Genomic DNA, 69946 nt, shown 5'->3' on the forward strand with positions numbered 1-69946 from the left:
GAGCTCTGTCCCTGGTCACCAGAGGAGCTGTGGCTGCAGATCTGCCTTGGGATTGATCTCCCAGAGCTCACAGGTCTCCAGCAGGGGAGAACCACACAGGCTCCCCAAAAGCCACAGAGAGAAATTGCTGCTTTGAGGACTTTCCAACCCTTCAGGTCACTGAAATTGGGTCAAAGCCTTTGCCCAGGGCTGCCATGCCTGAGCACAACTGCTGCTGAAGCTTCTAGAGAACCCAAGAGAGGTTTCCCAAGTGGGAATTTATTGAGGATGGGCTGGATGAAGCCTGTGATATTCCCCGAATCTGCAACCAGTGACCACAGTAATCCTCTCAAATCTCTGCCTAAGGCTGGAACCTGAATTGGTGATGTGCTGTATTTCCCAGCTTTGGGGTGGGCTGGGAGGCTCTGATGTGGCCCAGCAAAGCTCTGTTCCCTGCCTCCAGCACTCCCAGCATTGCTGGGACTGACCTGACCCCTCACACAGCCCAGTGCAGGTCACCTCCAGAGCTGCAAGACTCAGATAGACAATTGAGCTCGTTGGGAGCTCACCCAAAGGACACTGGGCCTTTTGAGGTCACTCACTGCATATGCAGGAAAGCAGATATGATCTCATTAGGCAAATATTCATGATCAATATTGTCCACACTCCGGCCATGAGCAGCATTCTTGCAGCAGGAAGCTCTCCAGGGATGGGTGTGGGTTAACACAAGAGCCTGGGCTGAGCATGAACCTCTGCTCACCTGGCCTGGAAACACCTACATTTATCCTAAACATTTTTTTTTCCCGATTCACCAGGAGATTAATTAGCTGCTTGGAAACCCCAGACATTAATTATTGATTATGCAAAAGATTTTGTTCATCACAGCTGCTGAGCTTGTCAGTGCTGCGGGACAGGATGGCTGAGGACATCAGGATGGAGGGGAAGCCTGGCTGGGCCCTGGAGAGCGATTTGTGGGATTTGTGAGGCCTCTCCACAAGGTAGAACGGCTCCAAAAGAGGAGCCAGCTCAAACCCAGCTGCCCTGAGGGGCAGGGAGGGGAGGCAGAGGACAGCGTGACACAAAACACACACGGTACCCCCGCACCCTGGGGCGCGGAGCTGGGGCGTGCGGAGGGGAGAGATCAGCATCGCCTCCCCCTCGCAGGGACACGGCGGCTCCCCAGGCACAGCCCGGTGCCAGCAGCCCCCTCCTCGCCCCGGCTCCCCGGGCAGAAGGAGCCGCAGAGCGCGGGTGGCAGTGATAAACCTCCTGCAACGCCCGGCAATTAATCTTGCGGAGCGGTGAGTCAGAGTCACCCGGAGCTTCCTCCCCTCACCCAGAACCAGCCACTGCCGTCTCCAGAAGCTCTCGGCTCCAGGGACCTGCAGATGCCACCTGGATGGGGAGAGGGATTTTTTTTCTTATGTGCTGAGAGGTGCTGGATCCCCTCCCGCTGTACCCGAGGGAAACAAGCCCCACCGATGCCCACATGTGCCCTCCCATCTCTGCAGAGGAGCGGGGTGCTTTATTCCCAGCTTCTCTGGCCATCAGGAAGGCGAGAGGGAAATGCCATCCTCATGATAAAGCCCATATAAAAAAGGTGTCAAAAGCCAGAGGGGTGGAGGAGGCGGGAGGGACTTAAATAAAGCCCCCGAGAACGAACGGATATATTTACCTCCCACCAAGAAAATGTCCCCGCACATTTTCACCCCCCAAAATCTGCGGTGGTCCCCAAACTTTCCCGAGCTTTCCCGGGGAAAAGCCTCTTCCCGCCTTGCCCTAGGCATGAATGCAGTTTGCAGTTTTAACAGCAGATGTCTCTCCTATTATGATTTATAAAAATGCTTAAAATAAATAATGCAAACATATTTACAGGAATGAATTCCTGCTCCTGAGCGCGTTTGTCACTCGGAGGCTCCCGAGCAGGAGCGCAGAGCTGCCTGAGTGCCTCCCGCACAGCTCCCGCTGCCCCCCCGCCCCTCCCGGCGCTGCGGCGGCTGCCAGGAGCCCAGGGCAGGGTGGCCAAATCCCAAATCCCCCCCCACACCCCTCCCCAAACCCCGGGTCTGGGCCCACACCGGCGTTTCAATACGAATGTTGTATAATCAACGCGTTAAATATTTAAAATGGTCGTGCAGGAGAGCTGCCCGGCGGTGCCTGATTTCACACATCCTGACAATTTCACGGACCTCTGGGCTTACGTTTCTTGGCAAATAATGAAAGGCGGTGGGAGCCCCCTTCCTCGAAGGGCACGTTGGGGAGGTTTGCCCTGGCCGCAACTCCTCCAAACGCGATGCGACTTGTGCAGCGCCGCTCCCACCTCCGCGCCCAGCCATGTCCAATGCTTTTAAGCGTGACCTTGGCGCGGGGCGGATGCAGCCGTCACGCCGCCGAGGTGACTCAAAGGCAGAGCGGGGGGCCGGGGAGGGGGGCACGGCCGGGGGGCAGCTGCCGCTTCTTGCAACGGAGCAACTTTTTTCTTTTTTGCACGGCCGTTCCCGCAGCCGCGCTCTTTTCCGGCGCGGTGCACACAAAGAGCCGGCGTTACCTGCGGTGATGCGAGTGGCCCAATTAGCGCTCCGCACCCAGCCTGCCCGTTTCCATAGCTTCACAGCACAGCGCTTCCCTCTCCCGAGGCCATCGGAGCAGGACCCGGCATCTTATCAGCGATCATCCTGCCACGCAGCCTCCTCCGGGCCCTACCTGCCGGCGGCCAGTCTCGCTGGCAACGCAGGATAATATCTTTTCCCACCAGAACCGTGCGATGATTTTTTCCCGCTGTAATTTTGTCTTGCTTCCAAAGCCTCTTGCATAAGCGGTGCCGAGGAAGCAGAGCACAAAGCAGGGCAGCTGCGGGAGCTCCCCCGAGCAGGGGATGGGGTGAGAGGCTGTCCCAACCTGGAGGACACCCTGAGAGGCTCTGGAGCTTCAGTCCTGCCTAAGCAAAGGTGAAAGGAGGCATCTAAAAGGGCTAATGTGTCTCCCTGGCTAAACCCCAGTGGCAAGCTGTGAAGCTGAGCCAGGAGGACAGGGAGGTGGAGGACAGAATTTTCTCCCCAGTGAGCCAGATCCTGCCTGGATGAAAGCTCCAGGAGAGCCCAGAACCACACCCTCCCAAAACAGGCACAGAATTCGGGCTGGGAAGCCCGACCCAGGAGGAGTGGGGGGGGTTTGTGGCCTTCTGAAGGGGTGACTCGCTCCGGTTCCTTGTCTCCCTGCAGGTTGCCTTGGCAAGGAGCAGGAGCAGAGGGCATGCAGAGGCATGAGGTGTCTGTGCTGCAGCCTTTGTCACGGTGGAGAGACACATTCCAGGTAGCACCAGCAGGAAAAGCATGAACTGAAAATACCCTGACATTTTCCCAGTGAGGGTCTTGAGTCCTTCCCTGGCTCAGCCAGAGCCACACATCCCATCCACCCAGCCTCCAGTTCCCAGCTCCAGCTCTGGATCCATGGGCAAAGCCAGGAGGGAGAGCTAGCAGCCCCTGTCCTGCTCAGGGGAGCGTGGTCATCCCAGCCATCACACCCTGCACAGCCCAGAGGACGGTGGCAGCACACACAGTAAAGGTTGCTCAGCACTCTGCATCCTCTGGGAGCTGATGTAGGAATGGCAGATCCCAACACAGATGCATCCCCAACTTCCCAAGCAGGCTGGAATTGTTAACACTGATAGTTCATCACCAAAATCCCTGATTTCAGAGGGACTCTAATTATTTCTCTCTGGGGACCAGCAGTAGGACTTGGGGGAATGGCTGGAGCTGTGTCAGGGGAGAGCTAGGTTGGATATTTGGAAAAGGTTCTTGCCCCAAAGGGTGGTCAGGCACTGAACAGGTTTCCCAGGGAAGTGGAGATGGCCACAAGGCTGCCAGAGTTCAAGAGGTGCTTGGTCAGTGCTCTCAGACAAACGATGGGACTGTTGGGATATCCTGTGCAGAGCCAGGAGTTGGACACAATGACTCTTGTGGATTCCTTCCAGCTCAGGATATTCTGTGATTCTAAGATTTGGGAATTTGGGCTCCATCTGGAAGGACAAGGAGCATCTGTTACCTTGGGAAGAGCAGTGTTTATTTTTGATGTCTCTGGTATTAGAGGAACTTTGTGACTTTTCCCTTGCCATCCAGAAAAGTCATTTATATCAGTAGTGGATAAAACCAAGGGCCTCCTGCTGTTCAAAGCAACACTTTTTTGTTTCAGAAAGAATATCTAGAACAGTTCATTTTGGGTTGACCCAAAGTTATTTCTTTCCCCTGGGTTTTTGATTTAACAGCCCAAACAATACAACCCCACTCATTCTCCCAGCCCAAGGATACTTTTTGCCACACATCAAGTGCCTGCTTGAAATTTTCCATGCTTTGTGGCTGAGTCAGACTACATTTTTCTCTCCAAAATTTAAGCAAAAACTCATTTCTGAGAAGACAGCTTTGCCCACCAAGCAGGACCATGAAGCTTTCCCACTGCCTTGCCTGGAATCAGGAATGAGATGGCTGTGCTGGTCCTTGCTCCATTTCCCAAGGAGCTGCATTTGGGGGATTTATCAGCCTCTGGGAATGGTTGTTTGCAGAGTAATTTGCAGCCTGGAAATGCCACAGAATTTGCTCAGCCTCTGGAAAACTGGAATATTCCAGGGAGCAGAGGGCAGCATCTCTGTGCCCAGCAGCTGATGCCCAGGGAAAGGACACAGCCAGGGTCTGTAGGGATGAGATGCTCCCAGCACTGGTGATGTGACTCAAGGACTTTGCAAGATGGAGGTGGAATGTTTGTGTTTTCTGTTCTGTCTGACTTTTTTTTTTTTTTTTCTTTTTTTAACCCTAATCTGTCTCTGCCAGGTTTGAAATCTGCACCTGCAGGACAGTTCAAACTCTAGTTGTGAACTCACCTGCTTCACACCTCACCCATGTGGGTCCTGGATCCCACCTGGGGGCAAAGAGAGGTGATGATGCCACGGATGCTGCAGACAGAGCAGCTTCCCCCAGGACCTCACACCATCAGCAGGGTTTCATTTCCCAGAGAGCTCCAGAGGCAGCTGGAGAAGGAGGCAGGGGACACCCAGTGAAACAAGCAATGCCACTGGGGCCAAGGAAATCCACAGGACAGAAGAAGGAGCAGGACAAGGCTGACAAACTCAAGAGTGCTCTTGGCTGTTTTTTCTGAGCCAAATTCCCAAACTGTCCCACATGCCTTGGGTGGCACCTGCCCAGGAGCACCTGGGCACCAGGCAGGGTGCCAGCCCTGTGCCTGCCCCAGGGCAGGTCCCCAGCTTCCTGCAGCTGCTGCTGGGCTGAAATCCATCTGTGCTGGGCAGCAAAGGCACGTCCACCCCTGCCTGTGCCCACAGCACCCAGATGGGACAGGCTGTGACCTGATTGTGGGAGGAACAAAAAGGCAGCAAACGCACCAGCCCAGCTTGTGCTGGGTGTCAGCTCAGCTCTGCTCAGCACAGACATGACTCAGGACAACCAGCAAACTCCTCTGAGACAGCTGCAGCAGCAGAGACATGGCAAGTGAGGTCCATTTCTCTCTTTTCCCTGCTGTCCTGGAGCTCTGACACTGCCAGGAAAAGCAAAGATGCCCAAAACCTGTGACTAGAATATGAATGTGATGTTCAGGCTGTGGCAGTGGCTGTAACCCAGCTTGAACTCCCCAGCCACAGAGATCCATCCTGAGCTGCAGGCAGCAGGGATGAGGCCAGCCCAGCTGAAAAACCGTCCCAAAACCCTCCCTCCAGCCCCAGCCCTCCCGTTGGTGCCTGCCCACACTCCTTTTCTTCCCACCGACCTCTCCTGCCTGCCTGTGCCACAGCCCACAGTCCTCGGCATCCCCATGGCACAGCAGAGGCTGCTGGCAGTGTCTGAGCAGATGCTGAAGGAGAGGGAGTAACCCACATGTGGTCATGCCTGGGACAGATCCAGGCCACTGGCTTTGGTCGCGATGGAGAGCAGAGTAAGGGATGTGAGAAATCGGCCAGCTCTGAGCACAGGGGCTGCAGCCCCAGGCTGTGAGGGGTGCCAGGGCTGGACACCCCTGCCTGAGGGCTGTGTTCAGTGGGGCCCCACCAGCCTCCAGCCCTCTGGCTGTGAAAGGGGCCAGGAAAGGCTTCTGCACACTATATCCAGTGGAGCAGGACTGCCTGGCCCTCGTTTCCATGGGCATAACCCCTCCACACTCACCCAGCCCCACAGAGCCCAGCTGAAGAGCTGCCTCTGGTTTTCCAGAGGTTTGGGATGAGGCAGAAGGGCCACATCGGACTGGTGACATCCACGGAGCAAGACTGATGTCCCCAGGATGCAGCATCCATGCATGAGCCACACCTTGCCTTAGGGGCTGCACCTATCCCTGCCATGTCCCTGGGGGCATCTTGCCCCACTTTGGAGATGGCCTTGAAGGATTCTCCAAGGTTCTGTGGGCAGCAGGCTTTGCCTGGGTCTGGAAGGTTCCTGGGCTGGGAAAAGAGCCTGAGCAGGGCTGGCCAAGCCAAGGGAAAGAGGGAAGAGGAGAAAGAAAGGCACTGCAGGTCTGCTCCACCAGGGCTGTGGCAGTGCTGGGATCTGTGTTAAGAACTGGCTTCCCCAAGTTTAGGAGGCTGAGAGATGCATGGAATAAATTACTTGTGACACTGACTCCTACACTTCCAGACTCACGCGGGATTTAGCCACCAGACTCCCGGTTAAGTCAGCGCCAGTTATTAAGGTCAGGAGAAGTCGGGTGGCTAAATCCTCTCTGGGGCTGTGGCACAGGGCTGTGCCAGTCTGGGGAGGCATCCAGAGGGCTGTGCCCCCTGGCACCAATCCCCAACAGCCAGAGCAGCCTGGACCTCAAATAAATGAATTACCCATTATTGCATCCTGATCCTGCATGGGGATACTGTGGGAGAGGAGAGGAGAGGAGAGGAGAGGAGAGGAGAGGAGAGGAGAGGAGAGGAGAGGAGAGGAGAGGAGAGGAGAGGAGAGGAGAGGAGAGGAGAGGAGAGGAGAGGAGAGGAGAGGAGAGGAGAGGAGAGGAGAGGAGAGGAGAGGAGAGGAGAGGAGAGGAGAGGAGAGGAGAGGAGAGGAGAGGAGAGGAGAGGAGAGGAGAGGAGAGGAGAGGAGAGGAGAGGAGAGGAGAGGAGAGGAGAGGAGAGGAGAGGAGAGGAGAGGAGAGGAGAGGAGAGGAGAGGAGAGGAGAGGAGAGGAGAGGAGAGGAGAGGAGAGGAGAGGAGAGGAGAGGAGAGGAGAGGAGAGGAGAGGAGAGGAGAGGAGAGGAGAGGAGAGGAGAGGAGAGGTCTTGCCTTGATCCAGGAACAGCCTGGCTTGTTTTGCTGCTGGTTTCTGAGTGGTTTCACTTATCTCTTTCCTCCTCCACTACCTGAGGTTTCAAATGCTCTAGGGAGATGTCTCCATTAACCACAGTTTTCTTTGGCAGTTATATTTCATTAGAGTCTCTCTTCCCACTAATCTTTCCCAGCTTTTGTTGTTGTTATTTTTATTATGATGATTTTCACAAACCCTTTGTTTCCAGCTATCCTTAACCTGGCCGTGTCCCTTTAAATACCACAGCCTGGGCAGAATAGGGGATCAGTCCTTTGACAGGAGCTAAAGTCCTGTTTGATCTGGATTAGATGCTGATTTTGCTTACCAGACTAAAGACCGAGGGGGACCACGCAGTGCCTGTGTTTGCACAAACCTGCCTGGTCGCATTCCTGTTGCTGCCGTGTCCAGCCCAAGGGGTGAGCGCGGGGCTGTGCACACGGCTTGAAATCCAAGCGGATAAGCGGTCACTTTGTCTGGAGACCTAAGAAATGGAGCTGTGGGGCCAGAGTGGCAGCTCTGCACCGTGCTGGGGAGGTGCAGAGTGTCCCCAGGGTGGGAGCAGGCCAGCACCCATCACTGGGATCCTCTCTGGAGTTCCAGCTCTGACTTGCTGCACATCTTGCTACTTGGGCTTAAATGTGGGTCCCTGATGGGCCATCTCATGGGGGGACTGGTAGGATGTAGGGGCACCCAGACCTCCACCATTCCCCCACCCAACAGGTTGTGTTTTCTCCAAGGATTCCCATCTCTGCTGTGTCCCTTTCCCACCCACATTTCCCTCCTCTTCTCCTGCCCTTTTCTCTCCTTCCTCAGCCTAAAGGAAGAGTGTTCTCTCTTTCCCTGTGCACCCCTCATCCCCTCATGTCTTGCCCTGCCCTTGCCCCTTCCCCCAGATCAGCCCCAAGCTCCCAGGAGCGGCTCTGCCTCCTCAGCTGCCCTGCAGCCTCACCCCCTGCCACGCTCCTGCTGCTCCTGGGAGGCACCACGGCCAAACCCTGCTCCAGCAGAGGTGACAGGGCCACCAGCCAGCTCAGGCACTCCATGGTTGGAGCTGGGGGGACAGGGAGCCCCCATCACACACACACACTCGCAGCAAAGCCAATTTATACCTCCCCCTGCGGCTGTCTGGTGGAGAAATGTCAGGACTCACAGCAAGGCAGTGAACCGTGCTGCTGGTGGGAGCCCTCCCAGCCCAGCAGAGAGGCAGGAGCTGGGGCTCAGTGTGAGCCCAGGGCCTGCACCCCATCCCTCACTGCAGGGAGTGGGGAGCACACAAGTGGGACCTGCCCCGGGCTGGTTTCACCCCACCTGCTTCAGGTTAAAAGCAGCAGAAAAAAACAGAGGGGAGAAGGGCATCCCTTGCTCAGGGAGTCAGTCGTGCTGGGGGAGCCTCTCCCACCTGGCTGGTGCTCAGGTGACCTGGCAGGAGGAGAGCTGTGTCCACGATGGCAAGGTGGAAGGGGCAGTGATGCCACCTGAGCACCCAGAGGGTGACAGGGCCCAGCTGAGAGGTGCTGAGCTGTGCCAAGCACTCCTGCTCACTGCCAGGCTCCAGCTCTGCCAGACAGAGGTGCAGGACCTGTGAGATCTTCAAGGGCATCAGTCTCCTGCCTAGTGCAGCCCCAGAGCTGGAAAATGAACTCTGCTGGAGGTGGGCAGGGTCATGGCCACACTGCTGCTGGAGGTATTGCTGCCCACAGCAGGTGGGGCTTCAGCAAGCACAGGGCCAGCACGTGAGGAAAAACGCAGAAATTAATGACTGTAAAGGTCAAGCAGGATGTACTGATGGAGGCATCAGCCCTTGGCTCCCAGGGGTGGGCTTGGCTGACTCTGCTGCAGTCCCAGATGCCAGGACAGAAGGCAGGTGGGCACTGGCATCACGCCCTGCCCACTCCCAAGTCCCCCAGGACAAGAGGGTGACACCTCAGTGACAAGGGTGGGTGAGGAGATGGAGAAACCCAGGGTCCTGCCAGGGGAAAATGCTGCTGAGATCTGGCAGTGCAGGGATGAGAGGGGAAGGTTGTCCTGCTGTTGTCTTTTGTCCACAGGGAATCCTCATGGCAGGAGGTGCCCTTGTGGAACACCCTGGGCACCATTCCTCTTCAACCAGAAGCAGCAGAACAGGGAAAGCCAGAAAGCTGGTGGGACCAGATGATTTGGGAGGTCTCATCCATGCTTGCCCTGCTCCTGCACCCATCCTGGGTTTAGTAGAACCTGCTCTAATCACTTGTTGGCTCATGGGTTTGCCAATCAGACACAGCCAGCAGCTCCTCCATCCCTGATAGGCCTGGCCCAGGCTGTCCTGGGCTCAGGGAGAGGGGCTGCAGGAGAAGCAGGCAAGACAGGAGAGGGCAAGGCATCCTTCCTTCCCCATCTCCTCCTCCAGCCGTGGGTCAGAGCAAGGGGCTGCAGGACTGGCTGAGAGGACAAGGCCAGGGCAGCCTGGTCCTGTGTCCCCACCACCCCTGATACCATCTGGACACCTCCACCAGCACTGCATCCTCTCCCAGCATTTTGGTGGGGGGAGAACACAATTCCCAATTCCCAGTTCCCCAGAGCAATGTTTTACAGGGCTGTCAGCACCCATGGCTGGCCAAAAGCGAGGCAGGCTGCAGGGACGGGTGGTACCTGTCACCTCTGCTGAGCCCAGCTCAGCCGCTGTCACCCACCCATCGTCACCCAAGGGCTGAAGGCTCACGCTGTGCCAGCCTGACACCACTGCATCTTGCACGGAGTAGCCTCCTTCTGCTGTCACAGGCCGACCTATTTCTCACAAATCCTGACTCCTCTGGCCTTAAAACATCCTGACGCAGTGCTAACGCGGCCTTGGCACAGCAGCCAGTCCCTGATGAAGCGGGAGGTGCCGTGCCTTGGCGTGGGCTCTGCAGCGAGCAGACGTGGCTGGGAGAGCAGCACGGATCGGGGAGCACTGATGTGCTCATCAGCAATAATCAGGCACTGATGGTGATCAAAAACAGGAACACACCATGGCTCAGCCAGGCTAAACGGTTCTTGCTCAGCCCTGGGTGTTGTGATGCTCTGGAGCTGGTGATAGAAGAGCTGTCCTCTTTCATGCAACACAGCCAGCACACCCCAAGCAGTCACCCATTCTGTGGGGTGTGGGGGGGACCTGAGAACCCAAACCAAGACAGCTTCTCCAGGGAGGCAGCACCATGGCAGGATGCCAGGCCTGGTGGTGCTCTGGTCCCCACGGAAGGAGGACCTCAGGCAGTTCCTGTGCAGAAACCACCCTGTGATGGCTGCAGTGACATCCCCAGCCTCCTGCAGAGCCGCAGCAGGGCGGCCAGCCAGGGCCCTTGGCCAGCTGGAGCTGCAGCTTTGCCTTGCTGGGGACACAGCTCATCAGGGTGGGCTGGTGGGATGCAGGAATGGGTGTCAGCTTCCACCTACAGAGCCCTCTCCAAGGATACTGCTGGGTAAACATCCTCCTGCCCCAGCTCAGGCATGGGGAGATCTCAGAGTGGTGGTAGGTCAGGAGTTCTGGAATTCCCAGAGGTGAAGTGATGAGGATCTCAAGCCTTTATCATGGATAAAGGATCTCCCATGGCTCCTCTTCCCTGAGAAAAGCCCTTTTCAGTCTTGCTCTGGTGCAGAGACAACACAGCATCCTACAGACCTTGTGGGACCCTCCTCCCCTGCCCCACACCCAGCATGGGACATTTGTGGGGAAGAAGCCAACCCAGAGCTCATTCCAGGGGAGAATGTCCAAAGAAACACCCTTAGCCTGAATTCAAAAACTCCACAACCTTTTGGAAGAACTTCAGCCTAGGCTGGAAATCAGCCTGGAAAGCTGCCATGATGTGTGTGACACAGGGAAGGTCACCTGGCCAGCTGTGGGGAGCAGAATTTGGGAGGCTTATTTAGATTAATGGTCCTAACTGAGCTGTCCCAGCAGCCCCAGGCTCCAGCCTGAGCCAAGCCAGATGTGTGACAGTGAGCATCCCCCACATCTGCCCATGCCTGGGGACCCCCAGGACACCTGCACGGGTCCCATTCAGCTGCTGTGGGGCTGCCAAAACCCCACCCAAGCTGGGGTCAGCTCAGCCAGGACATGCTGGGAAGCATCCAGCGATGGCCCAGCCGTGTTGGAGATGCTGGATGGCTCCAACACCTGGCATCAGGGCTGTCATGTGTCCCTTCCAAGGAAACCTGAGCAGATGTCACCATCCCAACCTGCCATTGGGGTGGCGGGTGCGACCTGAGTCCCCCCCCAGCAAGCAGAATTCAATGCTCATGGTTATTCCCACTGCATCTCCAAGGTCCTGCAGCCTCCACTGCTGAACCACCGTCCCCTCGGTGTCCCTGCAGTGGGAGCAGCTGTGTCCCAGTGTCCCCATGGTGTCCCTGCAGTGGGATGGGAGCAGCCGTGTCCCTGTGTCCCTGCAGTGGGAGCAGCCGCGTCCCTGTGTCCCCGCGGTGGGAGCAGCCCACAGCAGTCCCTGTGTGCCGGTGTCCCCGCAGTGGGATGGGACCAGCCGTGTCCCGGTGTCCCTACAGTGGGAGCAGCCGCGTCCCTGTGTCCCGGTGTCCCCGCAGTGGGATGGGACCAGCCGTGTCCCGGTGTCCCTACAGTGGGAGCAGCCGCGTCCCTGTGTCCCGGTGTCCCCACAGTGGGATGGGAGCAGCCGTGTCGCGGTGTCCCCACAGTGGGATGGGAGCAGCCGTGTCCCTGTGTCCCTACAGTGGGATGGGAGCAGCCGTGTCGCGGTGTCCCCGCAGTGGGAGCAGCCGTGTCGCGGTGTCCCCGCGGTGTCCCCGCGGTGTCCCCGCGGTGTCCCGGGCTGCCGGCCGGGAGGTCACGCCTGGCCGGCGGCGCTCACGGCGAGCTCGCCATCCGGCTCAGCTGAAGCACATTTTGTTCGGCGCTTCCTGCATCCTGCCCCATCCCCACGCCGGGGGGGCAGGTCAGCCTGGGGTCAGCCTGCTAATTGCAGCCTGGGGGACACGGCGGGACGAGGCCACCAGCCCACGGGGCCGGGCTGACAGCCAGCACGGGGGACACGGAGTGGGGACACCCCACAACAGAGCCCCACAGTGTGCTGGGGTGTCCCTGTGACAGGCAGGACGTGTCTCTGGCACCCCTGTGGAGGTTCCATCTCCTGCTGCAGCCTCTCCAAACCCGGTCACTCCACATGGCAAACACTGCTGGGCCAGCCCACACCAGGGTCTGGCCTCACCTGGCATCACTTGCCGTGCCACCAAGGCCAGTGGGGATGGGGACACGGCTGTGCCCTCTGTGGCAGCACGCCCTAGGGCCACAGGCAGGTTTGGTTGCCCTTCTGCTAAGTCTGTTTAATGAGGATGTTAATTAAGAGAGACTCGAGGCCAGCCCTCGTGGTAGCGCCCAGGGTTGTCCCTCAGCGCCGTGCCGAGCTCGTTATCATCATCCCGTGTGCCCTGTGTCACCTGGCTGCCAGCGGGCACCCTGGGGACAGCAGCCCTGGGTGCCACTTGCCCAGCAGCCCCTGTGGGGATGGCCCAGCACAGGGGCTGTGCCTGAGGAGGGTGAGCACGCAGGAGGGGATGGGCTCACCCTGGGGGGGTGCCTGAGGTCCTGCTCGTTAGGCAGAGCTCCAGGCCAGCACTGGGCCATCCTCCCACACACTCACCTGGGAGGCTGGGCTGCAGCCCAGCACGGGGGTGAGCTGCAATTGGGGTGGAGGGCACCCAGCACCCCTATCCCACCTCCCCACCACCCCATCCCACTCACATGCAGGCTTTGAATCTCACAACTCATCCTTTTCTCCCAGACCTGTTTTCCTGCGTGGGGAAGTCCCTGCTCTCTTTGTCCCCTGCTGATGTCCATGTCCTCCCTGGCAGTTCCATATCCCTGCTATCCTCTCCTCCCCTGGCAGCACCCATCTCCCCTGCTAACGCCCATGGTCCCTGCCAGTGCCCTGCCAGCGTGGCACAGTGGGGTTTGCTGTGCCATGGTGGCATTTTCCCAAGCATTTTTCCATGCCAACCACAGCCCCAAGCACAGCCCTGTTGTGGGTGACACAGCCAGACCTGGGTGACATTCCCAGCAGTCCCCAGCCCCAGCTGTGGGTGGGATGAGGCAGCACCCCCCTTGCAGCTCCCCAGGGGATCAGGAATGAAGAAGGGGCTCTGTGTGCTGCTCCCCAGGACACTCCCAGCTCCCTCTGGGTGCCAGGACTGTGCCTTCACACAGCCCCAACCCTTAGCCACAGTCATAAAGAAACAGCCAGGCTCCTTTTTCCCATAACACCCCCACCACATTCCCGCTAAGTGCTTTCGGCTGTGTGAGCAGCACAGATTGGGAACCAGGCCCCAGCAGCCCCCCTTGGCACTGCCACCCCGGTCGGAGCAGAGCCATGCACCAGAGCCCTGCTGGGGCACGACCAGGGGCTGTGTGTCCCTGCAGGCCTTGAGCTGTGTCACTCACCACACTGGCCCAGCTCCATCACTGTCACCATGTGCTGCAGTCGTTCCCACACACAGCCCTGGGTTCAGGCACTGCTGTGACTGGGGTGCCTGGCCTCCAAACCACCAGAGCTGCAGGAGCAGCTGCGGGAAATGCTGCTGGAGAGGGCATTTGGGGCAGCTTTCCCCAAGGACTTTCTGCTCCATCCCAGCAGGTCGCTGCCGGGCAGGGACAGAGCCCACGCACTGCCATCACCCCCCTCCTCCGGGTGCACATCTGGCCAACAGATGCTGGCCCAAATGCTGGCTGGAGCTGGGGACAAAGGCTCTGGCTACCTCCTCCCGGCGAGGCAGAGCCAGCACTGCTGATTCCAGCCGGATCTACCTCTTGCCAGGCTGGGATGACCCTGGAGAACCTCCAGGGGACTGGGAGGAGGCTCCCAGCCCACCTGCCTGGCATGATTCCAGCACAGCACCTCAATGGCTTGTCCATGGCTGAGCCCATCCAACATCCCCTCCATCCCAGACAGCTCCTGCTGATCCAGTACCAACATGAGGCCAGGCTGGAAAGCGATCCCAGAGCCCACTCACCTTTGGGAGCTCATTTTAGTCTTGTCCCAACAACACGAGCCTCACCGCCGTTCTCCATGGCACATTAATGTAATTTCACCACAACAAGTGGTAAAACTCCAGGCTTGAAATATCCCCAGGAGGAGCTGAGGCTGGTTTAGCCCAGCCACTGCCAGGATTAACCAGGGGGATTTAGCAGCCAGGTTGACTCCAGCTCAGCTCATCACACCATCCCACCACGCTCCGGCATCGTCACTGGCGAGGTCCCCACAGCCAGCAGGACCACGGCACGTGGGCCACCACCACTGCTGGGGGGCCTGGAGAGCTGGACACAGGGGTGGGAGAGAAATAACCAAGCTGGAAATCATGACACAAAACATGCATTCATTTTATTCACAAAAACAGCCTGGATCGCTAAAACATTACAAACAGCATTTCAATTTAATGATGGAGAGAGAGCTGGAGAGACGGGGGGTGAACAGAAGAGAAATATCACTTTGCGTAACTGCTTCAGCACAGGTCCTGCAATATTTGTTTTATTTTGATTTTAACTTCTGTAAGTTTACAAAAATTACTTCTAGGAGTAAACCGTTGCAATTAGGAGGATTTTCTGTACGCAGCATTTCTTGTTCTATATTAATAAACTAACAACGACTCTTTTTTTTTTGCCTTTTTTTTACTCTTTTTTTTCCTTTTTTTGAATTCCGCCAGTTGTGTAGCAATTGTTTTCTTCCACCTTTTATACCGACCCTCTTGTGGGTTAAACTTCCAGAGGTGAATGGCGAGGAGAAGGGATACTACATCGCTTTAAACATATTCTCATTTATAAACATGAAGTTGAGGCATTCTAGAAACTATCCACTCTATTGTATGATGGGAAAGAATCAAATAAAAAGTATAAATGAGGGTGCAATTAAACAACTGTGCTAAATTACAGTAGTGCTTATTAGTAACTAGATTTTAAAAGGTTACTGTAAATTTACATTCCCTACACAAGTACTGCATCTTTCACACATAAACAACATCAACACCAAAACACAGAAAGAAACTGATTGTCCATACTCTGTCTATTAAGTCTTGGTACTTTACAGATCCATTGTTTTTTTCTTTTAATTTTTTTTTTTTGTTTTTTATTTGAAAAGCAGTTAAATGTCTGACTAGGACTCGAAGATGTTAAAACGAACGCAAAAAAAAAAAAAAAGAGAAAAAAAAGAAAAAAATTATAAAAACAGGAATGAGATTTGCGAGAAAATATTTTTGGTTCTAAAGAGACACAGGTGCATCCATTCATTTCAGCCAAAAATCCCTTGCCTGAGACAACACAAGCAAGCAGTGACATTGCACTTGGATGACAGAGCTTTGGGATTCCCGTTCCTACTGGAACCATCTGAACGCGGCTCCTGTAGGAAGCATCACCTTCTGGAAAGGAAGAGAGACAGGGAGGGGACAGAAGAAGAAGGGACAAGGCGTTAGGTCGGGTCCGACACAGGTGTGCAGCCCCAGGGCTGGGCACCCACCCCTCACCCCAGCCCTCAGCCCGCTCCCCAGCCTTGGCACGGATCCAGCCCAGCCTCAGCACCCTTTGGTGCAGCTCTACATCCCAAGATTTCCAGCCCACCATGCCAGCAGGAGGGAGAGCGGAGTCCCCCTGCTGCCAGACCCCTCCCTGGCCGGGCACCAGCACAGCACTTGTGCTGTGTCATTGTTCCCACATCCCCGTGTCCCCTTGTCCCCCTGCTGCAGCCAGCACAATGGACAGCCCCCAGCCTCCCCTCTGGCCAGCAGTGGCTGTGCTGTGGACAGGCAGCATGGCTGTCACAACCCAGCACAGTCCCCTCACCACCAGCCCCACAGTCCCTGCCAGGGATGGACAGACAGACACCCAGAGCCACCAGATGGGTTTAGGAGCACATTTGGATGGGAACCGGGGCAGGGAGTAGGAGCTGGATGGGCCTGGGGACACCAGAGCAGGAGATGCTCAGGACATGGGACATGCTCAGCCTCAAGGCACAACTCTGACCCCAACAGAGCAACCCCAGGCACCACCAGGTGCCTCAGCACCTCACAGGGGACAGGGACGAGTCCCACCAGGCTCACCCCATGGCCAACAAAGAGCCCAGCAACAGACAACACCTCCTGGAAGCCACCTCCAGGAAAGATGGAGGGAGGCCATGCCCCAGTAGCACTGTGCTCCTCTGGAAGGAGAACCAGGGACATTTCCCATCTGGATGAGGTGGAAAGCCTGCACAATGTTCATGAGAACATGGGTGGAGTGGGCAAGGAAAGGACCACAATGCCTCTCAGTGCCAACAGCCCCAAGCAAGGCTGAGCTGTGCCAGCCAGACACACAATCACCACAGGATCAGCACAGGATCAGCACAGGATCACCACACAATCACCTGGGAGGACCCTCCAGGCCCCACATCTCCAAACAAGCAAGGAACACCAATGGGAAAGAGGCCACAGGTTGCAGCAACAGGCGTGGGCCAGCAGACTGGCTGCCATGGGGCAAGCAGGAGCACAATAGTGAGTGTGCAGCGCTGGGACACCTCATGTAGCACCCTAAGACTCAAACCAGACATATTTTGGTCCCAAATTCCATGCAGGAGTCAGACAGCTCTCACTGAGTCCTTCTCTTGGATCAAGACACCTACCAAGCCTCAATGCAAAACCAGAGCAGCATCACCCCATCCCTGCAGGAGGATGTCCCCTTCCACAGGCACAACCCAAACATGGAGCCTGGGCAGAATGGGCAAGAGCTGGTGGTGCCCACCAGGCTGCTGACAGATCTCACTGTTCCTGCTCCCAGCCCATGCTGGGGAGCAAACTGAGCTGGGATGGTCACACACTGCAGGCATCACCCCTTCCCCAAGGTGTCTGTGACACATAATCAGACATCTGTGTGCACAGGGCTGTGGCACCCCACACTGACCACACTGGATCCCACTCAAGGCACTGAATGCACAACAGGCAGGGCAGAGCAGGGTGGACTCTCCAGCAAGGACCACCTACCCTGATCCATCATCCCAGAGGAGAGGAAAGAGGGGAGAGGGGGCTCCTCATGGGTCTGGAAGGAGATATCTGATAAATACCTCTGCTCCTTTATTATTAAAGGAAGACGGACAAATAGCTCTAATGTGAATGCCCAGGAGAGTTCCCCCTCATCCCAGCAATCACACTCACAGAATGGTTTAGAGGAGACCTTAAAGATCATCTCTTTCCATGCCCTGCCATGGGCAGGGACACCTTCCACTAGCCCAGGTTTCTCCAAGCCCCATCCAGCCTGGCCTTGGACACTTCCAGTGATGAGGTAGCCACAGTTTCTCTGGGAAACCTGCCCCGGGGCCTCAACATCCTCATTATAAACATTTCTACCTTATGTCCAACCTAAGTCTATCCTCTTTCAGTTTAAAATGCTCACCCCTTGTGCTCCAGGGCCAGAGCCTCTCTGTGAGGCTGACATGAGGGTGACGGTGACCCTCACTGGCTCTATCTGGGGCACCAAAGCTCTTCAGCACAGCTTCTCTGCATGGAGAACAGCTCTGAGGAGCCAAATCCCAGCCATTCATGGCCTTCATGTGACCTACAGCCCTGCAGACAAGCCCAGGGTGAGCTGGCCAGCAGTCCCCCAGCATCAGGCAGGGTTGCTGGGGCTGGCAGAGCCCAGAGGAGCCTGGTCAGTGCAGGGACGTGCCTGCTCCCAACACCCGAGCTCGCCGGTCCCAGAGCCCCAGGCAGCCCCACCACAGCAGGACACCAGCAGTGACCGGTTCTTCAGGCTCTGGAGATGTGCAGATAAAGCTTAACGGCGGCTGAGGGATTTAGCCCGTTTTTTTACACCGCCATAAAGGTTTAATTCTATTTTTTTTTACGGCTTGATTTTACATCAGTGTTTAATTGTAGCTGCAGCCCCTGTCTGGGCTCTCTGTGGACGTTCCTCCGGATGCACAGGGGTGGCAGGGCAGTCACTGTCCTGCTCCTGGGCAATGGCACTGCCCCACAGACAGGGACAATGCTTCACAAAGCCCTGTGAATCATTCAGCCCCATATGAAGGCCACTGAACAGCCCCTTCTGTCCCAGTATCAAGTACAGCAGTGCAAGGGCACCCCAGCAGGACCAGCAGTCCATGGAACTCTGCATCCTGGCCTCTCCAGACAGGTCTCCAGCACAGCACAGCTGCTGGTGGTTGCCCTTCAGCTGGCCCAATGTAGGAGCAAGGCTGGTTGGCAGGTCAGATCTAACAACCCAGCTCTGACCCAGCTGACCTGGGACATCAGCCAGGGTCATGGTGTCCCTGTCCCAGCCACAATCTGGTACAACCCTACCAAGGTCAACACATGGTGCAAGTGCATGTTCTGAGAGAGGGGATGGTCTGTCACGAAAAGGGGATGGTGATGCCCTGGAGAGACCCTCACCAGCACGGGGGCATCTCTCTTGAGGCTGGTCATGCCCAGGGGGATGGGGATTCACCTCTGGTGGGACCCAACTCGGCCAGATACAGAACCCTATTTCAGTGGCCTCGATTTCCCAGCCAGTCATGAGATGGAGAAACCCATCACAGGGGTGAGCATGGGTTATTATGTCACAGTGGTGATCATTCCATGGGTTCCTGGTGCTATTTATCACCCCAGACCCAGCGCTGGGAGAAGGGAGCGACTCCTCCGGCTGCTGCGAGCTCCGAGTCTATTGACCCGCTTTAGGACTCTTTGGAAGAAATGAACTTTTTTTTTCCCTTTCTCCCTTTTTCCAGATCACTGACTCAGCAAATTAGAACAAGAATATAATTTAGCAATACAGCGGTTTTTGAAAGACACAGTCCCCCTCTCCTCATCCCCGCCGCCCAAATAGATTTTTTTTTCCCCTTCAGTATTCATTCAGAGCTGATGCTAATTGAAAAACGTAGAACGTGGTTAAGGGAGCGGTGGGCTTTTGTTGCCTTGGGACCACCAGAGGGATGGGCAAAGCCCTTGTGCCAGGATGCATGATCCAGCTGATGTCCAGGTGACTTTTTAACCTCTGCTGTGTCTCCATGGGGACGTGCTCACCAGAAGGAGGAAGCACACCTGGCTGAGAGCGGGGTCAGCTCATGGAAAAACCAAACCTGGCTTCAGCACAACGCCTGGGTGTGCAGGAAGAGGGAGGCTGTGCAGAGCAGCATGTCCATGGGACACCCCTGCCCTGCTGGCACCAGCCCCCACCGTGCCACCAGCAGCTGCCCATGGCCCCTAATGAGTTTCAGGCCCACACAACCCAAGTCACCAGACTTTTCCTGTAGTTCCTACATGAATGTCACCCCTCCCCCGTGGATTTGGCAAGGTGGCACCCCAACTCAACGGCACTCCTCCAAAGCCAAGGACATCCATGAGCAGGCCATGGTGGGCAGTGACAGCCCAACCACCTGGACACACCAGGGCACCCCCAGCAGGAGCAGGGATGCTCCTGGCTCTGCTGGGTGCTGAAACAGGAGCACTGCCAGTGGGGATTGCAGCACTGATGCCATGGGAAATCCAGCTGCTGCCTCATGGACTCATCCTGAGCACTCCAGAGAGATGCTGGCCCAGGGAGACCCAGCACAGCCACACCACTGGGGATGCTGCCCTGTGCACACTGCAGCAGCTTGTTCCCAAAACCAGGATCACTGTGTTCCTGCTCAGAGCCGAGTGAGCTGATGGGCTGGGCTTCAGCTACACTGTGGCCACACGTTTCACCATGACCAATAACCCCAAGATCTGGCCCAAAATGTCACCCCCTCCTCTGGGGTTAGATGTTGTTCCCCAGCTCAGGGAGGTGCCACCCGCTGAGGACAGGAGATGCTGTCACCAGCAGAGTCCTGCTGCTGCCTGTGCTTGCAAAGGGGAGAGCAAAGTCCAGCATGTCCAGAGACCCCAGCCCTCCTCCCCACACCAATCTACCCCAGCACACAGCAGGGGGTGGGCACTGGGAGCACTGGGCAGAGCACACATCTCAGGGTGAGAGCTGTTAATGGAAAAGGGAAAAATAAAAAAAAGTAAGAAGTACCAGGTGTTTTATTATCTAGGGCAAGATCCAAACCCAGGAGCGCAGCCCGAGGAGGGGTTAGGGTGCCTGAGAGGGGCCGGTTACCTCCAGTGCTGCAGAAGGCTTCTTTTTGAGTTCTTCACATTTTCGGAATTTGCAAATCTGGTGGCCAGTTTTGCGATTCCTACAACTGCTGCACTGCTCGCAGTTTATCCGTCTTCGGCAGGGCGGGCACATGCCGCATCTTTTCCGTTTCTTTTTCCCCGAATTGATGGCAGATGCCAACTCATTCTGCATGGGATACTCTGCCAAGCCAGCCATATGGAGCGCGCTCTCTGCCAGAAACACGCCGGCAGGGGTCATAATGAAAAGGCCTGGGTTGATGGGAAAAGCCCCCAGGTAAGGAAAATCAGAGGGGCCGTTCATTGTCTCTGCAGCTGAGACTGCCTCCATGTCAGAGATACCAGTCCCGTGCTCGCTTGTTAGAGGAAGATGCTCCTGTACCACTCTTTTGAGCATTTCTGTCGACTGAGCAAACTGTTGGAGGGCGGTCTGTCCTTCTGAGGAGAGCTCCGACATCCGGTCTAATTTGCTCAGCATACTAGAGATGTTTTTGTGCTTTGAGGTAGAATGACTTTTATCCACAGTCGCATCGTTGCCATTAGCTAAGGGGTTGCCTTTCTCTGAATGTTCGCTTACCGAGCTGCTGCTACCAAAGGTGGAATAGTGGGAGAGTGGACGGGACTTCTTAAGACTTTTGTTCAAAGGTTCACTTATTATTCCACTTTTGTTCCTCCTCTCGGAGTTGACAGGGGGTTGAGAGTCATCTTGGTTATTTTTTTCCGTCTCTGGCTTGTTCCCAGTGTCTTGATGGGAGCCCGAATTTGACATGTTGCCCAGAGCACAACAACCAAACCAACCCCAAAATTTAAAAAAAAAAAAAAAAAAATTCTGAAAAACCAAAAAAAAAACCCCAAACCCCCAAAAACCCACCCCAGTGCCAAAGCAAAAGACCCCCAAAGCCCTCCTGGTAGCGCCAGCCACCGGGGACGCTCAGACGGGGCCGCGCATCAACGGGGGCGTCTCCTCCCGCGCCGGCTGCGGAGGACTCAGGGTGCTCTCAGTGCACAGACATACTCTGCGGCTCTGGGACACACCACGCGGCTCTGGAAGGAGAAAAGAAAAGAGAGTTAGCGCTGGCAAGAGCCAACGGGCTTTTCAAAGCAGCTCTTCCTCCCCCTGCCATGAAAATCTCAGCGCTGCGAACAAAGGAACTCCAGGGAACGGACCTCGGTGGAGATCCGTTCCGCTGCTCTCTAAAAGGGTCGCCATCCAGACAGAAGTGGGGGGTCACAGGGAAGTCCTGGCCTGGTAGCAATGGCACTGTGATGCTTAAAGGCTCTGTGTGCCCGGCTCTCCTCCCCCAGGGACAGCAGCCCCAGGGAAGTCACGGGGCTCATCTCCGGCTCCGCTCCAGCGGCGTGCGTCCCCACGCGGGGCCGGACCGCAGGCGCCAGCGGGATGCTCCCGGAACAGCAGCTGGAGCTCGTGCAAAGGGTGCCTGGTTCCCACCCTGCAGCCACCCTCGTCCCCCAAGCCAAGTGTCATGGAGGCAACACCCCAGCTCCCACAATCCCAGGGATGCTGCTCACCCAGCTCAGGCTGGCTGCACCCCTCCTCCTCCTCCTCCTTCTCCTCCTGGACCATTGTCTCTGAGCCAGCACTGGGCAGGGGAAGGAAGCCACAGAGAGAGTGGCAGTGTCCACCTTCAAGTGCCACAGGGATCCACAGCATCTTCCTCCAAACCCCACCAACAGCTGCAGTGTTCACCCCAAATCCCACAGGGAGCTGCACCATCCAATTCTGAGTCACTTCCAGCATCTACATCCAAATCCCATGGACAGCCATGGTATCCTAATCCCACCAAGGGCTGCATGTCCATCTCCAAACCAAACAGGGAGCTGCAGCATCCACTTCCAAGCCTCATCAGGAGCAGCAGTGCCCACCTTCAACCTCATAGGGAGCCACAGCTTCCACCTCCAAGCCCCAGTGCTGACCTCCTGCCTTGCCCCAGCATGCCCAGCACACATGCCCAGCTGCTCCAGCAGAGCCATGGGCTCAGCAGTGACAGCAAGAGCCTTCCTGGAGCGGATGCTATGCCGCTGTCCCTGGGGCGACTCTGGGGCAGCTGGGCCCAGTGTGGCTGCAAACACTTGTTGTTGTGAAATTCCTCCTCCTCCTCCCTCCCAAGCACGCACGCACACAGGCACCGCCAAGTAATCAGGCTTTAGAGGAGAAAAGCTGCAGGGCTTAGTGGAGCAGGAACCCACGTCCCCACCCCGGCGGCAGCTGGGGGAGGGTGGCACTGGGAGACGGCCCCTTGCCCACTCCATCCCTCCATCCTGGCCATCCTGGCACCCTCCTCTCCGGAGCCCAGCCAGGGATGTGGCCATGTGTGGAGAGCTCTGCTAAGAACCTCACTCCTGTGTAGGGGTGATGCAGCAGAGCGAGGGCCATCCCTGCACCCCCACACCCCCACTCCTGCTCATCCATCACCCTTCGGATCCCCTTCTTCAGTGCAACCCCAGGCACCCCACAACAGCCCAGGAGGACCCTTTCCCACGGACAGAGCTTGGGCAGCGCCGTGAAAACGCTGATGGGCACAAGGTCCTTGTGCCAACTACCGTGGTACCGGCTGCGGAAGCAGCCCCGGTGTCTCACTCCGGTGCCAGAGCCGGCTCGCCCACGGAGAAACCCCCCCGCCCTGGCGCTGAAAACCGCTTGCTTCAGCTGCTGCGGGATTTAAGATGCAGCGCCGATCGATGCAGGGCTTGGGCTCCAGCCGGGAGCTCGCCAGGCCACGTGGGGAGGGAGGGCTGCGGCGGCAGGACGGGCTGCCCTTCCCCAGCATCCCGCTCCACGCCGGGCGGGGGGATGCTGGGCGCACCCCAAAGGGGTGACGGAGCGCTGGCAGGATGAGCGAGCTGCTGCCATGCAGCTCAATCACCCGTCCCCTCTGCCAGGGAGCTGGGGGACCTGTCCCTGGAGACCTTGGGATGGGTCACACCTCAGCGCCGACAGCAACGGGCGCTGGGGCCGGAGCAGGGAGCGCGGCAGGAAAAGCACCGGACGGGAGGATGTGAGATAACGCGCCCGGGGGTGTTATCTCACGCCTGCCCGCGGCCGCCTTTCCTGCGGCCCTGCGCCTCTTCCGCCCGCCCTGCAGCGGCCGGATCGCCCCGGCACTCGCCACCCTGCCCGCTCGCCCTGTGGCATCGGAACCAGCCCGCCGCGGGAATGCCGGGGTGGTCTCCAGGCACGACTGCTGGAGATGCTCTGCACCGCCCTGGCAAAGAGCTGCGTCCTGCCCGCATGGGTCTCCCCACGGCTCCACAGCGGGCTCCAGGTGCCCAAGTGGGGAGGACACCAGCTGAAGGCACGCCGTGGTCACCATTCCCACCAGTTCCCATCTCCTTCTGCCTCCAGACATCCCGTCCAGCCTCCCTGGCTGGTGCCACCATGCCACACGGGTGCCAGCAGCTCCGAACCCCCGCTCGCAGCCCCGATGGCTGCACAGCCTGGCACAGGCTGCGGGACAGGGCCAGCCCAGCCCACCCACCCCAGCCCAGCCCAGCTCAGCTCGCCGCAGCTCCCCGCACCCACAGAGACACGGGCACAGCGCCGCGGCCGCGCTCAGCCCCAGCGGCGCAAGGCAGTGCCCGCTGTTGGCACGGGGTGCGGCGCCGAGCCGTGCCGAGCCGTGCCGAGCCGTGCCAGCGGCGCCACCGCACAATCCCGCCTTTGTCCCGGCCGCCGCTTTGCCTCCGCCAGCTCCCACCATCTGCAGCCACCCGGCGCTGCCCTCCAGCCCCCGGGGCCACCGCGCCAGCAGGCGCCGGACACCGCGGCCGTGCCAGCTGGGACGGCTCTGTCCCCACAGTGTCCCCACACCGGGCTGCTGGGGGTACTGCCCCTCTCGCATTAAAGGTGGGATCCCCCACCCTCCCGCCGCGGGACCACCCAGCACAGCAGCTATCGCTGCTCCTCGCCAGCCGCTGCCCGGCCCCGTCGTTAATTGCAGCGGGGGGAGGATTTAATGATCTTAATCCCTTCTTTATGATTGACCCGAGTAAAGACGGGCCCCCCCGTCCCGTTCCTGCCCCTTTTCCGGCCCCCATCCCTTGGGGAAGGCGCCGGGCAGCGTCATCTGGGTCCCTGTCAGAAGGTGCTTAGTCCCGGCCGCATTAAGGGGCACGTGATGGGCTCCCTCGCCCGGGTCTTTGCACGGGGCAGCTTAACAGCCTGGAGGGACGCCAGGGTTCAAGGGGACACCACCAAGGTCGGAGGCCCCAGCCCACACCCAGGGGTTCCCAGCCCTTTGCAGGACACTGTTCCTCCCCTGCAGCCAACCCGCTGCCAGGTCCAGGGCCCAAAGGCCAGGTGAGGGAGGGCACCTGTGGAACATGCCCTGAGAAGCTGTGGCTGCCCCCTTCCTGAAAGTGTTACAGGGCAGAGTGGAGGGTCACGCAGTTGCTCCAGGGCTTGGAGTAACCTGGTCCAGTGGAACATGTCCCTGCCCATGGGACATGATGAATGAGATGATCTTTAAGGATACTTCAAACCCAAACCATCCTGTGATTCTGTGATTTCCATAGGTCACCCCAAAGACTTGCCTTCCACCAGCATGGAATGCTCAGATGAGGCAAGGCAGCTGTGCTCTTCCATGGCCCTAGGGGGGAAAAATGGGATGCTCCTCTTCCCCCAGCTCTTAGCAGCACACCACCCCTCACCTCCTTCACTCTGCCCCAGGGCTCCCTGCACCCCAGCACACAGGGGACTGCTCTGCAATAGTCCTGACAATGCCAAAATAAATAAAGGTTGCAAAAGGATCATCTCTGGTGGTCCGGAAAAACCCCTGCCAGCAGATGGACTGAGAGTCCCCCCAGTTGCAGGCACCATTCACTGTCAGAGGGGAGCAGGAGAGGAGCTTCGCTTCTCCTAAAAAAATGACAAGCTGCAAATTCCAGCTGGCTCCCCTGTGTTTTCGCTGCATGGCTGGAAAGCCATCAGCTCCCGCCAACCTAAAAAGTCTCGTCTTCAAAAAAGAACTTCTGCTTTCCTTTAATTTTAAATAAATCACCCTCCTCCCAGAAAAGCCGCCGGCTGGTCAGCCGTGCACAGACACGGCGTAAAGGGAGAAGAAAGCAGCAAAGCTGAAGCCGAGCTGCTCCCGGGCTCCAGAAACAAAAGGAGAAAATCAAAATTCGCCTTTTTTTCTAATCCCTGGGCGCTGGGTGGGCACTGGGGGCGGTGGCTTTGTCCGCCCGCAGCAGACGGAGGACGAGGACGGAAGGGACCCCGGCGTCTTTTCAGCCTGGAGAAAGGCTGCAATTGTCCCCTCTGCTGCGTTTTTGTCCCCACTTCCTCCCCCTCACTGTGTGGCTGCCCGCCCAGAGTGGCCCTCACCTCCCCACAGCCATCACTCCCTGGTGATGGATGGACAGACAGACGGACTCAGCCGTGCCACAGACCGACCAAAGTAGGGTGCCCACCACCAGCACGTCCCCTCTCGAAGGCATCCCAGGAAAGATGTAGGTCAAGGGAGGCTGCTTCCCCTTGCAGCTCCAAAGAGGGGCTGGAGGTTGTCCCTGTGCTCCCCAGCTGCCCTGGCCAACAGAGGACAGGACCCTGAGATGGCCAGGAGCATGGAACCCAGCGATGCATGGGGAGACAAGACACCCTGGAGCACCCTGGTGTCTGAAACACATCCTGGGATGAGACACCAGTGGGTAGAACAGCACCACGGCCCTGCAGCACTGTCACAAGCCAGAAGGTCCAGCAGCAACCCAGGTCAAAGGCTCAGGAGAACAAGCCCCACCAGAACAAGGTTCACAGCAGCTCCAATCCCAGCACCACAACAGCTGATTCAGCTGCCAGGTGCCCATTTCTGCAGCACAGTCAAACCTGCTGTTCCCTGCACCAGGTGACACAGGCCAGCTGAAACAGGCAGTGATGTCTTATCACAGCCTCACCAGCCAGATGTCCAGCAGCAGGTGAACCAAGAGAGAAATCAATCCATGATCTCCCAAGGCTGATTATCCCTACAGGACACCCATCCATGGTGCCTGATAACCAGGAGCCTGAGGCAAAGACAAGCCTGTTATTTGCAAACCATCACCTCTGTCAACAGAGCAGCCCCCAAGCTCTGCTCCCTGCATTCATCCTCCCAAAAACTGGTCCAGCCAGAAGATCCACTCCTGGATGTAGCATGGAAGTTACCATGACCCACCACCTTTTCTCCAGACATCAAAAGAGGACACCCAGGCCTGGGGGAGGTTTGGGCAGTGCTGTGAATGCTCAGGCTCACCCTGGGTGGGTTAAAGAGCCAGAGGTATGACGGGTCGAGGTATGACAGGCTGCCAGATGGGCAACTCACACGGACATAGTTCATCTCCTGTGCTCCAGAACATCCTTCGAAGGGCCAGTCGTGGCAGCCACTCTGCTTGTCTGTGCTGTCGAGGTGGCACTGAGAGATGTTAAGAAGCCAACTCCTGAATTAAAAAGGCTATGGAAGATTAAATCCAGCATCTGGAGCTTGCCCTGGAAGCAGATGGCAAATCATCACGGTGCACAGAGTGGCTTTCACCCATCTCCTTCTCGCTCAGCCCTGGTGATGCCCCCAGGAGCAACTCTGGACACACACCAGGGTGGGCCACGATGTGTCCTGCCAGGCACATCCTCAGGGGCAGCGTGGTGAGGCCATGCCACATCCTGCTGAGCAGGCAGGAGGTGATGCCACCTCCCCAGCTGGGCTCCCTCCACCAGGGACCCAGCAAGGGCAATTTTTTTCCACTGCTGCTGGGTTTTTCCATGTAGCCCCACGGCTGCTGCAGGCTTCCCAATCTGCCCGCACAGCCACACCCGGATGCCTGACTCAGGCGACACCCCAGAGCCTATCACAGCGTGCCCTGGACTTTTATCATCGTGGAGAGGACAAGGAAGTGCCCAGGGCCCCCGTGCACATCCTTGAACCTCACCCTGTGGCCCCGGCACAGCTGGAGCCACCACCACAGGGACCGACCTGCGCCCAGGGCTGCCCCAGCTGGGAAATGTGGCTGCGTCCTGCCTCCGCGGGGTGGTGGTTACGGATTAAGGAGTCTTAAATGTCAGACGACCAGGCGCTCCCTAGAAATCCACTTATCTCCGCTGCCACTCGGAGCGGCCAGAGCCGGGCGGTTATGGAGATAACGCGATTTGAAGCGTCCACCCGAGCATTGCAGGGCTGCGGGTGCCCTGCGGACAACGCCAGGCACCTCCTCCCCTCCTCCACTCGCCCAGCTGCTGCCCAGAGAGCCGGGTGACGGCCACACTGCTCAGCCCGGGGGCTGCACCCACCTGCGTGGTGCCCCCCTTCCCCAATTCCGGGGGATGAGGGAGGCTTGGCAGCCTCGGTGCTCATCCATCCCCCCCGTGCCAAAGCTGCACCAATTCGCTGCCCAAATCCTAAAACGACTGTAACTAAAACCTACCAGATTGAGCCTGGGGAAGAGCCCCCCCCGCCTCTCCCCCCTCTCCAAATGGGATTGAACAGATCTGCTCTCGCACGAGCCCAGCTCGCAGCCAAGCAGCATCTGACATTCACGCGCCGTGGCACGGCTCTGCCGCTCGCCCACTCCCCCCGGCTTGGCATCGCCCCGAGATGCGCCATCAATCCCAGCCCAGCACAACCCCCCTGTCCTCTGCAAATCCCCTCCAGACCCTCCTGGAGGGACTCTTTGGCCTGACTAGTTCTCCATGTTGTGTCCACCAAGTGAGGTCTCAAGGTGATTCAGGGCTGTGAGGTTCAGGGGACCAGGCAGAATGACCCCAGGGCGTTGGGGACAGGTGCTGCCCTGTGGCAGATGCCAACAACAACGAGCATCCCAGCAGGCCTCCCAAAGAGCTGGGGGGCTGAAGGTGGCTTTGAAGGGGAGACCCACACGTGCCTGCCCAGGCCAAGCTAAGATGTGTGAATCACTCTGTTAACAGATGGGGCAATTACAGCATCAATTACTTGGGGCCTGACCGACAACCAGGTCATGGACAGACCCACTGGCATGGGCAGTGAAGGGAAGGTAATTAAAAACAAGGGGAAAAGTTGCAGGCACAGTTGTGTGAGGATACTGGATGGCAAAGAGCCCCAAAGCCAACAGTGCCACCTTCAGTGGTGCTCTGATCTATGTGTGCCACCTCCAAGTGGCAACCCTGATGGTGCCCAAATCTATCCAGCAGTGCCCAAATCCATCAGTGCCACCTTCAAGAACAGCTCCAGCCTAGAGAGGTCCCTTTGTGCTCCCAGCTCTCTCAAAACCTCATCCCTGCCCATCCCACCAGGCAGCTCCATGGTGGCAGACCACAAACTGCTCCAGATCCCAGGAAAGCTGGGCTGGTGTCACTGTCACCACTTGAGAGCGGCAGGGCCAGCTCAGTTGGCCATTAATGGGTGGTGGGGACCTTATGGTGCTGAGTGATGAGATCCCAAGTGCCCACAAGCCCTGCTCCTGGAGGGAACCGCTTTGGAGGAACACTTTTCCCAGCAGGAAGGCCACGGCCCCGTCGGAAAGCGGGTCCGCAGACGGCAGCTATTGACAGATGTCTAAGAGGACGGCGAATAATCCCGTCTTCCTCTGGGAGGATTCGGGTCGCCCTCGCCCTCACCGGGGGTTTATCCATTGTCTGGATCTGCCGGCGGTTGTTATTTTTGGTCAGCACCACGTTTTGCTTGGCCTCGCTGGCAGGAGGGAAATAGGAGGAAGAAGAGAAAGGGGAGGAAGGCTGCTGGGGCAGGGTTTGGAGGGGGGAAGACCAGCTCAGCTTTGGGAGGGGGCAGTGAGGCACCCACAGCCCTCAGGGAGTCCCAGTCGGTCTCTTCCCAGCCCCACAGCCTTGCTGAGCACAGCCAAAACTCACCACAGTGACAGGGCTGGCACCATCCCATCCCCACTGAGAGCTGCTTCCAGTAAGCCCAGTGGGCCAGAGAGGCTTGAGAGGTTTTGGGGTTCAGGTTTTGGAAGGCACACAGCAGTCAGGGTTTTCCCTGTCACCAAAACCAAGTGCAGGGGAGTTATCTGAGGGATGGGCAAACCCTGCCCGCAGACCCACACGTGTGTCTCATGCAGACAAGCCAAAAAAAGCTGGGTAGCTTCAGGAAGACAGATTCTCAACCTGCCCTGACCCCCTGGGATGTGGACTGCCATCCCTCACACCTCACCCCCAGCACTGCAGCATCCCCACAGCAGGTCCTGTCCCCCCTGGGAGCTTGGAGCTCACCAACACTGCAGGTTGTAGCTCAGCCAGCCTCTGAGATCCACACCTGCATCACTACAGAGGCACTAGTGAGACACTGAACAGCTCATCCAGAGAAGCTGTGGCTGCCCCTGGATCCCAGGCCAGGCTGGATGGGGTTTGGAGAAACCCAGAATAGTGGAGGTGTCCCTGCCCACGGCAGGGGGTTGGAATGAGATGAGCTTTAAGGTCCCTTCCAACCCAAACCATGCCATGGTTCTATGATTCTATCCTTCTGAGACAGGTACAAGGGGAGGCAGAGCTGGGCTAAGAGCATCCAAGAGGATGCTCCTAGGGAGAAGACACAGAAATGCCTCAAGACTTTGCTTCTCCCCATCTCCCCAGCAGTGATGCAGGGAGTATCCCCACAAGGCAGGGCTTGCCATCCCTCTCCACATCTTTCCACCACCTCCCAGTTTGCCTGCAGAGCAGGAAGACGGGATAAAGATGCCTCCCCGCTCCGTGGGATCTCACTCCTCCAAGAGATGGAAGGCATGAGCACAAAACTGCCTCTCCTGAGCTTTCCCCACGCTCAGCACCACTTGTCATTCAAGCAAACCCCGTGGCCTTTAAGCTGCCAAGGTACCAGAGCTGCTCTGGAATCGGAGTTCGCTCGGCTCCTGCCCTGGAGCAAGGAATCTGAAACGCTGCCACTGGAAACGAAACAGAGCATCCGTCATTTTACTTGCCAGAAATATATCCAGCCCCCAAAAAAAGAAATACTGCCTGCAAAAGAGCCAGCAACAAAGCCCTCGATTCCACCGGTGAAGCAGAGCCCGGCGTCGGGCATTTCCACTGGAATTCAAATTCTCTGCCCAGCTCAAAATCACCTAAAACAAAACCAACAGCAGGACCAGGTTATGGCCACAGGGGCCAGGAGAAGGGTGCCAGGTCATGATCAGGAAAGCTGGTGGGGACCAGAAGCTCTTGCCTAGGATGCTACAAAGAAAATCCATGGGTTTGAAAGGAAAAGAGGCAGGTGGCAGAGACAGGGCTGGAGGGGATGAAAGGTCCAAAGCAGCACAGCAAAGCCCAGGCAGTCCCACCGTGGGGATGTCCAGGGCAGCCCACCCTGCCCACAGCATCCCCAGCTCTCCCAGGCAGGCAGGTCGTCACCCCCAGCCATTCCCAGTCGCATCCCCAGGAAAAGCAGCAGCGCGTTCCCAGCCAGCCCAGCCCCCAGCCCAGGCACGCCAACCCAAATATCTGCGAGAGGCGCTCCCCTCCCTGGGAACGGCGACTCGCCGCAGAGTTCACATGCCCCAGCAATGCCTGATTAAACTCCCAAACTCCAAGGGAATACCCCTGAGGCTGTCTGAAGATAAGCTAGGAGCTAGGCTGCTCTCAGGAAATGCAGGAACTGGGAAAGAGCAACCCTCTTTTTTTTTTTTTTTCCTTTCAGATCCAGAATAGCACAGAGCAAACCCTGGTGCTCTCTAGCTCAGTGTCTTGGTTTCAGTTTGAAACCAGGCAGAAGCACTAATTTAGTGTAGTGATTTAGATCTGCTAATTTCAATATACACAAGCTGAGCTCGCTGCTGTGCACCCCGAGAGCTTCCTGCTCCCCAGGACATCACAGGTGACTGACCCCTGCTGCAAGGCAGATCCTGTTGGAGGTACTGGGGATGGAACCAGAGAGCCCAGGACAACTCCAGGCAGCACAGGTGAGCAGGCTGGAAGGTGCTGAGCAAAAGGACAGCTCTGGAGCCCAGGCAGAGGGGAGGGTGCCCAAGACATTGGGTGCCAGCGGATGGGGACACTTGCTGCCAACACCTCCAGGACTGCTTGGCAGGTGTTCCATCATTTTGGTTCACCTTAGGGAACACCTCAGGCACTGGTTTCACTGGTCCTCAGGTCTTCTGCACTGTCTTTCTCTTTTCCTTGAGCTTTTCCATGTTGTATGGTCACAGCACTAGACCCAGATCTCCCCATACTCAAGGGCAAGAGCAGTCAGGGAAACCATGTTAATGCAGCACCCAAACAAACAGGCAACTTGGAGCATCCTGGGATCAAGAGGAAGATGATACTCCTCCCTTCTGCACCTGCTGGACCCCAGGGAGCAGCCAGCATCTCATCCTCCAGGAGAGGAGAGCCACAGGGAGGGACTGCACCACCTCTTGGGGACGAGGGAGCCCCAAGGGTGCCCTGTCCTGGCTGATGGTGGGGACACTGCCATGCTGGCATCAGTGGTGACCAAATGTCCTCAGACACAAGGTCTGCCTTCAGCCATGTCTGGGGGGACCTGCACCCAACACAGAGCGTGCTCTCAGGTCAGCAAACACACCTGAGCCCAGAGAACACATGGACTGACCCAAGCCAAGCTCTCTGCAGAGATTCCTCTTGGATATCTTCCTTGGTTCTTAACTTGATTCTTCAGGAATCAGGTGGAAATGAAAGGCATCTTCCTTCCCCACACATGGCAGTACAGGATAGAAAAACAGCACTGCTGGGCAACCTGCTGGCAAGAGTTATTAGGAAAACTGTTCCTGGAAAACTGTTCCCAGAAAACTGCCAGGCCCATGATGGGGTGGCAGGGCAGGGAGGCCCAGCCCCTGTATCTGATACCAGCCTGACCACAGAAAACACTGGGACTGCCATGGAACACTCAGATTGTCCCTGGGGATCCTGCACAGCCATGGGACCCCACCGTGGCCTTTCCATGCATATATAGAAGACCAGAGGACAGAGACTTCTCACTGTGGCCTGTTGTAACAGGACAAGGCACAAGGGTTTTAAACTGACAGAGGGCAGGGGTAGACAAGATATTAAGGGAGAAATTCCCTGTGAGGGTGGCACAGGGTGCCCAGAGCAGCTGTGGTTGCCCCATCCCTGGAAGTGTCCAAGGCCAGGCTGGATGGGGCTTGGAGAACCTGGGATAGCAGAAGGTTAACCATGGCAAGGGGTGGAATGAGAAAGTCTCTTCCAATCCAAAGCATTTTCTGATTCTATGGCAATTTTTAAAAAGCACAAGTGAGGTGGCAGATCCTAAAGAACCAACCCCAGGACATTTGGAACGCAGAGCTGGAGTCCTGGGAAGGAGGAAGGGGTCACCATCACCACCAGCAGCCAGACCATGAGTCAGGATGGGAGGACCCTCAGCTGAAAGAGCTGCAGAGAGGTTCACTCTATGACCTCGAGGAGAGCAGCCATGGAAAAACCCACCTACAAGCTGTCACAACACAGAGGAAGATAGGGAAGGGCCACAACACCAAGCCTGGGGAAGCTGAAGCATGAAGGAAACAGTCCTTGGTGGGAGCTGGAAAGGGCTTATCACACTGGAGATGTGCTTTGAGGGGACTGACTGCAGGGTGCCAGCCCCTGTCTGGGCTCACTGCTCCTTCCTGGCCCCAAGCTCTGAGGGGCTGCACTAAAACTGGAGCTAGATGTCAATGCTCCTGCCCTCCCTCATTTCCCAGGTGGCAGGCTGGAATGACAGGGAACAAGTTGGCTGTAGTTGGTGTCTGCCACATGATGGTCAAGTCCTTCTCCTGCAAGCCCAGGGTGGGTTCAGGACTCCCAGAACTTGCCTTCTGGATTGGTGACCCCCCTGCAAGAAAACCATCTTCCCTCACCAGGGAAGGGTTTGATCCCTTCTGAAACCCAACACCCATATCCCCATCCCACAGCTGGTAAGGGAAGCTCCAGAGCACAGGGCTCCCAACCAAATGTGTTCCCACTGCCTGCTCCCAGCTTCCATGATGAGCATCTTCCCCAGCCTCCTCCACCCCATCCTCCTCCCCCTTCCCCATGCCAGAGGGTCCTGCACATTGTCCTCAGTGATCCATGGAGGATGAGCCCGAGCAAGGTTGGGGGATCAGCAGCGGCTGGGGATGAGCTGGGCAGGGAGCACCCACAGAATCCATCCTCCAGCACACTGGAGCACCAGCACATATGGACTTGGTGGTGGTGGATTCAACAGAAAGAAACCTGCCCTTGTGTCTAGAATGAGACACTGGAATTTTAGGGACTGTCCACAACATCTCCCTCAGTGTTTTCATCCCATGAGCTTCACAAAGACCTATCTGAGCAGGGAGAAGGGGGTTTTCTACCATCACAACTGCTGACACTTTTGACATAAGACACATCTAGGTAAGTTAGAAAAATTCCTGGCCAGGTTCCCTTCGACCAGTGTGGCTTCCCCATCCCAGACAGACCTACCTGCCCTCCCTGTACTTTTCTCCTGCACACCGTGATGCTGAACGACAGCACCCGGAGGAGGAACATCCTCCTCTGAGGATTTTCAGACAAAAAAGGTACTTTTTCATCCTGATGATGAATTTTAACAATGCAACAAAGCCAAATCCTGGTGCTAGGACTGCAGCCCTCACTCTCCCGGGGGAAGCAGCCAGCACCCACGCTGAGGATTCGGGATGGGTGTCTCCAGAGGATGGCCACAGGCATCCTCGTGTCCCCACAGCAGCACCCCCGCTTCAGCTCAAGGGGTTTAAGCTGAAGCAGTGCAAGTCCCCGCTGCAGCCCCCCGAGGTGTAAGGCTCCCTGAGCTCTTAATGTGCTTAGGGAGCCGCTGGGAGCAGAGCGCTCCCCCAGCGTAGTGCCCGATGACTTACGGCATCCCCTGCAGCACCGCCCCCCGTGCCAGGGGCCGCCCGCCAGCCCCGTCCCGAGCGCTCAGCCTGCTCCCTCCCCATCCCAAACCCCGCACTCCTCCTCCTGCTCCCTCCCAGCCCTGCAGCACATCCCCTCCCGCCGGGCTGTGCCAGCAGCCTGGCACCCACACCTCCCTGCCGGCACCTGCAACCTGTGCCCCACTCCGGTTCCCACCTCACCACATCATGATTGTGCACCCCCACATCATCACCCAGGGCCGCGCTGGGCAGCAGGACCAGGGGGTGACTGTCACTGAGGCAGGATCAGCTGCAGATCCCCCCCACTCTGGGGGGTTCAGACCCCCTCAAATTCAGGCTGAGGGTGAGAGGAGCATGTGCCACACAGCCTGGTAAGGCTGGAGGGGCCAGCACATCATCCCACACCATCCCCAGGAAATCCTGTTTTTCCAGGTTTGGATCAAGCACAGTGGACTGGGAACAACGGCCAGCAGGAGCGGGGCCATCCAGGGAAAATCCTACTGGAAAGCAGTAAAACCCCATTCAGCAAAACCCCATTCTCAACCAGCACAAGTTCTGGGGAGGCAGCCCCTGGCTGGATGCACTCTGGCAGGGAAGGCTCTGCCCTCCTCTAGGTCCTGTTTTGGGGGTTTGGACTTTGTGCCTTTGGGTTTTTCCAGAGGGGAAATATTTTTAAAAAGAAAAAACCCCAAAAGCTAAGAATGTTACTGAGCTCCTGTGAATTCCCTATCAGCTGCTGTACACGCACATGGCACAGAAAAATCCTTAGCAAATTCCTGCTGAAAAATAATAAAAAAACCAGGAAAACCCACCAAAGGCTGAGCTTGCCGGACACAGCGCGCCAGGAGGGGCTGACAGAGCTGTTACGGTCTATTGGGCCAATAATCCACAAACTAAGACAGATTTATTGTACATGGCAGATCCTAACAGCTCCAAAGAAACCATCACTGTCTCCTGGCGCTTAAAATTCACTTTCTTGGGGGGAAAAAAAAAGGGCCAAAATATGGCTTTATGAGATAAGATGCGTGGTTGGACCGTTCTGTGACAGGCAGAAGCCTGTGTAAACACATACACAGCTCTTTTTTCCCTTGGTATATAAATATATAAAATATCTCCTCTTCCAAGGCAAGCGCGACTGCATTACCCGTCGGAGCGCTGTCCTTACCAGCGGATTACCCGGCTTGGTTTCACCTCCCTTAGCAAGATGGATTTGCAGGGATGTTGTTTCCGCCTCGATATTACCGATCAAAAACAGGGGGAGGTAAAAAATCAAGTTAATTAAAGCTAAATTGAGCCCCTGCATCCATCTGGCTTGCTGGGATGGGTGAGTTTGGGTTCCCTCTCCTTGGAAGGTGTAAGGATCTGAGAAGGGAGATGCTGGAGAGGAGAGCAGGCTCTTCCCACTAGTGTGACAGTGATGGCAAGCCTGAGATGGGGGGATATGTTGACGATGATAATAAAAATAATATTTAAAAGGTCAGAGCCAGTGCTTTCCCTGTTTCTGGCAGTGCGGAGCAGCAGGCCAAGAGCGGGATCAGCCCGATCCCATTGGTAATTGCGGCGTCTGTTCGAATCTCCGCGACGCTGGAAATCACGCTGGGCCCGGCTCAGAGCTCCCCGGCGGCTGATCATATCGGACGGGGATCAAAGAGGCTCAGCTTACGGGGTTTAGCGCACGGCTCGTCCCAGCCGGCGCTGCCGGGGAGGGGGGGCCGGGTTCCGCTCGCCCCGGGGGGAGCCGCGCACCCGGGATGCTCCTGGGAGGCTCGGAGGGTGCGTGGGAGCGAGCATCCCACGGTGGGACGGGCAGCGGTGTCTGGATGCCCTGACAGCACCCCAAAACCATCAGCGTTATGGAGGGGTGCAGCAGGCAGCCAGGAGAGAAGCGCTTGGAGATTCGGAGCGATGCCCACGGGCAGGGATGGGTGTGGGGAGGGGGGTTTGAATGGATGCGATGCCCATGGCAGGGATGGGTGCGGGGAGGGGGTTTACATGGATGCCCCAGCTGCACAGCCCGGTTGCACCCCCAAAACCACGGCAGGGATGCTGGAGCAGACAAGGGCAGCAGCTTCCAGCTGCACCCGGAGAGCGCAGAGCGATGCCCGCGGGCAGGGACGGGTGCAGGGACGGGCTTTGCACGGATGCCCCGGTCCAGCCCTCCGGCCGGCCGTGCAGCAGGGGAAGGGATGTGCCGGGACTGGCCGGGCGGCTCCAGGGAGGGAGTTGAACGAGTAATTAGAGCAGGAGGCTGTGAGTCAGCAAACGATGCGTAACCTCGGCGAGGCTGACAATGAGGCAAAAGATGGCAGTTTCGACCGAGAGCGCTGGCTGAAAGGGCACATTTAGATATGCAAAAAGCAGCAACTCCTGACAATCCCAGGGCTGCGACCCGCTCGGCAACCCGTGCTGCTCCGGAGCCGCCGTCTGCCGCCGAGCTCTCGACGCCTTCCTCCAAAATCATTGTGAATAGAGACATGGGTGGGCGCAGACCCAACCCGCCGAGCGAGGCGGTGGGGATCGCTCCCAAAAAAAACAGCGATCAGGGGAAAACACCGGGCAGCCTCTGCTGCCTGGAAAGTGGGACAGAACCCGACCCGGCAGCTGACCTTGCTCCGGGTGCCCCGGGGAGAAGCGCAGCCACGGTGCACCCCAGGATGGATTTTTAGGTTTGGTTTGGAAGCAAACCCCAGCTCCAGGCACGGGCTCGTCCCCCCCGATTTGGGGGTGGGTGCAGCGGGGCTGCAGGCAGGTACAGCCGCCCTCGGCGAGAAGAGTTTAATTAACCCCGGAAAGCGATCGTTAAACGGCCGGCCCGGGTAATCGATGCGGAAGGGGCAGCTTTGCTGCCGAGGGACCATCTGCTCGGGGAGCCACGGCAGCTCCTGCTCCCCCCGGCACCCCGCGCCTGCCGGGGCAGCTGCTTTGGGGGCCCGATCCCGAGCTGAACCCCGGCCAAGCCGTCCCGGGGGGATGGGAGCTGCCCCTCGCCTCAACCCTCGCTTCCCGTAAAGCCCCGAGCCCAGCCGCACGTGATTTCCGACACACACGGCCCCCCCGGCACAGAGCCCACCCGAGGGTCCCCGCAGAGCCGGGCAGCCCCCCGCCCCTGGCAGGATGTGGCTGGGCAGGGATGTGGCCAAGCACCTTGTGGCCTCGCAGCTATTTTCAGCCTCGAGATGAGTTTGTGGCAGCCTGGAGGGCTCGGAGGGGTTTTGGAGCACCCAGCCCCCCGCGCACACCTCTGGCCGCATTCCCGGGCGAATACTCAGAGGGATGCTATCAGCATCCCGGCATCACCCAGGATCCGTCATCCTGGCCTGGGGCACTGTGTCACCTCCCACCCCCCAGCACCCCCAGGCCTTTCTCCAGCCCTGAATTTCCTAGCTTCTCCTTATTTCCACCCAATAAACGATGATGGCGGGTGCTCAGGGGCGGTAAGGGTGGGTGTGGTGTCTCTGCTGCGAGGGATCAGGAGCTACTCCCAACAGGGCACTGACTCCAGCTCTGGGATGGGGTTCCTGGGCAGGTCTGGGGTGGATACAGGGACACCCCTGACCCCTCACCCCATGGTCACCCCCTAGGAGAGCTTTGGGAAGCAGCTAGGGATGCAGCCAAAAATAGCACCTCCAGGACAGAGCCAGCCAGGGGATGGAAGTGCAAGATTTTGTCCTCCAGGATGGGACTTGGACAGACCAGTGTGCCCAGTGTCATCCCTCTCCTATGGGGAGACCTTCTCCCACCATCACAGCCTGACCAGTTCCCAGTATCAACACATCCTGGGAATCCTGTGGGGCCCTGGCACTGGCATGACCCTGTTGGGGTGATGCAGACCCTGGGCATGGAGCCACAGGCATCCTCCTTCTGGTCTGGATCTGCCCCCTGCCATCAGGGGGAGAGGAGCATCCAAGGAGGGGGAGAGCTGCACCCCCCAGGTAGAAAGGAACCCAAGGGTGCTTCCAGAGAAGGTGCTGGCACAAGGAACAAGCCCTGGGACATAGCATGGCCCTGAGGCCAGGAAAAAGCCCTGTCCCATCCTCTCGCCTTGCCTGGGGCAGAGGGGATGGTGCAGCTGCTGTTGGCATGGGCAGGGTGACAGAAGGGTTCCCAGGCCAGCCAGGGCCAGCAGGGTTCAAGGTGACCTGCAAAGCACAGGTCACATATGCCCTCCTTGCCCCACGGATGGAGACATCTTGGGCTCCTCTTCACCTCCCCAGAGCTGCAGACCCTGGGAAGGGGCCCATGGTTCTCCCCACTCCGATGGCAGCAGCTCAGCTGGCAGGGGACAGTGCCCTGCACACACCCACACCCTTCCTCACACTGGGGCCAGCTTGAGGCCACCCTGATCCAGGCAGGCAGACTCAGTTTCTGGTTGCCAGCACCTTTGGGAGAGCAGGCTGAGGCTCCAGCAGAGAGCTGTCTGTGTGAGGGTTTGCCAGGACATCCACCACACCTGAGCTCCCAGGGGAACACTCAGGGATGCTCCTGGTACCCCAGCATTGCCCAGGGTGCCAGCATCCAGCCACTGGACATGGGGATGAGATCCCAGCCCTACCTGTCTGGGCAGGAACTGGGAGAGCAGCTGAACACTGCTGAACAACTCCAGAACAGCGCTTAAACCACCCCCCAAATCACTGCTAAACCTCTGAGCCAGTACTCATCCCCCTGAAATGGCACTCAGTCACCCAGACTGGTGCTTGGTGGCCAAACTGGCTCTCAGCTTCCCAAAACAGTGCTCAACTCCCAAGCCTGGGCTCAGCCCTGCCAAGCCAGCACTGAACCCCTGAGTGCTTGACAGGTGTTTGACCCCTGAGATGGTGCTCAGCCCTCCAAACAGTGCCTGACCCCAAGACAGTGCTCAGCCCCCTGGACCAGCTGCTGCCCAGACCCCAAACTGGAGTTCAGGCCCCAAACAGTGCTTGAGCCTCAAACTGGTTCAATCTCCCAAAATGCTGTTTGACTGTCATGCTGGTGCTCAGCCCCCCAAAACAGCAAACCCCCACATCAGTGCTTGACCCCCACGCCAGAACAATGCTTGACCACCAAACCAGTTGCCAGCTCCCCAAAATGGTGCTCAGCTCCTCAGCCTAGTGCTCAACACCCCAAAATGCTGCTTGATCCCCAAGCCAGTGCTCAGCCCTCAAAAAGCCTTATCCCAAAGGAGGGGTCAACCACCGGGTTCTCCCCAGTGACAGCCACTCCAGTTTGCTCCCAGTACACCTACTGGTCACATGGTCCTTCAGAATGACCACACAGCCCCGATGGGATTTCCCCAATTTCCTCTGCCCCTTCATCACCAGAAGGACACAGGAGCAGGGAAGTTCCCAACACCCTGGCTGTGGGAAGGGACATGTCCCTCACTCTGTGTCCCCTTTCCCATCATTTCACCAGCAGGATAGCCTCCAAAACCAGCAGGACAGATCCCAGAATCCTGCTGGGAGCCTCCCCAGCCCCAGAGCCGTGGAGGGTGGGGTAAGGAATATCAGGCACCAGGTCCCTGGTTATCCTTGGAGGTGGCTGCATGGTGGGATGGTTTGTGGGATGCAGGGACATGGGGTGGGATGAGAACACATCCAGTCTCTAATGGAGGTGGCTGCTGGCTGTGGGGGACTTATCCCCACTGCCAGGTGCCTTCCAGCCCTATCCATGGAGCTCCCAGCCTTTGGGATGAGCTGCTGCAGCCACCCCCACAAAGTGCCAGCTATTTCCAGGACCAGTGGTTATGGATATGGTTGTCCCCCAAAGCACCAACCACAGCAGCCTGGGGATCCCCGAAGAATAGCCACAGCCCCCCCAGCTCTCCCATTCCCCCAGGTTCCCCTTTCCCCCAGCTTTGGCATCTCCAGCCCCCATCCCTGTCCCACCTCACACCCTCCCTGCTGTCCCCCACCCCTAATCGAACTGGCTGCCGCACAGGCTCATCCCAGTTTAATCTTCACGGTGCATCAGGCACGGGGAAAAAACACAACGATTTTCCTTTTTTTTTTTTTTGGGTCTTAATCTTTACCTGGGGTCAGATTTACCAATCCTCCCGCTAATCCCCCAACGCCTTCGCAAAGGAAGGGCCCCCTCCTCCACCAGCCCCGCGGGAGCGAGGCCAGGAAGCACCCATAGCCCCAGGGTGCCTCGAGATTAACACTCCAGGTAACTCCAATTTCTCCCAACGAGGCGGCAATGCATGTTTTTAAAGGCTTTTTTAAATTTAAGGAATTTGAATGTGAAGATAGGAGGAGGGAGATCACAGGTAGTGGAGAGATAGGGGCAAAGCCTGAGGGTCTTGGCTCTACTCACAGGCTCGGATTTGGGGGAAATATTCGGGAAAAGGATGAGAAACCACTTCTGAGAGAGGATTCCATGCCATTCCCTGCCTCAGTTTCCCCGTGTGTAGAGATGAAAGGTCACCCCTCCCCCGGGGATTCAGCTGGCACCCGCTGCCCCTGAACAACCCCCAGGCCATCCCTGGTGGGGCAGGACTGGGAATTCCCCCAGAGCTGCACATGGGAGAATCAGGGACTGCAGATGGGGAGACAAGAGCTCCTGTGGATGTGGGGGTTCTGTGGATGGGGGACACGGGGCTCTGCAGAAGGGGAGCAGGGGGCTTTGTGCATGGGAGGCTCTGCAGAGGGATCTGCATATGCGGGACGGGGTCCCTGCAGATGAGGGGATGACACAGAGCTTTGGAAATGAAGGGACAGGGCTCTCACAGAACAGGGGGGCAGGAGGGAACATGGGGCTTTGAAGATGGGGGCACAGGAGTCCCTAAAGAAGCGGGGGCAGGGGTCCCTATTGATGAGGAGACAGGGCTCTGTAGAAGTGGCTTTGCAGGTGAGGAGGGGACAAGGGCGGCAGGGCTCCCTGAAGAAAGAGGGGACAGAGCCCTGACAGCTTGAGGGGGACAGAGGAGAGGGGTCCCTGCAGAATGTGGTTCCCGCAGACAGGAGAGCGGCAGAGGGGACACAGATCCCCACAAAGCTGCCCTTTCCAGGCCAGCCTGCCAGGGCAGCACACAGTCCTGGCTCGGGGGGAGCGGGGGCTCAGCAGCCGTGCCCAGCCCCGGCGGCGCTCCCGAGCTAACCGGTTGTGGCAGCGCGGCCCCCGCGCACGCTCCGCCGCGGCCGGCACCTCGCCGCGCCAGCCTGGAATTTGCAAGCTGTCCTGATGCATTAAAGCGCAAACGCCTGGCGTCCGGCTCCCAGCCCTGTGCCCGGCTGTGCCAGGCCATGGCATCCCCTCCGCGGGGACGGCGACGCGGGGCCAGCTGTCCCCAAGGGCGCCCAGAGCCACCACCATCATCTTCATCCCCCACGCTTGTTTTTCCCCCCAATCCAGCTTTAAATAGCGGGATGGGGAGACCGTGTCAGGCTCGTGCTGTCACCGTGGTGAGGCTGGGGACACTAGGGACACCAAGAGTGGAGGGTCCCCACCAGTGCTGGCACTGGGAGCAGGCAGAAGCCTGGCAGCACGGGTGACAGTGGAGCCCCATCCAGCAGGCAGCACCAGCCCAGGGCATGGAGGGAATGGGAACACAGACAGGCAGGGAGGGACAGATGGATGGGATGTTGTTTGCCATCCCACGGACAGAGGGATGGCACCCTGAGTGCCATGCACTCAGCAAGGACCACAATGGAGAGCCAGACACAGATGGGCTGCAGTGCCCATGGACAGCATGGGGGTCCCCCTCCCCTGCAGCCACTCTCACAGTGCAGCCTCCAAGTTCTCTCCCTACACTGGGTACTTCCCATGGATGCAGGAGGGAAAGGTGGGGAGGGACAGTTCAGCCTGGCACTCACAGTTCAGTGTCCAGCCTGCACCTACCACCCCACATCCCCCATCCTGATGCCTTTCAGGTTCCCTGAGTTACCCCAAGACCACTGTGACCACTCCAGGTCCTGGAGGGGACCGAGTCCACTGTGGGAGGGTTGGGCACCTGCCAAGGGTGGGGACAGAGGGGACACCCCAATCCTCAGCACACACAGTCAGTGATGCTCCCAAATCGTTCAAGAACCCACCACCACCCGATGGCCAGCGGGACTCCCTCGTTCCCAGACAGGCAGGATGGGCTCTGTGCCGATCGCAGCCAGAAGGGGCAAACAGCAGCGGGATGCCCGTGGGAGGAGGGAGCGGCTGCCGGCTGGAATAGGAGTGTGAAGAAACGGCTCTTGCGTGCTCTGTCCGGAGCCAGCTAACGAGGCCATATTTGAAATGCTTCGCATACCTCCGGTCATCAGATTAGTGAGATGCAGAAGGTAAAGCAGAGGGCAAGAGCAGCGCTCCCGGCTCCCAGGCAGCCATCCTCCATCCTCGGCCGCGGGAACTGGGGGAAAAGTCCCCGGCTGGCAGCGGGGCACAGGCAGGGAGTGGCCACAGGCACCCCGGGAGTGATGGGTGCTGGGATCTGCCTCCTCTCTGCCATCCCAGCAGGGCACCATGCAGAAGGGAAAGGTGGGGAAGGATAACCTGATGTCCTGCCATGTCCTGGCAACCAGCCACTGCCACCTCCTCATGGCCCAGGTGAGGCTTGGACCTGCTGAAAACCTTCCAACATTTTACAGGAAAGTCAGAGAGAAATTTTTCACCAGGGCTTGTCATGATAGGACAAGGGGCAAGGGTTTTAAACTAAAAGAAGAAAGTTTGGGATTGGATATTAGGAAGAATTCTTCCTTGTGAGGGTGGTAAGGCCCTGGCACAGGTTGCCCAGAGAAGCTGTGGCTGTTCCATCTCTGGAAGTGTTCAAGGCCAGGCAGGATGGGGCTTGGAACACCCTGGGATAGTGGCAGGAGGTGTAACTGGGTGACCTCTAAGGTCCCTTCCTGCCCAAACTGTTCTAGGAGGCTGCAGAAGGAACAAGATCCCACAGAGCCTCCAAGCACCATCCATGGGCACAGCTCACCTGCCCTTCCCAAGGCATCAAATCTGCTTGGACATGAATGGTCCCCCCTGGCCCTGCTCCTGCTCCAGGAGTGGCAGGAGAGCAGGAAGCTGCCCCTGAGCAGCAAGTGGGTGCATTGGTGTAAGAGCTCTTACAGGTAGAGCACCTGGATCTCTGAGCACTTGGGACCCTTCGTGGTTGGGCTGTTCAACTGAGAATGCCTCAGCCTTCAGGATGTTCAAATGAGACACTGGGCTTGGATCTGGACACCAAAATCCCATGTCTGAGGGAGAGAAAGAGGCACAAAAACCACAAGGGCAAGTCCTAGCAAAAAGAAGTGAGAATCAATGACACCAAGACCCTTGGGGACACCAAGAGAGAACCTGGAAGGTGGGTGGATGGAGCTGCATGGCTTGGTTAGGCATGGACAACAACTCCACACGAAGACTGTGGGAGATAGGTACTGCCCAGACAGCCCTACAAAAAGCTGGAACACAGGCATGGACTCAAGGCAGATTTGCAAAGGCAAAACCAAACCATCCATCAAACAAGGGCTGCTTCCAAACACAGTGAACCACCCACAAACGAGGAGGTGACCAGGGACAGCAGCACCACAGCAGGCCAGAGGGGAACATGCCCAATCTCATCACACCTGAGCACAAACCCAGACCTCATTCCCGGGGCATCATAGCCAGGGAGCTCAGCACAGGCTGAGCTAATGTATGCCAGGGTCAGCCGAGGGTACCATGGGTGGAGCAGCCACCAGAACCCACTGCAGTCACTCACAAGGCCAGGACAGCACAGCTCCCAGCCCTGCCACCACTCAGGTGACAATCAGACCCTGGGGATGGAGCCCATCTCAGAAGTGACCCAGAAATGACAGGGAAGATCTCAGCCCGTGGGCAGGTCCCACCCATCACCCACACTGTGCCCCCACAGAAATATCACAGGGCTGTCACAGGGCAGGGCCAGTAACCCGAGCCCTTTTCCAGCTCCCACCTCTCAGAGCTGGGAGGGTGGAGATGGAAAAGTACATCCTGCTTGGAAAATCAGAAAACAGCTTTTCTTTTTTCACTCTTTGCCAACACAGATCCTCCCATGCCTGGGCCACCACACTGTCACCACTGCAGGGAGGGGATGCATCCTCATCCTCCCAGCACAAAGGATGTCCCAGCTCAGGCAATGGAAGATGCTTTGGGACAAGTGACACTGTTCCAGGACAAGGACACCAAGGCTGGGAGCCATGAGTCCAGCCCCCTTTCCATGCCATGACCATGAGTGGTGGAAACCAGGGACACCAAGGCAGCCACTGGAAAACCTTCTGACCTCAAAAATCCTTTTATCCACATAATCACAGGCTGCCACCCATGTGCAGCACGGGCTGTCATCTCACACCATCAACACACTCCACCTGCTTGCAAGCCATGGGAAAAGACAAGCAGGGATGAAATCACTCTGAAGATACGAGGGACCAGCACTCCAGCAGCCCAAAAGGAAAGACTACAGGGTGGGCACATCACCAGCACTGAGATGTTGACAGACCCCAAAGCTTTTGGAGTGTGGATGTCAGGTGTCTGAGGGCCCATGGTCAGGGTAAAGGTGTCCTTTGGATTTTCCCAAAGGCAAAGGGACCCTCAGGTCACCCTCAGCCACTCACTGGGGTCACACTGCTCTGCTGCCTGCTGTCCCTGGAGCTCTGCTGGGGCTCCAGCCCCATGGGTGTCCCAAAGGACACAGGACATGGGTAGGGATGCAGGCTGCTCCTCACCCACGTGTCCTGATGCTCCCCAGGATGGTGAGTCCCAGCCACCAGGACACGTCCCTCAGTTGAAGGCAAAGGCAGCTGCAGAGCTGATCCCCACAGCAGAGCCACTGCTGAGCAGCAGCAAACTCACATTTCCTCCACTCCAGCCTGGGATTTCCCACTGGCTGCCTTTGGAGGTGGTTCCTCCTCCAGCCACCCTTTTGCCCACAAGTTTCTTCCCTCCTGCCCCTCCCACACCACTGCTCCCTGCCCCAAATCATGAATGAGTTGGGTTGGAAGTGACCTTAAAGCTCCTCTCCTTTCAACCCCCTTCTAAGGACAGAGACATCTCCCACTGTCCCAGGGTGCTCCAAGCCCTGTCCAGCCTGGCCTCAAACACACACAGGGATGGAGCAGCCACAGCTCTGGGCACCCTGTGCCAGGGCCTCCCCATCCTCACTGTAAAACATTTCTTCTCTGTACAAGTTAACCCTGACCTGTTACAGTTTAAAATCCTCACCCCCTTCTCCTGTCACTCCAGGCCCTTGTCCAAAGTCCCTCTCCAGCTCTCTTGAAACTCTTTTGAGAACTGGAAGGAGCTTTGAGGTCTCCCTGTAGCCTTCTCCACTCCAGGCTGAACACCCCAGCCTGTCTCCAGAGCAGAGGGGCTCCAGCCCTTGTGGACCATCTCTGTGGCACCCTCTGGACCTGCTCCAACAGGCCCCACATCTGTCTGTGCTGGGGACCCCACAGCTGGATGTGGTGGCCCAAGGAGGTGTCACCAGAGCAGAGCAGAGAGGGAGCACCTCCTCCTCATCCTGCTGCCCGTGGTGCAGCCCAGGATGCACTCGGCTTTCTGGGCTGCAGTGCACAGTGCTGATGTCCTGTCTGTCACCCACCAGCACCCCCAGTCATTTTCTGCAGGGCTGCTCCCAGCCCTTCCACCCTCCAGCTGTGCCAGAACTGGGGGCTGTTCCCTCACAGGTGCAAGATCTTGCACTTGGCATGGCTGAACCTCTCACCTTCCTCTTTCCCCATCACCTGCCTGGCAGGAAAACAGCCAATGCCATACACCATCTACTGCCAGCATCTCCATCCTTTCCCAAGCCACCACAGCCCATCCATTCTCATGTCCCCAACTGGGTGGAGGGCCAGCCTCTTCCTGGGGCAGTGATTCCCATCCTGCTCCCCAACCTGGATGAGTTTCAAGAGCACCAATCACTTTGGGGACACCCATGCTCCATGCCTGGGCTCTGTGCAGAGAGGTGGCTGCAAGGGGCAGCAGTGACAACTGGGAGTCCCACAAGACCCCCCATGCTCCCAGGAGCCAAAGTTGAGTCAGGGGAAAAGGAAGGGGAAAGGAGGAAAAAAAAAAAAAAAAAAAAAAGCCTTTTGAGTGCAATATTTTAGTTGAGCACCAGAGCATGAGTAAAGGAGGGAGCTTTTCGTGGTCTGGTGAGTTTAAGCTATGAGCTGAAAGTTTAACTATTAATACACTTAATCAAGAGGTTGTTCCTACAGCCAGGATTTGGGAAAACAAAACAGGAAGGCAGCAGAACAGTGGCACCCGCTGTGGCCACCCTGGGGAATGTCCCTGCTGGGGAAGGTGGAGGGTCTGAGACCAGCTGGGGCTGGATCCAGCCTCAGCCAAGCCTTGCATGAACACACAGGGAGCTGCCAGGTGCTGGCTGCACCCTGGGTCTGGCCATTCCCCCAGTGCCCCACAGAGGAGATCTGTCAGTTTTGAGTAGAGGATGTCACCCCCAAACCCTGCAGCATTCCCAGATCACAGACAAGCAGCACCTGCACTGCTGCCACCTGCCTGGGAAGGTCCTGGTGACACCGGGGGATGCCGATGGGTGAGGGACCCCCAGGGTCGGGGATCCCCAAAACGCCCCCCACAGCATCTCCTACAGCACAAAGCTCTGCCACGGAGGAGGAAGAGGAGGGACAGACTGCATTTCGGAGTGCAGCACGCAGAGCCCCTCTCCTGTGCCCACCCACCTGGTGTCACGGGCAGGAGGCACAGGGAGGTGCGGGCAATGCTGGCAGCGCGGCGCCGGCTGCCCGCATCCCCACCACAAAATCCATGTCAAGGACGCCTCGGCCGGCTCTGCCTCTTCCCACCGAGGCAGGGGGGAGGACACGGGGACATTCGTGTCGCCCGGCACAACCCCCTCAGCCCCTGCCTGCACATCCCGCCAGGCAAACAGCCCCTCCCGACCCTGCCCCCGGGGCCACCGAGCCCCGAACGGCGCCGGGACCAACTTCTGAGCGGCACCGGCGGGTCCTTTGTTACTTTGCTTTTGTTGTCACACGCCGGCGCGTCCCCGTCCCCATCGTCCCGTCACCGTGTCCCCCCCCACATCCCTCCCACAGCCCCCCCCAGGCGGCGTCCCCGAGGTCAGGGCGCGACATCTGCCAGCGCGACGGGGCGACGCCGGTACCGGCAGCGGGGAGGGGGGCGCAGCCCGGGGGCATCTCCGAGGGCATCTCCGGGGTACCCCGAGCGGGGACACTCGGGGTGACACCGCCACCCGCGGTGATGCGGCTGCGGCGGCCCGGCGGGGGCCGCTGGAGGAGCCGTTTCCCCAAAGCTTTTCCCGTTGGGAAGGCGAAGGACGGACGGACAGACGGAGGGACGGAGCGAGGTTTCCATGCCTACCAGCGCTCCTGCTGAGCGGGACCTCGGGGAGAGTCACCCCCCGCTCCCTTTCCCATCCGAACCCCCTCGCCTCGGCCCCGCCGGGGATGCAGCGCAGCCCGCGGGCAGCAGCGGGGCCGGGGAACGCGGGGTCCGGGGAGGCCGGAGGGGTCCCCGTCCCCCCGCAGCCCCAGGTGCGGCCCCGCCGCCGGGCTGGGGGCCGGGGGGCGCGGACAAAGCGGCACAAAGGGGCCGCTGACACAGCAGGGCCCGTTTCCAGAGAAACAAAACTTCCGCCGGCCCCGGCTCCGCGCCCCAGGTAGCCGGGATGGGCATCCCCCCAGGCCCCCCCACAGCCGGCCTCACCGCCCTCCCACAGCACGGCGTGCCCCATCCCTGCCCCAGCCCCCCGGCACGGAGCGGCGGGGGGTGAAGGTTGCCCGGCCGGGTCAGCGCACACGCGGGGCCGTTACCGCAGGATGTGTGCGCAGCTTTGTTTGTGCGTGGGATGGTCCCCCCCCATCCCCATCCCACCCCCGAACCCCCCATGCCACCTCCCCCCCATCTTCCTCTCCCCAATCAATCATCCCAGTAAAGAATAACCCGACCCGAAGCAGCCCCGGCCCCGCAGGAAGGACGCTGCCGGCTGCGGGATGCGATGGAAAAAAATAGGAATAATAAAATTAAAATAAAAGGGAAAGAAAAAAAAAACCCTAAACCAAAAAAACCCCAACAAAACACTCCACACCTCCGCGGGGTGCACGGGGCCGCGGTTCGGAGGAGTTTGAGGCCGTAATTCCCAAATTCGGGTACAATCCCGAGCCCCCACGGTGGGTTTGGGGCTGGTGGCACCCACGGCGGTGAGAACGAGGGATGTTCCACGGCGCGATCGCGGCGGCTCGATGGGTGTCGGGGTGCGGGGGTACCCTCCCCGCCGCGGCTGGGGGGAGCGGGGGGTTTGGGAATCCCGTCTGACCGCGAAGCGGGGCGGGGAGGGGGTCGTTGGGAAAGGGGGGGATGATAAAGTTGGGTGAGTTGTCGCACATGGCTGGGCGATGGCGAGCGGCGCCGCTCCCACGGCCACCCCGCAGCCGGGCACCGGTGGCGGAGCCAAACTGCCGCGGGAGCCCGGCGCGCCCCGGGGAGGCGAGAGCGACCCACGCGCGGACAGCAGCGCCGGCTGGAGCTCGGGGTTCCCCCCGCGCCCCCCACGCGAGCCCCGCCGCGGGTGGCAGCGCCGGCCCCGCTGCCCACCGCCTCCCCCCGGCGCCGCCGCCCCCGCCGCCCCCCGGCCCCGCCGCCACCATTGTCACCCGGGAAACCACCGGGCGCTGCCGCGGCGGTCCGGGGCGGCGGGGGGAGACGTGGGGGACTCACTCCATCCCTGCCCACGGCTCCCAGCGCATCCCCGCCGGGCTGCGGGTACCGGCAGCGGGGTTCGGTCGCACCGAGAAAAACTTTGCTCGTTACCCCGACGTTCCCCCCCAGCCGTCCCCTCCCATCCCCGGGAAGCGGCGGGGCCGCTCGGGCGCCGCGCAGGCAGCACCGGCCGGGCCCGACGCGGGCAGGCGGGCAGGCGGCCAGCTCCGGCCCCGCCGCCGCCGCGGGCAGCCCGGGCACGGCGCCGGGCAGCGGGACGAGCCGCGGATCCCCCCGCCAAACTTTTTCTTCTCCACCGCCTCCCCTTTCTCCACCAGCCCCCCGACACCCCCCACCCCAACTCCGCCGCCGGAGCGCCCCGGGGGCCGGCACCGACCGGCGGTCCGGGAGCCGCCGCGCTGCGGGCAGCGCTGCCGGGAGCGGCGGGGGCTGCCCGGGCGCCGGGAAAGGGGGCACGAGGGGAAGGGAGCGGGGTAGGGAGGGGAGGTCAGCACCTGCCCGGGGCCGGGGCCGGGGCCGGGTAGCCGAGGCGGGCTCGGTGCCTCGCCGCCGCCGCACACCCACCTCCACATCGCCGCTCGCTCTGGGAGTGCGCAGCCCCCGCTCCGCGCTGCACGGCGCTGCCGCCGCCGCCGCCGCTGCCCGCGGCTGCCGGCAAAACCCGGACCGGACCGGGCCGAGCGCCCCGCGCCGCCGGACACCGCGACACGCCGCGACACGCCGCGACACGCCGCGCGCGCCCCCCGCCGCCCCGCGCGCGCGCCGCCCGCACGGCCAACCCCCCCCGCCCCGGCTCGCCCGACCCCCATCGCCGTGTGGCTACACCCATCCCCGGTGTCCCCGCCGCCCCCGCGGTGTCACCCCGCCGAGCCGTGTGCCAGCCGACCCCGCTGGTGGGGACACAGCGTGACCCTCGTGTCCCACCCACCTCCCACGGGGTTTATCCCGCTGTGACCCCCGTGGCTCATCTGCCCCCGCTGTCATGGGTGTAGTCGTGGTGTGCCCACCCTCCCCCGTGTCCCAGCTGTCCCCATGGGTGTCACCACGGTGTGTCCCCTCGTGTCCCTGATGCCCTCATGGGTGTCACTGTGCCGTGCCGTTCGTGGGCTGTACACCCGACACGGATGTCGCCGTGGTGTGTCACTGTCCGTGTCCCAGCTGCCCTCCCCCATACCCCCCGAGTGTCACCGTGGTGTCCCAACCCTTCATGTCACACACGGATGGGATTGGAGTGTGTCCCCTGTGTCCCATCCACCTCCACGGATGGCATCCTCTTCTTACCCCCTCCATGTCCCACCTGTCCCCCACAGGTTTCACCCCCCTGTGCACCCCGTGTCCCAGCCGCACCCATGGGTGCCAGCATCATGTCCCCCCACCCATGTCCCACCCGCCTCAATTCCCACCGATCCCCCGTGGGATGTCACCATCCTCTCTCTGGGGTGTCACCCAACTGTGCCTCCTCCCACCCCGCTGTCCCCCGAGGGGTGACACCCTCATGTGCCACATCGCCAGAATGTTCCTCGTCCGTGTGTCGCTGTGTGGGGTGCACATCCCGCTGTCCGTCCCCTCCATGGGATGCCCTGCATGTGCTCCACCCCCTGTCCCCAGTGTGGGGTGTCCCCCTGCAGGTCCCCATCCCTTTGTATCCCCTGTGGGGTGCCAGTCCCTCTGTTCTCCCTTCCGTGGGGTGTCACAGAGTGTCCCCATCTCTCTGTCCCCCCGCGGGGTGAAGCTGGCAGAAGGTCCCAGAAGAAAGGGTCACCCCAGGTAGCCGAGGTGCAGCGGAGGGGATTGAGGGGTGCAGAGCTCAGGAAGGAGCAGGAGCCCCAGTCCCAGAATCCCGGAGCCCCGGGCTTGCTGCAGCCACCAGGAGGGACCTCACGGTCTCACAGCGGGACACCGCTGAAATCCCCCTGAATAAACAGCAAATAATCGATGGTCCGATAAGTCAGCCGGAGGGAGGGGACAAATCCCGAGGTTTGGCTCCGCGGGGGGGATAACACGCTTGGCCCAGAAGTTTCCTGCTCAACTTTTTGCCAAAATTTTTTGCTGCTGAGGGGGAGAGTTGTTGTTGGGTTTGGAGGGGTTTTTTTTTTCCTTTCCTCCCCTTGGAGTTGTGGGCACTGAAATATTGGAAGTTAAAAAAAAAAATCTTTAAATCCCCACTCCTCAGCCGAGAGCAGCTTTCCAGGGACAAACAGCCCAAAAAAAACCCACCACCCCCAATTCCTACAGCTTTTCAGTTGCCAGCAAAATACCCAAACCCTCTCAAAAGCAGAAACCCTGACAAAAATGAAACTGGGTTTATGTTGCCGTTGATTTTTTTTTTTTTTCACAGGAATGCGAAATCTCTTCCCACCCCGCTCCCGCCTCGAAATGAAACAAAAAAAATCTGCGATGGGGCGGGGGGGGAGGGGGGGGCGAGCGGCGCGGATGCGCTGTTTGTATTTGATCCACGTCTCGTTAATTATGCGCCTCTCGCAGATTTAGCCACTGGGATTTGCAACCGCGGGTGCTGTGACGATGCTCCAGCTTCCCAAAAAATCTCCCTCCCGGGTGGCAGCGATGGGGGAGTGCGGTCCCATCCTCCTGGGCACCCTTTCAGCTCCTCTGCTGGCCCTCTCAATGTGTTCCCAACCTGCCTCCCTCCACAGTTCAGCCTCTCAGCCCCCCCAAAAAAGGAGCAGAGGAGCCTCGTGCCTGGCACACGGGATGGGGGTGGCACTGGTGGCACAGGAGAGGGGACAGCATCCCACCAGCACCGCTCCAGGTGACACTGTCCAGCATACAGCACCTCCTCACCCACGTGGGCTTCAGCAGGGACATTTTCTTTGCCCCTTTTTGGCTGTTTTTCAGGACCTGACACGACCCCTTGATGCCACCATGAACCACAAGGTGTTGATGTCCCCTTTGCCAAGGCAGGGCCTGTGCAAGTGGAGTTTGCCACCCACTGAAGGTCCCCAAATGCAGCAGCATTTAACTTCTCAGACTGTTTGGAAAACTTCTGTGTGGGCAAATCACCTTTACTGAGGTTGGGAATCCTCAAAGAGAAGGGAAACTGAGGCACAAAGCCAAGCTGGGACTTGCTGACAGTGACAGCAGCAAAGCTGTGTCTTCAGCCCAGAGCCCCCCAGCAAACCTCCAGGCTCCCCAGCATTCCCACTGCCCAGTCCCCATTTCTCCAGTCACTGGGAGTCCCCCAGTGCTCCCAGACAGGCACAGGGACAAAGGACACACTCCCTGAGCCTCCAGTCTGCTGCTGGGAGGCTGCAGGGAACAGGAGGATGAGGATGGAGGGCAGAGGGAACAGAGATGGAGAGTGAGTGTGCCAGAGATGGAGGATGATGAGGATGAGGATGATGAGCAAATGGGACAGGAAAGGGAGGGTGACACGACAGGGATGGAAAATTATGAGGCCAGGGTTGGGAGGTGAGTGGGACGAGGCTGAAGGGCAAATAGGTGCAGGGATGAAGGGCAAATGGGACAGGGATGAAGGGATAGGTGGGACAGGGGATGAGGACAGATGGCAAAGGGACAGGACACAAACCTGCCAGCAAACAGCAGTGATGCTCAGAGCCAAAATGCCCCTCACCAACGCAGAGCATCAGGCCCTGGCAGTGGGGTCTGAACTGTCCCCTCCCCAGCTGGGGAACAAATCCAGGAGCTCTGCCCAGCTCCAGGAGAGCCAGGAATAACTGGGGGTGGGACATGGAGGTGTCACAGAGCAGCCTGACCCTGCAGCAGTGAGGGGGGGTCCCTCAGGTCCGTACCCCACTCCCCAGGGTGGCAGTGGGACAGAGAGACAGTGGCTGCAGGGCTGCCAAGGCTGCGTGACTGGGAGGCGCCTCCCAACAGTCCCCAGAGCACGAGCACACCCCCAAAATTCCCACCCCCAAATTCCCCCAGCCCAGCCGCTGCCATCCAAGTGGGTTACAGAGCTGGCACTGCCTCGTCACCTCCTCCGTGCAGGGAGCTGGGTGTGTCCTGGGAGGGGACCCAACTGCAGCCAGATGCCGGGTCAGGAACCCCAGACCTTGGTGACACCCCTGATTTTGGGGAGGGGCTGGATGGGGGACCCTGGGGTCAGACTGGTACAAACCCCTTAGCCCTGCTGGTGCTGGAAAGCAGAGCTGCTGCAGCTGGTGGTTTTGGGTGCTGACCTCCTGGAGCCCGGGTCGGAGTGACCCACGGTGCCACTCAGCCGGTTCAGCAGCGCACAGGGCTGTGTCCGGCTCTGTCCGTGCCCAGGGCACACCGCAGCCCCTCGTTCCCTGGGAGGGCCACGGAGTCGCCACCACACAAGCCCGGAGTCCCAGGACGAGGGGCGGGCAGCACGAACCCTCCGCCGGCCCCCGCTGCCCCTCAGCTGAGGTTTGCTGTGTTAATTTTTAACCCCAGCTGTCTCGCACATGGCGCACGCCGGGCGCGCTGGCCCCGCTCACCGGGGACATGCCCAGCCACGCGGGGACCGGCCACCCCTTCCTGGAAAGGGCTGGGAGGGGGGTGACACCCGCCCCAGCTGCCCAAGGAGTCACTGGGTGGTTCCTGTCCCTGTGGGAGCCCAGCGTGGATTCCTGGGGTGCTCCAGGAGGGGGTGCGGGTGCGGGGCATGCCCTGGCCTTTGTGGCCGGGGGGGTCCGGGATGTCCCCCTGGCTCCTGAGCAAACGGCAGCGCTGCTGCCCGGGAATGTCCTGGCAGGAGGGACCCGGGCCTCAAAGCAAACAGACGCCGCGCCGGCGGCGGGGAGAAGGGCAGGAGCCGCCTTCGCTCTGCCCTCTCCCACCCAGGCACGGCGGAGAACGGGGGAGCGCAGAGCCCCGGGGACTGGCGAGCATCCCCTGCCTGCCAGACCCCACCCAGACCGGCCCGTCTGGGGGCCGCGGAGCTGCTGACATCGTGCCAGGGGACACCACGGCCACCAGGGTGTCCCAGCCTCTGGCAGGGGGAGGGAGAGTGGGCACAGGGGCTCCGTGTCGCAGGGCCGGGTGGGCTGTAGCCACAGTCCCGCCTACGTGCCAGGCAGCAGGAGAACCACGAGGACACTCGAGCTGCAGCGTTTCCACCTCCGGGGACCCTGGCAGGCGTTGGGAATTTTTTTTTTTTTTTTTTTTTTTTGAGCCGGGGATTCGCCTGGAATTCAGACGCCCACGTGGTCCAAAATAGCCTGGCTCCAACATCCGGAGCGCCCTGCAAAAGCCATCTGCCTGCGCAGGCAGGGCGGGCAGCCGCGGGGCTGGGGCACGCCGGCACACTCCCCTTCCCTTCCCTTCCCTTCCCTTCCCTTCCCTTCCCTTCCCTTCCCTTCCCTTCCCTTCCCTTCCCTTCCCTTCCCTTCCCTTCCCTTCCCGAGGGACAGGCAGGCGCTGTGGTGCACGGCAGGCAGGGACCCTGGTCCTGGGTCACGTTAACACCGGGGTTTTCCCAGTGCCTGCAGACTTTTGGCTCAGCCCGAGCTGCTGCTCAGCACCAGTGACATGCAGAGCAAGCCAGGCTCCAGGGGAAAATGATTCCTGCTCCACCCATGTTCTCCCACATTGCATCCCCTGGCCAGCCCTGTGGTGTCATCTCAAATCCATCCCCAGCCCCCGGGATGGGAGGACACCTGCCCAGTGTGGTCCCTCCTTGTAAGCCCTCACCACCAGGACAGCAGAGCCAGATGGGGCTTTCCAAACCTCTTCTGCATGTCCACACAAACAAGGAGACAGAAAGGTCAGAACAACCCTGATTTTTAAAACAGACGTGCCAGTTCCATGATTTCCACTGGAAATATCGAAGTTACGTACGGGAAGAGCTAATCTGGGCACACGAGTCAGGAGTCCTGGAGAAATGATGGAGAAAACCATGCTGGCCTCCTCCTGGCCCCTGTGGCAGCCAGGACATTGCCTCCTGCCCAGCACTCCACCCCCATGCTCCTGCACCCAGGTGTTGCACACACAGCCTCAGCAGGCAGCAGGGATTTGGGATTCTGAGAGAGCCACCTGAGCATGTCTGTGTTTTATGGAGAAGCCTGGAACGTGCAGCATAAGATCCAGCTTAGGGCTGTGGGCACAGGAGTGGGGGGTGATGCTCTGTCCCCTCCCACTGTCACAAGGCCTCTGGGAACAAGCACGGGGTTGGTTTCTCCCCTGGACACATTTCCCTCCGTTCCACATCCCCATCAGTGCTGCTTCAGCCTTGACCAAGACACTGTGGAGGTGAGCCATGCTCACCTTGTCTTGCAGAAAGGACTTTGGCAATGGGACAGGCTGCCCAGGAAAATGCTGGAGTTGCCAGCCCTGGAAGTGTTAAAAGACATGGATGTGGCACTTGGGGACATGTAAACACAGTGGTGTTGAGTTAATGGTAGGACTTGGTGTTCCTGCATGGTTCTGTGATTCTGTGACTCTCAAAGGCTGCCTTCTCTCTTCAGGCTGCTCTCCTCTGCCCAGCTCCACCACCCTGAGAAGAAATGACCCGTTGACTTTCACACACCCAGAACCCTCTGGCCATAACAGACACCAGCAGCAGCTCATGATTGATGTATGGAAGGGCTGACAGACCTGACTGTGGGTGTATCTGGCTGTCCCCCCTTGGTCACCTAAACACCATCCACACATCAGCCCTCCACTGATCTGAAACCTCTCATGAATTGTGATGTGTCAAAAGGACCAGTTATGTCCAGGCCACTCTTCCTCCTGATAGGAAGCTTTGGAGCTGAGCAACAACTGGATGTGTCTCACATCACATCTGTAACCACCTAAAACCTCCAAGGTCTCTCTCCTCACTTTATCTTCAACACCAGAGTTCAGCTGCAAGGGCAGCACCCAGTTCTGGGGTGAGCTGAGTGTGTAAAGGTCCCAGGTCTGCTGGGAGACACCCTGAGCAGCCAGCTGAAGAGCAGGAGCACAAGGCTGCGCTCACCCACTGCTCCTGCCATCAGAGGAGCCACCTCTTCCCCAGGAACGCTCTGGGACCTGGCTGGGGACAGGCCAGCAGCCCTTCCCCCTGCCCCATCCCAAAGCCTGCTCTGCTTTGCTGAAAGCTTCCCTGCGCTCCCCACGCTCTGGGGATACTTCCACACCCCCCAGGGGCGTCTGGCATCCAAAGAAGTGGTGTGTGGAGAAGAGTTAGGCCTGAAGCTCTGACGTGTAGCTCCATTTCTTCCGGGGCAAACACAACCCAAGAAATCGCGGCAAAGAGCCAGCCTGGAGTTGGATGGGAACAGACCACCATCTCCTTACCTAGGAAGACCAACTGGACTTGTCAAGAGGAAAGAAATTCATCTACATCTCACACATATGGTCTCATCCTAATGGATATGTATGAGCATAAGGGAAGAAGAATAACCTTCTGGTTAGGCTAAGGGCTTGGCAGTTGAGATTTCGCGATGCTATTCTCAGCGCTGTCCACACCTTGCTCAGCCTTCGAAAACTCTTTATCCATCCTCAGGCCTCACGTTTCCATCTGGAAATGGGGCCCATACCTATTTTGTGCTCGTTCAAAGGAGAGAGGAGGGACGCTTGGGATGCATCTCCCTCCTCGTGCGGCTCTTGTGAGTGAAGGAGAGCAGGCAGGAGAGATGGGAAGAATGAAGAGCCACGAGGCATCTCTGGGAAAGCTCCAGCGCTGCTTAAGGCTGCCTAGAAAACTCAAACTTCAGTGGAAAGAGGGAAAATGGTCTTTTCCCAGCACTCTGGAGCAGCACAGCTCATCACCTCAGATAACCCAGAGCAAACTGGAGCTACCAGAGCATGTTTTCATCCTTGCGACCCAGCCCAGACCCTTCCTGGGTCACAGATACACGGATGTGCACTGCCTGAGCTGAAGGCACTGCCCAGAACCCCCTTCCAGGCTGCCAGCCAGCCAGGACTCAATGGCCTCTGCTGGGAAGATGGCACTTGTCAGCAAACCTGCTTGAGGAGGATGGTGCTCAGCCCTGGGACTGGCAGTGGCCAGCAGCCTTGCCTGAGGTACTCCAGGGCAAGGTGCTCCATGGAAGAAGGTGCCCTGGGAGCCTAGAGATGCTCCAGAGGAGATGAAGTGCCCTAGGTGACCCCAAAGATGCTCCACAGGAGATGAGGTGCACTAGGTGACCTCAGAGATGCTCCACAGGAGATGAGGTGCACTAGGTGACCCCAAGGGATGAGGTGCTCCATGTGCCCCAAGATGCTTCAGGGGCTCACAGCACTCGGCCAGGCTGGAGCTGGGAGATGTCACCACCTTTCCAGAGGTGGACAAGGTGTCTCCCACTAATTCCCCATTGCTGGAAATCCCAGTCTGGCTGTGCCCATGCTGGACAGAATCTCCCACCTCAGCCCAGCATGGGGGTGCCCCCTTTGCCTCTGCCCCAGCTTTCCCAGCCCCGGGATTGCCATAGATCCGCGGGTGAACCGAGGATGTCCCTGCTCATCCCGCCTCCTCCAGCTGCCCCGATCCAGCACTGGCTGGGACCCTGTTCCCTGGATGGATGCCAGCACGGGTTCCCTCCTCCATCTCCTCCTCCTCCCTCAGGGCATTTCTGCAGGAGCCCCAGCCCTGCAAGGAGAACACAGAGCAGCCAGAGCAGCTGTAAATCCTTCCCTGCAGCCCAGGGCTCTGCCAAGCTCTCCCTTCCACCCAAATTTATGGAAAAGCAGGTCCCTGCCAGCGACACACAGCACAATTGTGAGGTGGAACAGGCAGTGCTCGCCAGCTGCAGCAAGGGCTCCTGCAGCCTTTATCTTCCTCTTCCTCAGGCTGTCACCCTCGGTGGCCTGGGGACAGGCACATCCCTGCACAGACAAAGCAGCCCTAGCACAGTCTGCCTCTCCCCCAACTCGAGCACACTGGGAGCACCCCAAACCTCGGGTGGGACCATGAGACCCTCTATGGACAGACACAGCCAAGCCCAAACACCCCCTTGTGCCACCCCTTCCCCTTGTGCCCCTCAGTGCATGAGCCCAGCTGTAGATGGGAGAGGATGAAGGGCTCACAGAGGGAGACAAGAGCCAGGAGCTGAGCATCACTGGAGATTTTTTCCTAGTAGCAAAGGTCACCGTGTGCCAGCCCCTTCCTGCTCTGTCACAGCAGAGGTAGGGCTGACAGCAGACCCGAGTATTTGCATTTCCTGATGGCTGTATGCTGAAATTTGCAGTTTTAATGGTGCATTAATGCTGGCTCCTGCATTTCATTACTTCTGAGAGCAAGAAAAGGCACAGAGTGAAAACAGAAATTCCCCTTAATTCGGCCAGGCCAGCCTGACCATTGAGTGTTTGCTCCTGCCAGCTGCCCTTGCACAGAGCTCTGAGCTGGGCCACAGAAACTCCAGCAAAAAACATCTTCCCTTCACTCATCCTTAACCCTGGGATGGCCCTTCCCAGGTACAGAGGTGATCAGCCCAGAGTCCCCCCACAAATACAAGGATGAGGTGACTTTGTTACCATTTCCCTGTTTCATGTCTTGTCTGCACAGCTCAGGGAATTCAATCAACTTTTTGCCCAAATCAGACTTGGCTGCTGCTTCTTTACTGCATCCTGGACACAAATGTTTGGGCCTGAGCTTAAGCATAAAGCACTTGGAAACCTGGCCTGGAAGCCCAGGGAGGAGGGGAGCCAGGACTTGCACAGGAGAGCCAGAGGGAGCACACAGTGTGAGCCTGGAGTGTCTGCAAGGAGGGGTCAGGCAGGAGGGAACCTCTGAGATGCTCATCATGGGTGAAAGCAAAGCTTGCTGGTGGCCACACTCCATGCAATGGGTTTTTTGGAATGAGTGTTGGGGTGTCCAGCACACCAATGAGCAGCACCCTCTGTGTCCCTCTTGTTCTGATTCAGGGCCACTCATGACAAGGAGGACATTGAGGGGCTGGAGTGTATCCAGAGAAAGGAGCAGAGCTGGGGAAAGGTCTGGAGTACAAGATGAGGAGCAGCTGAAGGAACTGGGAGGCTCAGCCTGGAGAAAATAAGGCTGAGGGAGACCTTCTCCCTGTCCACAATCCCTGACAGGAGGGTGCAGCCAGGTGGGGGTCAGGCTCTGCTCCCTGCCAGCTGGCAGTGGGACAAGAGGAAATTGTTGTGTTGAGGGCAGTTTAGATTGGATATTCAGGAAAAATTCTTCATAGAAGGGGTAGCCAGGCATTGGAACAGGCTGCCTAGGGAAGTGGTAGACTGACTGGAAATGTTCAAAAGCCATGTGGATGTGGCACTTGGGGACACAGGTTAGTGGTGGCCTTGGCAGTGCTGGGTTAATGGCTGGACCCAGTGATCTTAGAGGGCTTTTCCAGCCTCAGTGATTCCATCATTCACTGTGTCCAAGCCTGATCCAAGGGCACATGAGTGAAGTCAAATGCCCTAGGGCACATGGAACACACAGGCAGCGTCACAGCATCTCCTGTGGCCTCCAGACCTGCAAACCTGTGTGTCCCTGCCTGCTGTGGCCCTGAGGACCACCATGGGCAGGGTGAGGTGCCTCTCCATCCTCTCCTGTGGTCAGCACTGGGCAAGAAGGGAGATTAGGCTGACTGAATGTGACTCCCCAGCCCCCAATCCCTTCCAGACCCTCCATAACCCAACGTGAAGGTGACCCCATCAGCTCTGTCCCCCAAGCCGGGAAAGACTGTCACCACCCCCATGGCTTTGGGGGTGGATCAATGGGGGGTCCCTTCCTGCATCCATGAGCACCCCTGGGTGACTTTCCTGGTGTCCAGGCTGGAGTCCCTGCTGGTTTTTCCAAGCCTGGTTTCCATCTGCACGGCCATGCTGCAGCTGGGTTTCGGCAGCGCCCCGCTGCCCAGCCGGCCTGCCCTGCCTTTCCTGGCCATAAAACCAACAGGGCAGTGGAAATATTTCGGAAACACCTTTTACAGTTCTCTCAGCAGGGCTGCAGTTAACCCCTAAAGGCGCTGGCTGCCATCAGGAAAAACAATTTCATTCCAACCAAATTATTTCACAGGAAAAGGCTGATTTTGGTGCCTTTTTTACCGCTGATGACTTCAGCGTCGTCCCTTCGGACTCTGCCACCTTTTCCTGTTCTCATGTTCTGCAGTGACCTGGAGCTCTGGCATTCTCCACATCAAAGGTTTTCCCTCGCTCCACATTCAGCAGATTCAGTTCCTTGGGGTGTCTCTGCTGAGCTGCCCTGGTTTATGGGGCTGTGGTGCTGCTCAAGTTTGGGATCACTGCTGAAACCCAGCCCCTGCAGCCGCCCTCTGGCTATTTTCAAAGGCACCTACAGAGCATTAGGTCACGGAGACTGAAATAGCAGATTCCGGTCCAAATCAGGGTGATGAGCACATTTTGTCCAGCCTCTGCCCCAGCCCAAGCATCCAAGCTTCTCCCAGCCTGGAGCCCTGTCACAGCTCAAGGGGGAACACCCCATGGGTGCCACATGGCTGTGGGGCAGCTCATGGAACCTCTGGCTTTCAAGACCACTTCTACCCCAATTCAGACCCACCTGAAAAGTGCAGGCAAGGGTGAGACCTCCACAGCCTGCTGGGGACCTCCACTGGTGTCCAGGCACAGTGGGGCACGAGGACACGATCCTAGAAAGAGGGTTTGGGGTTCAGACAACCCTGGGACCCTTTTGCTCTGCACAAACCACCCAGAGGATATCTGAGAGGGCTGAAGTAGATAAGCTCAGCCCATCAGAGCTCCTGGTGCTGACCTGCAGCGTGTCCCAGCCCCCTTGGCCGCTCCTGGAGACGGCAGCGCCAGGACGTGACATTCCCTCTGTTTTATCTTCACACATGGGCAGTTCTCAACAAGCAGCAAAGGCCAAACTCTTTCACCACCTGGCACATAAGCTGGGGCAGGGAGAAAGCCAGGCTGAGAGTGCATGTGTCCTACAAGCATCCAGGAAAAGTCACACCTGGTCCCCAGGAACCAGCCTGAGCCTACCTGCAAGGGACAATCACTGACCAGAGGTGGAAGCCAGGTTCTTCAAGCAATGCCTTGGCTGTGAGTCTGATTTGTGGCTCCCAGGGCAGCCAGGTCCTCATCCCAGGAGCTTTGGTGCTGCTTTGGCCACTGCACACTCCCAGGCCAGTGTGGGGAGGGGCACAGAGACTGGCAGATGTTCCACAGAAATCTCACTGGAGACACTCCAGCTCATGGATCATCCCAAATATCCATCTCCAACCTGGTCCTGTGGTCCTGAGGAGAACATCATTGAACTAAGAATGCTTTGGGTAGGAAGAGACTTTAAAAGTCAGCCAGTTCCACAGGCAAGGAACTTCCACTACAACAAGTTTGTGTTGGGTTTGCTCCCATCCGACCTGGCCTTGGCTACTTACTGGATGGGACAGCCACAGCTTCTCTGGACAACCTGTGCCAGGGTCTCCCCACCCTCACAGGGGGGAATTTCTGCCTAATATTCATTCTAAAGCTCTCATCTTTTAGTTTTAAACTGTAGCCCCTTGTCCTTTCATCACCTCTGTCCCCTGCTCCCCCAGCCTGGACCATCTCCCCAGGCTCCAGTTGGTGCCCTGGGATCCTTTCCACTAACAGCTCCCTCCTTCCTGAGGGCTCAGCATCCTCAACGAGTGCTTCAGAGGCAATCAAAAATTGCTATTTTTTGCCTCTGGGAGAATTCAGCAGCAATTCAGAGAAGAGCCTGGGATTTGGGCCATCTGCATCCTGTCGCACATGGCTTGACTGAGTCCCTAAATCATCCCGTGCCTCAGTTTCCCAACTTTATATAGCACAGAGGCCATTCCTTGGGTTGTCCTACTCTGTATCTCCCTCTGGAAACCCTCTGGGTCAGAGGCTGCCTCTTGGTGTGGGGACTGGCCGCATCCTGGCTGCAGAAATGAAACTTTTGGGTATCCTGCTGCAGCTGAGGCATCTGCAGTTGGGATGCTCTGACCCTCACACAGAGTGAGGGCTGGGCTCCCCCCATTCAATTTCTTGGCACAGCACTTTGCTTTCCCCTTTTAAAAGTGCAGACTGTGGGTTTCCAGTAGCTGAGGGCTTGCCTGAATGCCCTGATTTTGGAAGAGCTCAGTGAGGTCAGGAATGGAGCAGATGCCCTCTGGAACTCAGGGGGAAGGAGGAGAGAAGGTACCACCAGCCAGGCTGGGGTGCAGGGTCTGGAGGGACTGGTGGCCTTTGGAGAGGTGGGGTTATTTCCCATTGTCCCAGACACTCCTGGAACCAGGAGGGGTTTGCAGGCACTGAGTCACTCCAGCTGTTAAAAAACCCAACAGTGCCCATATCAATGGCAGGGTCAGAGGATGTGAGGAGCCTCCACAGCCCTCACAAGTGCTGCATTTCCATCCTTTTCCTCTCCAGTCTCATGTTCTCCACCTCCTTCTTGGCCCCTTCCAGAGCCCACATGGAGTGCAGACATGGTCTCCACGAGAGTCCTGCAGCAAGGGCAGAGCAGCTGATGGGTCCATGGGGTTCCTGGGCTGAGGCTGTCACTGCTCAGCTTCCCGAGGGACACCAGACAGGCAGTGCCCAAAACTCAGCTCCATCCCTTCCCCTGCACCTGTACCAGGAGAGGGGAGATGCTGGGGCTCAGGATGGCAGTAGGCAACCCCATCCAGGGGAGGATGCCCAAATGACCAGTGTGGAGCTGGCACTCCATGCCCAGGCTCACCACTGGCTCCATGACCTCGTTTCACATCCCCCAAAATTCCCCCCTCCCCACTGTGGAAAGGGCAAAGCGCAGCTGAGGCACAGGAAGGTTTGGTGTGTCCTGATGGGATGTGTCGGGGAAGGTGGAAAACCTCGGTGTTCTCTGAAACCGGGGGCAAAGTGAGGAACCACCTCCTACATTTGGTGAGTCCCAGATCTCACTTCCCATCACTGGAGGTCAGTCTGAGGCCTGGAGCCCTCAGGGAGGGACCAGCAGGCTCCCATGGCAAGGGGCCACACTGCAGCAAAGCCATCCTTCCCCAGATGCCATCACCCAGGGTACCAGTGGCCTGTCCCCACCTTGGGGACACCCCAGCTGTGTGGGGGCAGGCAGAGGCAGAGCGCCCTGTCCCCTGTGGAACAGGGATGGAGGAACCGGCAGAGTTGCCATGGAGATTTTCTCCCTAGCAGATGCTCTGGGCAGGTGCAAGAAGAGGCTCTGCCCCCCTCGCTGTGCGGCACAATGCCAGCCGGATCCTGCAGAAACAGGAAGCCTCTGCAACCGCCCGCTGCCAGCCCAACGGCCACCAGGGCCACCAGGGCCACCAGGGCCACCACTGCCACCAGCCTCCCTGCCCACGTCCCTGTGGGGAAACTGAGTCACCTCCCAAAGGCTCCCTGAGCTCCTGGCTTCACCTCCCCCAGCCCCAGTGTGTGTGACATGTCACACCTGGGGTGTTTCACCCGCCCTTGGGACTCCCAGCCCCTGTCACTGCCTGTCACCCACTGCCTCCTCACTGAGCAGTGATCACACACAGCATTACCCAAAGTATCACCCTAGGACCCTGACACTGCCAGGGCCCACAAGGGCAGTCAGCAGATGCCAGCTTCCCCAGCCTGTCCCAGGACTGGAGGGGGTGGCACAGGGCATCCATGAGCTGAGTGATGCCATCCCAGGGGGGGCTGGTGGGGACAGACACTCCATAGCTCAGAGCATCCCAGAGCAGCCAGCCCTCCACCTTTCCTGCTGCTCCCAACACTTCTCCTTCCAACTACCCATAGAATCATGGAATATCCAGAGTTGGAAGGAACCCACAAGGACCATCGAGTCCAGCCCCTGACCCCATACAGGACACTGCAGCAATCCCACCATGCTCCTGAGAGTGTTATTTCACTGCTCTTTAAAACCACCCAGTGCCACAGCACGAGACACCTAAAAATCCCCTTTCCCTGGGTTTTCCCCAAATGCCTCAAACCCCACATCATCAGCACTGCTGACAGCCAGCCAGAGCGCGGCTCCTGCAGCGGGTCCTGCCTCAGGAGCAGATTTCAGCCGGGCTCTGGCCAGCCTTGTTTTGCTCTCGGAGCCTTGCCGGTTGCGAGGCGGTTGAGGCAGCAGTGGGAGGGTTCCGGGAGCGACACCCACACAATCAAAAGCTGCTCTATCCAGCCGGCCCGAGCGTTTCCGTGGTAAGCGGAGCCGCCGGCTTGTGTACCTAGCGCAGGGGCTGCGTTTCAAAACACGCCGGGGTCACTCTCCCGCTTGTGCAGAGAGCCCAGAGGCGGATAATGGAGGCAGTGTTTGCGCACATTTCGGCACTATCGCGGAAATAACACGAGCCGTCGCTCTTCCCGCAGCTGCGCGGCCACCGCGGCACCTCCCACGGGCACCTGGGGGACCACAGGCCTGGCCAGGCTGGGATAAAGCCAAAAGAAGCCCCTTCGGGTCGGTCCTTTCCCCAAAACTCCAAAGGCATTGCGGGCAGTGGGGTTCTGCTGGGGCTCCTGGTAGCCCAGGGCTGGCAGAGCTCTTGCTGCTGCGCTTGGCTAACCACGGCAGTGGTGGCACTTGCACCCTTAGGGACAGGGCGTCAGGGTGGCACTGCTGGGTGGGGGTCCCAAAGGGGTGCTGTGTCCTGAAGGGACACATGCACCTTCCCAGGGAGCAAATGTGAAGGGCAGTGTGGCTAACTGGTGTCGTGCTGGGTGGTGTTGGGGAGCAGCGGTGTGGGATGTTGTGTGTGGGTGCAGGAGCAGTGGTGTGGGATATTGTGTGTGGGTGCAGGGCAGGGCTGTGGGACAGGACAGCCTGGCACAGTCCCTGCAGTGCAGCACCCTGCATGGCACTGCCCAGGTTGGTGCTGAGTGACACTGTGTCTATTTCAGCACCTCATTCAGTGCCTGGTGGGGTAATACCCACTTGGGTGCAGCCACGGTGCTGCCCAGGATGGTGCCCAGGATGGTTTTGTCCCTGCCAAAGTGTCTGGTTCGGTGTCATCAGCTCTCTGCCTGACGTGGTGCCTGGTTTGGTGCCCAGGCCAGCACTGCCTGCTGCAGTGCCTGGTTCTTTGCCCAGTTTGGTGTCTAGTTGGGTGCCTGGTCCAGTACCAAGTGCAGCAGTTCCCAGTCAGTGCCCACTACAGCACTGCCCAGCCTGGTACCCAGTTCTGTGCTCACTGCAGCAGTGCCTGGCATAGTGCCCAGTTCTGTGCCTGGTTCCATGCCCAGCTCTTTGCCCAGTCCAGTGCTCAGACTGGTCTCTGGTTCAGTGCCTGGTCCTGTGCCTGGTTCTGAGCTTGGTTCCATACCTGCTCCAGTGCCTGGTTGCTTGCCCAGCCTGGTACCTGGGTCAGTGCCAGCTCAGCGCACGATTGTTTGCCTTGCCTGGTACCTGATTGTTTGCCCCACTGCTTTCCCAGCCCATTCCTTGGTTGTTTGCCTGATCTGCTTCCCAGTCCAGTGCCCAGTCTGGTGCCCAGGTGTTTGCCCAGTCCAGCTCTCAGTCTGGTGCCCTGGGCAGTGCCTGCTCCAGTGCCAGCTGTTTGCTCTGCTTGGTGCCCGGTTGCTTGCCCTGGGCAATGCTGGCTTCAGTGCCCGGCTGTTTGCTCTGCTCAGTACCCGGCTCTTTGCCCTGCTCAGTACCCAGCTGTTTGCCCTGCTCGGTGCCCTGCTCAGTACCCAGCTGTTTGCCCTGCTCAGTACCCGGCTGTTTACCCTGATCGGTGCCCGGCTGTTTGCCCTGCTCGGTACCCAGCTGTTTACCCTGCTCGGTGCCCAGCTGTTTACCCTGCTCGGTGCCCAGCTATTTACCCTGCGCAGTGCCCGGCTGTTTGCCCTGCTCGGTGCCCGCTCCGGTGCCCGCCCGGCCGCTCCCTCCCTCCCTCGCCCCCCGGCCGAGCGGCTCCGCGGCCGGTGCGGTCCAGGCCGGCTCTTCGGGGCAGCGCGGCGCGGGCGGCGCCAGGCGGGTGCGCGGTGCCACCGGCGGGTCCCCGGGCCGCCGCCGCCCGACATTGGCTGGAAACTGGAGCAGCGCGGCGGGGACGGTCGATGCCGATCGATCGCGGCGCGGGCGGCACCGCACGGCACGGCCCCGGCGCGGCACAGCACGGCACCGGCACTCCGGGGTCCCCGCTCAGCCCCACGGGGGATGCGCGGCACCCCGAGACCCGGAGCGGGCAGGGGGTGAAGGAGGAGCCCGTCCGTCCCCGGGGTGTTCTGCCAGCACCGGCAGGACCCGCCTGGGGGGAACGCGGCACTCCGGGAGTTCTGCCGGGTGATGCTGCCCAGTCCCCGTGTCCTTGTGAGCCGCTGGGACGGGGACAGGCGGTGACAGCCCCGTACCCCAACCCCAGGGCCACCCCTTCGCCCTCCCCGGTCCTTCCTCCTGCTGAAGGGAGCAGCTGGGACATCTCACTTGCGCTGTCTCCCCGCAAGTTCTGGAGCTGGCTCTGTCCTTCCCACTGGTTCCATGGCCAGCTCCGTGCAGTTGTCCCCACCACTGGGTACAAAGAGCTCCAGGACGGGGCAGCGGCGCTGGGACACGGCCGTGCCCACGCAGCCCCGCACGCTTCCCGCATCCCCTCAGCTCCGAGCATCTGCCGTTCCCGGAGCCGCCGAGCGCTTTGCTCCGGCTGCTGCTCCGGGGCTGCTGCACAGGGGACGGTGCCCAAAGTTTCCTTCCTGGCAGCAGGAAAACCTTTTTTAATACAGGAAAGCAGAGCGGCCTCGCAGTGCTCATGCGTGGCGGGCAGCGCAGCCCGGCTCGCCGCTCGCAGCCGCCCGCAGGGATGGATGGATGGCTGTGTCCCTGCCCTTTATCTTTCCCAGCCAGCGCCGCGTTTCCAGGGCCAGGCACCGGGGCTGGGTGTGCGGCGGCAGCAGCAGCATCTCCTGTGCCTCGGGCTGGGGACACGCCGGGATCGTGCGCTGCGGGATGGCTGGAGCAGGGAGAGCTACTTTTGAGAGTGCTGTTAATTAATGGCAGAAGGAGCTGACGGGGCGGCTGGGGAGCGCTCAGGAAGGGTTTAGCCCTTCTGGCGCTGGCACTTCGGCACGGATACCCCCTGCCCAGAGCATCTGAAGTCGCCGGGTGAGGGCGGCACCAAAGTTTCGCCAGGTTTTGCTCTTGTTTGACAGTGATTTCAATAATAATGCTGGAGGATCCTGTGGCAGCAGCAACCCCGGGGGGCTCAGCATCCCCTGGGGAGGGGCGGAGTTGGGGGGGGGGCTGGCATTTAAATCCCGGAGATTGTGAAGACTTGGTAAGGAAAACAAAAAAACAAGCCTGCTGAATAAAATGCGACATCGTGCTCCTGGATTTGCTCTCCGCGGCTTTTTGCCCCCCAGGAATTAGCAGGGGTAAGGGGAGGAGGTCACGGCGCCGTGCATCAGGGCAGGTGTGGGCCCATCCTTCCCTAATTTATTTTTTTCTTAAAGGAAAATAAAAATTCCTTTATTTGGCAACTCCTGCATGAATCAAGTTAGCATTTCACAGTTATTTAACACCTGGTTACAGCTTCTGCGGCAGAACCGATGCTGCTCCACGCTCGGCACCCGCTCCGCATGGCGGGATCTGCCCCTTCCCGCAGGCGGGCACCAGCCGGATTTGTTTTTCCTCCGTTCCAGGCAGGGATTTGAGGCAGGAGGTGCTTTGCGTGACTTTGTCGGGGGGTTCTCCTGGCCCTGCCCGGCGGAGTGAACCCCCAGCTCTCCCCTCAGCTCTCCCCGTCCAGCTGCCATTACGGTCGGGTGGGAATCGACTCAAGTCCTTAAACCCCAAGAGTTAATCAAAGTGCTTTGAATATGTAAATGCTGAGTATTGTTTATCATTGCCTAGAGCTGATACAGCAGTTTTCCTGCTCAAAGCCCCGTTCAGATGGGAGCTCATGAAAATTCACAACAGCCTCGCAAATAGGTGATGGGGATTATTACCCCCGTCTTCCAAATGAGCAAAGGGAGGAAGAGCAGTGGAGTGATGCTTCCCGTGGCAGCGGGAATCGGCGATGGAGGTAGCGATGGTCCATCCCAATAGGTGTAAATCAGCTCTTGCTTCATTTCCTCCGGCCAAACGTTTGCCCTGGGCTGTCTGGGCTGCAGAGAGTGCTGGTGATGCAGCCCTTGATGGCCGGGTGTGACACTCGCTTAAATATACACCGCGTTGGCACCAGACAGGGAATTCCACGCAGGCAACACACAATTTTCCATGAGGTTCTTCGGCAAGACCTCCAGCAGTGAGTGCTCTGTCAATTAATACAACAATGAGCAGGATGGGGATCCGTGGGAGTGCAGGGCAGCCAGGGCAGGGGCAGGACTGTGCACCCTATGGGAAAGGGCAAATCAATCTGGGGGTCTCCACAGCACTCCCTGGGCACAGATATCCCTGGCAGGCAAGGAGATGCCAGCCTGGGCAGAAGGCTCCCCCATCCCTCAGCTCCTCTGGGTAAGGGAAGTGTGGAGGGGACCACGGGGCTGGAGACCCCAGCTCACTCCAAACCCATCCACACCACAAGAGCTCATCCACAGTGCTTCCCACCACATTCCTGTGGGTCAACCTGTTGACACCAATGCCTGGAAGAGGTTTTGCCCTCAGCCCGAGCTGAGTGCCTCTGCATCCAAGGAGATGCCCCAGTTTTGGGTTCCTCTTGTGCAGGGGAGCCGACCCTGGAGGTCCAGGGCAGCCTCCTGCCTCATGAGCCGTGCCTGCGGCAGAGCTGCCAACCTCAGGGGAGGCTGGGGGACAGCTGGGAGCAGGACGTGTCTCAGCCAGCCAAATTTAATCCTCCTACGTTAGCAAGGCTTAAAATAGGCTCCCTGCAGCATCGATGAGGGTGGTGGAGTTGGCCTACTCCAGCCCTCCCAAGTATTTTGGGGAAGCAGGGATGGCTGTTTTGCAGACAAGCACAGCTGGGAGGAACTGAGCTGTGCTGTCAGGGTGTCCTTTGCTGAAGCCACTCCAGGAATTAAGCACACCTTGTGGTACCTTCACCCCTCTAACCTCCCACCACCACATCTCAGGGTGCCACCTTCTCCCTTTCCATTCCTCCACAACCCTTTCCTGCTCTCTCCTATGATCAGAGGATTCATTTTTCCCTGCACCTCAAGAAAATTATCCCTTTTTGTTAAGCCCAGTTTATGGTCCATTCTTGATCCCCCCTCCATCAGCTGCCCACAGGAGATGCCATCCTGAGAAGTGGCTGGCCAGGACATGACCTGGGCAGAAAGCCATGGAGGGGCCCTCAGAGAGAGGCAGGTGTGGTGACACACTCGAGGAACCATGCTGGGAACTCTGGAGACGTGAAGGTCTCCATCATGCAGTGGTCATTTTGTACAGGGACTCGTTCCATGTGCCAGGTGTGCTGGCTGTCTCAGTGCTGGATGCCCCCAGGTTTCACTGCCTTGGGCAGGTCCCAGCAGCTCCCTGGGCAGGGCAGGATGGTGGCTCCAGGAGAAAAGGATCCTCCTGCACATCACCCCCAGGAGCCCACTGTGGGCTGGGAGATGTTTGGTCTGTGTGTTGGTGGCTCCTGGGACCAAGCTTTGGTGGGATTTGGGGGCTGCTGGGAGAGTGCTGCTCCTCATCCAGCAGTGCCTGTGATCATTGGTGCAGCTTCATCCACCCCACAGGCTCTGCCTTCCTCCTGCTGGCTCCCTGCCACAACACCGCCTCTCCATCCCCTCCTGTCCACAGTCAGGGGCTCCCCTCGAGCTCTGCCCTCCCTGCCTCACCCCGTGCCTGCCTCCCCATGGCCCCCGGGGCTTTCAAGAAGCCGTTTTCCCATTTCTGCTTTCTCTGTGCAGCCTCTCCGTGGGCCCACGCACCAGCTGGGCCCCCCACCATGCTACTCCCACCAGCCCTGCTGTGCTGCCTGATGCCTTCCTGCCTTCACCTGGTGGGGCCGAGCCCTGCACGGGATGGCAGCGAGCACAAAAGAGGCGGGAGAAGCCCCATCTCCCTCTGTGATCCCTCCTGGGCTCCAGAGCTGGGCTTCACCTACCTGGTGGAGCCCTGAGTGAGCTGCCCATCTTCCCCCTGAGCTGTGAGCATCCCCTCGGGGAATCCTCTTGAATGAACTCCCTTGGCAGGAGCAAAACTTCCTCGGGAAAGAATGCAGAGACAAATTCCTGTGGTCTCCTGAGCTCTGCCAAGCTACCTGAGCTGGGAGCATCACAGGGTGGCACCGAGGCAACAGACACCCCGGTGTTTGGCACTTTGCTTTTTCCTCCACGTCCCCAGAGGGTCCCCAAAGGAGGCCTCTAGGCTGTTAAAATCCTTACTCAAATGCATTCCAACCACACCCAGTCCCACCTGCATCCATCCCTACCAGCACAACGCAGTCCTGTGGCAGCAGGACCTGTGG

At 58.8% G+C, this 69946-nt stretch overlaps 1 protein-coding gene across 2 annotated transcripts; it reads right to left on the reverse strand.

Moving 5' to 3' along the window:
• Nucleotides 1–14601: 14601 nt before the first annotated feature.
• On the reverse strand, nt 14602–49410 carry CXXC5 (CXXC finger protein 5). 2 transcript variants are annotated; one of them, XM_033073376.1, is made up of 3 exons: nt 49344–49410; nt 20341–21401; nt 14602–15656 (listed from the first exon to the last, which is right to left on the reverse strand). In XM_033073376.1, the coding sequence occupies exons 2-3, from the start codon at nt 21124–21126 to the stop codon at nt 15612–15614; spliced, it is 831 nt and encodes a 276-aa protein (XP_032929267.1). In that variant the 5' UTR covers nt 21127–21401; nt 49344–49410; the 3' UTR covers nt 14602–15611. The 2 variants fall into 2 exon arrangements, with proteins under 2 accessions (XP_032929267.1, XP_032929268.1); XM_033073377.2 differs by lacking the exon at nt 49344–49410 and adding an exon at nt 49274–49294.
• Nucleotides 49411–69946: the final 20536 nt, after the last annotated feature.

Source organism: Catharus ustulatus, chromosome 15, assembly GCF_009819885.2.
Source record: "Catharus ustulatus isolate bCatUst1 chromosome 15, bCatUst1.pri.v2, whole genome shotgun sequence".
Lineage (NCBI taxonomy): Eukaryota > Metazoa > Chordata > Aves > Passeriformes > Turdidae > Catharus > Catharus ustulatus.

Coding starts and splice junctions, on each gene's coding strand:
- CXXC5 (XM_033073376.1), bottom strand. CDS start 21,126: ATGTCAAATTCGGGCTCCCATCAAGACACTGGGAACAAGCCAGAGACG. Junction 15,657..20,340: donor AGCCTTCTGCAGCACTGGAG/GTAACCGGCCCC, acceptor CTTCCTTTCCAG/AAGGTGATGCTTCCTACAGG.